Source organism: Coturnix japonica, chromosome 3 (assembly GCF_001577835.2).
Source record: "Coturnix japonica isolate 7356 chromosome 3, Coturnix japonica 2.1, whole genome shotgun sequence".
Classification (NCBI taxonomy): domain Eukaryota; kingdom Metazoa; phylum Chordata; class Aves; order Galliformes; family Phasianidae; genus Coturnix; species Coturnix japonica.
In genome coordinates, this window is record NC_029518.1 from 5,936,797 (window position 1) to 6,008,885 (window position 72,089).

The 72,089-nt window shown below is 44.0% G+C and overlaps 1 long non-coding RNA gene across 1 annotated transcript; it reads left to right on the forward strand.

Moving 5' to 3' along the window:
• The first annotated feature begins 34,793 nt into the window (after positions 1-34,793).
• Positions 34,794-42,432, forward strand: LOC116653201. The gene is made up of 3 exons (XR_004306694.1): positions 34,794-35,441; positions 39,392-39,497; positions 41,233-42,432. It is a non-coding gene; the product is annotated as an uncharacterized LOC116653201 (long non-coding RNA).
• The last annotated feature ends 29,657 nt before the right edge of the window (positions 42,433-72,089 follow it).

Consider the following 72,089-nt stretch of genomic DNA (forward strand, 5'->3'; position numbering starts at 1 on the left):
AGGAACATACTTCTCTTTACACGGTCCCCAGCAGCCACGCCACATGTGCAATATTAGGCAGAAACTTAATCGTCTGCTGACTTGAGCACAAATATCCAGATAATTGACTAGTGAGTTTATAGTGAAAGACTTCTGGCTGAGAAACGAGGATGCAAAAAGTATGTAAAGCAGCTGCAGAGGTGTGATTTCCAGCAAACTTGGAAATGGAGAAGAAGAATGTTGGTCCTGGGCATGTCAGTGTGTCTGGATGTTGAAGGACTTAAGGAGGAGATTAAGTATGAATTAGAGCTCGGTTTTAAATTGCTTCCACAGCAGAAGCAGAGTGTCTTGGAGCTTGCGTTATTATTATTTTGCTTTTAATTAAGGCACTTGGTAACTTCAGGGATTTTCCCCATGTTTATGATTTAACAAGAGCAAGCCTAAAGCAGAGGAATAGAATCATTAAGGTTGGAAAAGCAGTAAGGTCATCACATCTAACCATCAGTTTATGCCCACCGTGCCCACAAAACCATGTTCCTCAGTGCCACATCTTAATGGTTCTTGAACAGCAATAGGGACAGTGATGGGAGAGGCCTGGACTCACAGAGCTCTGTGGAGCCTTGGGGTGGCCAGAGGATGCCCTGAGGCACAGAGTATTTGCAGCCCATTTCTACACAGAGCTATGTAGAAACCTCTGGCTCCCCTGGGAAGGCAAAATGCTCCCTGGTGCAGCCAGAATGGGGCTTGCACATCCCCATGGCTACAGATACAAACTCAAGTGATGCAGCACATCCCACTGTGCCTTTCCCTGGAGGCAGCTGTCCGGGGGTGATGCCTGGGTATGGAGAGGCTGCCAACAGTGCTTGCCCTGCCTGGAGAGAGGTCTTTGTTTAGAGCATAGTACTCTGGGAAGTGACTTTCTGGGTGTGAGGGAGAGCTGGGGGCCCTGGATGGTAATCCACGTGTCTCTGCCTTCACTCTTTATAATATTTCAGGGCTTCTGGTTCAAAATCATGGCATTTCAAATGGAAGCAGAGATGCAAAACTGTTATACTGCTTGCCTTTCTGTGTAGGTCTGGGTATTGGTGGAGTCCTGTTTTATTTTTTTGTTCTTGCTCAGAGATAAGTGGAAAATATTTTCCTATGAATTTCACAGGAGACACTGGCACCTGTTTTACCTTCCCACATTTACAGAATACTCTGAGCACAAAGGAGGGCATTTAATGAACTTAATGAATCAATCAATTAAAGAAAATTTCATATGCTTTTCATGATCTCCTTGTTAATTCAAGGCCAAATTCTATTCACCCCAGCCCAGTACTCCCCAGGAAACATAAGATTGAAATAGGTCAATTGTTATATGTGGTATATTTATAAAAGGGTATATTAATCGAAGGGCATGTATTACACAAAGAAAGGGACATGCAGATACTTCTACAGCAATGATATAATACAAGCATTTTAAGAACCTTCTGCATATTAGTCTGCATCGCTCATTTCCTCTTTCAAACAGAAGTTAAGAGAAATTACTGCTAGCAAACAAAAATCTATTTTAGACAAACACAATATGTTCGGAAAGATCCAGTTTGTCATGCCAATAGTCTCATTGGCTGTGATTTGTATATTAAAAAGATTTTAATTGCCCAGGTAAGTGCCTGCACCTGCTAAGACATTGAATATTAGAGCACTTTATTCTAATCTCTTATAATATAGGGCACACTTCACCCATAAAATTATTCTCTACACAATTATAGCTCAGTTTTGCTGAAGCAGAAAGTGCAACTTAACAGTTTGGTTTTACTCATAATTATTAAAATCATGCAAATTAGGATCATTAGGTAGCGGTTGTGTAGTTAACCACTCGATAGCCTGGTCATGTTTTCCCTTTCAGTACAAACAATGAGAGGGATGGAAAAGCATCACCTCCCCAACTCTGTGCTGTGCAGTGGGAATGAGGTCTGGAAGCATAGGGAGGAGCTCAGAAAGCCCTGTTTCTGGAAACTCCTCTGCTTCTGCAGCGGACCCAAGGCTTGAATTCTGGCCTGCAAGGCAGAAGTTGGCTGTGGGTTCACCTCCTGTACCTCAAGTTCACCCATGGGGACCATGCATTTTCATGGTTGGTTCAGCATGGCTCTGGAGACAGGCTAGGGAGCATTCTGATTAGAGTTTGCTCCTCAGAGGTCAGCATCACCCTCTCTGTCCCTCAGCAGAGCCCTATGGCACGGCTGGTGGTGACCATCCAAGTTTGGCTGCAGGACCTCTGCTTTGAGATCTCCGTAGCAGAGCTGTGGTGGGATCAGTGTGGGATGCCTTGATCAATGAAGTGTGCTTTGACAGCCAAGTTAAATGAAGTTTGAGTCTCACCCAGTTTTCTCAGGTATTGCTATGCACACAGCTTATGATGTGTCTATACTGAGGAAGACCACCATATTTCCTCTCTGACTTCTGCGTATTCACTAATATCCAGCTGCTTCCTGCATTCTGTGCTTTGTTTTGCCTATTCAGAGGTCCTAAAGCTACTCACAAGTTGCTAGAGGAGGGAGTTGAGTATACTATCGCCGTCAGTACTGTGTGAGCTGCTTGCTTTTCTAGTGCATCATCTTTCTACTTAACTGGGAAAGCTGTGATTTCAAATCGTAGAGATTTGTTCTGAATTGGAGCAAAAGCACCAAGTTGAAATTGCCTGTGAAAAACACATTTCTAGGACATGCTATTTTGAATTAGTCAAAATGTTCTGGTTCAATAAATCAAAAGGTTTCATTCCAATTATGTGTTTCCTTCCTCTTATAATTAGGAATATAAAGTAACAGTTCAGAACAACTTTTTCTTTTGCAGTGAATAATTGACTTGCTCTGTTCCAATGAAATTTAACTTCAGAATTTATTCTCACTGCATCACTCTGGTTCAATTTTGCTCTGAATGAAATTCTGTCCAGGTGGGCTTGTTCTCTGCACCAAATTCCTCCTCTCCAGCAAGTCCTGAAGCACAGTGCTTTAGTCATCAGGGTGATGGCTTTTGTTTTGTCCTATCTGAAGGAAGAGACACTAGTTCTCTTTGGGTTTGTGTCTTCTAAATGTGTTCTCCTATGGATTTCCTGTAAACTTAGTGAAAGAAGTGAGAGGTTATTTCTCTACCAAGCACTTCCATGAGCTTGCAGATGAAGGAAGATAGGGGAAGAAGGGACAGCATGGCTACAGCAGTGCATCACTGCATAGAAATACATGCTCTATACATATCTATAAGAGGATTTAGCTTGAGGTGTTTTAAGTGGAAGAAGTAATAGGATGAAACTGGGTGAAGCAAAACTTACAGTGATGCAATGGACTCTGGAGAGATGGAAGGAAGCCATGCCAGGTTGACTAGTGACTGCCGAGGTGGGAACAGGCTGAGAGGAAATACTTCAGTTGTCGGCAGGAGGAACAAGGTGTCCTGTGGGACTGTCAGAGTGATTCAAAGAGTGTCTGTTTTCATGTTTTGTTTTGTAATTCACCAAAACATACACAGTGGGCTCTCACAGGGCCGAGCTGAGCCAATGCTCTCGCTGAAGTCAAATGAAGAGGGACTTCGGAGTTTGCCCTGCTGGAAAACATCCATGGGTGAAATTGTAGGAAACACAAGAAATTCCCTCCAAAATGCTCATTTTGCTGTACATCCTCCCTACAGGGGATGTGTGTAATTAGCAATTGCTTCCAGTAAATGACTCTCTGATCATGACGACAATCCAATTTGAAGGAAATTATTGTTTAAAAAAACAAAAAAACAAAAAACCAAACCATTGGGCTCTTATGCTAACAAGCACCTTGCCTGTGCAATGCCCTACTTGCAGCTGAACATTTTCCAGCACTCATATGGAGCTCATGGTTTATGACTTGCCTGCCACGGGCATCCTGCAGCACAGGGCAAGGGAAATAATCCCCTCCTGAAAATGCCTTGTCTTTCCCACCATGGCTCTTTATGCTCAGTGGACACCACAGCGATGGGCATGACCTTTGTGTGCACTGGTTTTGAAGGATACAACTTTTGAAGAAACCACTTATAAGAACTTTTTTTCTTTTTTTTTTTTTCCTTTTTTTTTTTTTTTTTCCCCCATTCATTATCTTAAGGCACTCAGAGTATCATTGTTTCTTGATGCGCTGCTGATGTAAAGTCCTTATTGTTAGATGTCTCACGGGGGAAACCCCTTCTCCTTCTCACCAGCTGGAGCATCTGTGCTCCATTCATCACCAAGGAATGAAATCCTTCTATTTGTTCCACTCTTCATCAGACCAGTGTATTTTTAAGTCTCCACAAAGTCTCTCCTGTATCCCTGTGCTGCAGAGGATGAGTCTTGAACTGGTTGTCCCCTCTTATGACATATATCACCAAGATACCTGCCTTCACCCACCCTGTGGGACACCTGGGTCCTGCTCTTCCCAGAGCCTTTCCTGCTGGCACCAACATCACATGCAGAAGCAGACTGATGTTCTTCAAATGTTGGTAAGGTGGGGTTTTGAGCAGATTGGCCTTGTATTTTAGCCCACATCAGGGTTACATTTGCCATGCTTCTGAGGATCCAAAGGAAAGAGGCACTGGAAGTTTATGCTTTATTGTTGTTCTTTTTAGTAAACTTAAATAACAAAACAACAACAGAAAAAAAACCCAACAGGTTTCTTATCCTTTGACCACTTCCATACCTTGTGAATCAAATCTGCAAGCATTAGAGCTCCTCACCACACAAAATCATGGAAAGGTTTGGGTTGGAAAGGACCTTCAAGTTCACTTAGTTCTGTCCCCCTGCTATAGGCAGGGACACGTCCCTCTGGGCAGGGTTATTCACAGTCCCATCCAGCCTGGCCTTGAGTGCATCCAGGGAGAGGGCATCCACAACCCTACTGGGCAGCCTGCTCCAGTGTCTCACCACTCTCACAGTAAAGAATTTCTTCCTGCTATCCAGTCTAAAGGGCTAAAGATGGCTTCATTGTTTGATTCATTTTGTAAATCACAAATCTTACAAGTTCTGGATAAATTCTGTACACAAATGGGTTCATCTCTGAACTCGTCAGGACAATGCTATGCTTATATAAACTGCTACTTGTGGCAGTGGAGTATATGGCATTTTTTATTGCAAGCAGAGGACATATTATTCAAGTAAGCGTAGGGAAAATAAAATGAGCTCAATAAAATTGGGATGCCCCTAGCAATCAGAGTTTCACTTTAAAATAGCAGTAATAATTGATTGTCCATTCTGCTCCCCTGTAAGTGTAGTTAGAGGGTGCATTTGCAGACTCAGGCTGTGTTGAGATGCTTGCTGCCCATGGCAGGATTGGCTTCAGCCCCTACAGTTGTCCTTCACTTTTAGGGTCCTGGCAAGCCCTGTTCCCAAACAAGTGCCCAAACTGCCCCTGCTCCTCTTTTTGCAATAGGACTAAGCATGCAAGAGCTGCGTGCAGAAGGCAGTCATATTGTGCTCAGAGTTAGAAACAAACTGCAGAAGTCAGAAGTCCCTTGTTTTGAGCAAGCAGTGCATCTGCAGTGGATGAGGAGTTACCCAGTACTACATGGGTGGGCTGGAGCATCTCCCCAGGGCCGTTGCCTCCCCTCTTTGCCTTCCGACCCTGGTGTTCTTATCCAGAGCCACAGCACGCGCATTTATCACACGACTTTATGAACAGTGAAGGTTTATTACATTGCACTTAAACCTCATTTAACCTTTTCTCTGCAAGCAATACTTTAAAGTGGTACTGGAGAGTTTGCAAAATCGTGGTGAGCTGCTTTCCTCATTCTCATCCCTAAAATACTCAGTAGCAAACCCTACGTTTGCTGCCTTCATTTTTTTGCTACGAGGCAAAATAACTGCAGTATGGTAGTTATTTATGAGAAGACGTAACTTTAGATACGTATATATTATCTTAAATAATATCTGGCTTGAAGATGCATGCATCTTTGTCTAATGTGATTGCAGCCACAGCCCTGACACCCCACACATGGGTCTGTGGGGGAGTCCTCAGGCCCAGAGACCGCCTGTGAGTTATCATGCTGCTTGCAGAACTCCTGTAGAGAAGGCTGAGAAGTAGCAATCTGGGGGTGAACAGCACAGAAAGCATCCTGGAAGAAGCAAGCTCCCAAAGCAAATCCCGTGACTTAGGATGCTGGAAGTGAACAAAGCACCAACCTAACGACAGCAGTAGCATCCTGCAATTAGTGAAGGCCATGCAAATGATAAGAAAAAGATCTGTTTGTAGGGTCTGCCAGTGCAGCTTCCCATCAACTCGTGGCTTTCCTGAGAAATGAAGATCTTGGTATACAAGTTGTATCTGAGCTTTCAGTGTCTCACACCTGATGTCCCCTCTGCTTTCTTGACAGTCTTCTCACATGAAAGCTCAGAAACACGAAGCGTTCTCAACAGATGGCAATTAAGATATCTCTCCTTGGAAAGTCTGAGCCTCTGCTGGATGCAACCATAAATAAGTACTTCTAAAAAAAGTCTTCCAGCGTGGTGTCAGTATTAGTAGAGGTTGGTGTTGTAGCTTGAAGATAGGGTGGAGAAGTTGTAGAAATGGTTGTATTTAAGGGAGCTGGGCAAGGGTGCTGCTTGCTAGGCAACCTGACAATTAAATCAATAATTTCCCTAGTGGTACTGCTGCACTGGGATGAGTCTTCCAAAGTCAACTTGGAGGTAAGCAAGAATGTGCCGTAACACTGTGTTTTTGAGCCACAGCACAGAGACTTAATTGATTTACTCTTTATTCTTTTCAAAAGACAGCTGAATGTCAAAGGTCTTTCTTTTGTGAAGTACTGGAAAACCCGTTGTCAAACAACCTCTACTCATTTAATAATTTATCCCATTTCGTAAAAGAAAGGCAGCTGACATGCAGTAAATCTAGTCCGTGTTTAAATTACTGCATTGAACAATAATAAGAGGAATGAATAATCTAGTACATCTATTTAAAATTAAACATATATGAAACTGTATTTCCAAATGATCACCAAAGGCTATAGTTTAAAGGCAGGAGAGAAACCATGAGCAGAATGAAAATACCGAACAGTAGTTTGCAAGTGGCAGTGGAATTATTTATTCTATTTTTTCTATACATAAGGAATAGAGCTAAATGAACAATGTTTAAGCATGTCAGAATTTCATCAATTTTGCATGAGTATTCACAAATATCCTGGTGGGGGTAATTGCTTGCAAATACATTTAAACTAATGATATGTTATATCCTTACTTGATATAAAACTATTAAAAGATACGTTATTGCATTTGACAATGCCACGAAGCTGGGTCAAAGCTTAATGACAGATTTCTGCATTTGGAAATTAAGATACACTCTGCTGGAAGCAAATATTTTGTAAAAATAAAAGCCATCTACTACCAAAGTTTGATCATTGATCTAAGGTTGCTTTTTGGTTTCTCCAAGCACTGAGCCTGAAAAACTGGGAAAAATGAAGATCTCTTTCCAAAGGGAACTCTGGAAACACAGCGTGTTTTTTTTTCCCTGTGCGACAAGACAGTGTGAGTCCTTTGACTGTACACTTGGAGATCTGAGGAGTGCAGCCTCTGCCTCACTTGGAGATTGCTTGGCTTCTGCTGTAAAAGTTGGGTGTCTTGTCTTAGCTAAAGTTGAAGGTGCTGAGGAATCTTGTTGGCCTGGGAGGAAGTTCAAGAGCTGGTACATCAAAACAATGCAAAGAAGCCATCTGAAGGAAGAGTAATGTAAGTTTCTTAAGGTCTGGCCATGTCCTCCCTTCCTCTGCATGCATAAGCTGTTATTGTGGCTTTCTGCTTAGGCAAGTTTGCGATCAGCACAGCACTGTGCTGATAAGCGACTTCAGTTATTTACTGAAGAGGAGAATAAATCCAAAATGCTTAGGAAATAAGACATCTGCAAGATGAAGCCATGCAGTCTGCAGTGGGCAATGGCTCTGGGAAATAGTGTTGGTCACAGCCTGTGGCTTTGTGTGGTTTGTGCTGGTGAGCACCCATTCAGGAAGCTTCTCATCCACCCTTGCTGCCATCGCTGCAGCTCTCAGTCCTCTGCCATGCGGCAGTCCTGAAACATCCCTTCCCACCACCTCTCACGCTCTCTTTCGTTCTTTGTACTGCTCCAGTTTCCAGCATCACTGAGGATTATTATAACCTCTCTTCGTAATGTACTATAAATTTTATTATAAAGCACAAATTCTTTGGCTCCCCATCCCCATCTCGCAGGGAGACAGCATGCCGTAGTTCTTACGCTGGCAGTAATGTGAGCAGAGAGCTAATGAAGGTCTTTATGTAAATTTTCCAGTTATCAGGTAAAATCTTCACATTGAAATCTGTCACATGTTATAAAAATTCTTTATGTTATCAAATGCTAATGATAACTCAGAACACAGAGCCCATGGAGGATCTTTGAAATCCTTCATAAAAACTGCATTCGGCCCCGGTAACCAGAGCCTTGAATTTCTACGCTGACTACTTCAGTTTGTAATTAGCATAGTGCAAGCTTCTCTGCCCTCTGAAACCATAATGTTAATTAAAAAAATTACACTGTGTTTAAAAGTGCAATTAAGAGACCGCACAGCACAAAAGGAGCTGGGGAACCTCTTCTCACACTTTGAAGCCAGGTCACAACGCAGCCCATGAAAGGGAGCTCAAGGCTTGCTCCCTGCTAAAGGCTTGGGGAGATCACAGGGAGAGCTCGCTAGAACAAGCTCCACTGGGCTCAGAGGAGTCTTTCATGGTAGTCCTCCTCCTTGGGAGGGAAAACAGTCAAAAGGAGGGGGGAAATAAAATTGAACTAATTAGGGACCCGATCCTTCGGCGGCAGTTGCATCTGTCTGGTGCTTAGGGGCAGGATCTGAGTGATGGGACAAGATTTAAACTAAAAGAGAGGACACTGAGTTTGGAGTTGAGAGGGAAATTCTGAACTCAGAGCGTGGTAGGGCCTTGGCACAGGCTGGACAGAGAAACTATGGATGTCCCATTTCTGGTGATGCTCAAGGACAGGTTGGATGGGGCCTAGGCAGCCTGATGTGGTGGGGACCAGCCAGCCCATTGCTGGTTCCTTCCAACCCAAGCCATTCTGTGATTTCACGATCAGGCCATCAAAGGCAGCCTGTTCCTTATACTTGTGTGGCACCTGTAAGGGAAAAAAATAAAATGAATCACATCCCTCTTTGTCATTCCTTTATTGAAGAACTTGGAAAAAGATCAATTCTGCTGCTCTGTGTCCTTTGGCGATGGCTTGCTGATCCTCTGTGGGCTATGCTTGGTGTTCCCTTGGTTTGGGTGCCCAAGCATGGCCCTGGTGTGGGTCTCACAAAAAGTATGTCCAGATATACATTTAATGCTATATATATTTGACACTGTTTAATATAATGAACTATGTGGTGCCCTCCACCAAAGTCCTTCCAGGCACCCTGCACGCAGTGTTAATTGATTAATTGAAGCCCAGAGCACCCCTCAGAGGTGGATGCCCACACACCAGCTGCCCATCCTTCCCTGCAGGCTCCCAGCACTGCTCCTGTCCCCGTGCATACCATGCCTGTGGTGTTCTGGGGAAGATAATGCAAGCTGTGCTCCATCTCTTTGGTCTTCCCTTGAGGTTTTTTTTTTTTTTCTGGTAGCTTTTCCATATTGCCCTATGTGAAAACTTCAATAACTGCTTGATAAATCATTGCCCTGACCTTTTCTAGCAAAAACACATGCTGCTGCAGGCGAGGCTGGGAGCGTGCGTGGTGGGGGCATAGGGGGAGCAGTGAGATGTGCTGAGAAACTTTGGAGCAGCCTCAGGTTTGTGTTATATACGTGCTTGGGAAAAAAAAAATCCCCTTTCCCTCTCTCTGCCTTCTACCTGCCCAACTGGTTATAGACCCAGACAGTTTACATATGTGATCCTTCCTATTTAGAAAATTAATGGTGCTTTCTGGCTCCAAATCACAGCTTGTGGTACTCTGCGGGTGATGAAAAACTTGGCCAGCTTCAGCAGCAAATCAGCCATTAGAAAATTAACCCTTAGTGGCAAAAGAGCAAAGGTATCCTGGTGAGGTCCCATGCCAAGTGGCAGACGGTAGCTTTCCAGTGTACCTACATATGTCAGCCATGTACAGCCAGTGTAGGTGGTACCCCCAGAGAGAGACCAACAGCACATTTGGAGCTGGATGCTGTGGAGAGGGCATGGCTGTGCTTGGCAGCGAGACCCACCAATATGCCATGGTTCTCACTGAGGTGTGAGGGAAGTGCTGAGTGGGGAGGGTGGGTTGGAACCATCTCCTGAAGCTGCCTGGAGGAACCAGTGCTCGCTGTGCCTTCACCTGCCTAGCAGTGGGACCCATACAGCTGTATGCTCTGCAGATAGCAGCGGCACAGGGAGTGAAAGCAGGTATTACACCAAAACCCCATAGAAAAGGAACTGGGTTTCGCTGTGGGCTTTTGGGGGTTTAAGGCATAGTTGTTCAGGGTTGCAGAGGGCTTGACCCCAAACAATGAATTCTGTGAATGCTCATTACTGCAACATCTCTGTGGAGTAGCCCTGGCATGGGGCAAGCAGAGGGAACAGTGCAGGGCTGCAGGTGCTGCTTGTCCTCTGGGAGAGATGGGGGCTCTGGCAGGGGTTCTGAAGCTCACTGACCTACGATAATACATTCCTCCCCCCCCACACACACTTTTAAAACAGATCAGTGCTTAGGAGAGCCTATGGCTACAACTGCCTCACCAGTAGCAGAGCGTGAGTTGGCGGGACAAACAGCTTGCTGTAGGCAGAAGCAGTGGCTCATGCTCCTGCTGCAACACTGGGACAGGACTATCTGCAGGCTCATGGCTTCAGAACCCACAGACCCATCTTTTTCACAATCCTACATGCTCCTTCCTCCCTCCTGCCAGCACAGAACATGGGGGGGGGGGGAACGATACACAGCAGTCACTCCTTACCAGTTTACTTTGACAAAAATATGCTAAAATAAAGGCTAACACAATAGTGGAGGATGCATTTCCAGTTAGTGTCTGTTTGTTAGTGCTATGAATAAGGTCAGTAACATCTAGTGGAGAAGTCAGAGAGCTCATCCAGGTAACTGGATCAGCCTCCCAGCAGGCAGCCCTCGTTGGGTGTCCACGCATCGCAATGTCCCCACGCCTCAGGCAGAGCCCCACTTTTCCTCTCTTTCCCTTGCAAAACCATGTGCCAGGGCAGCAGCTGGTGCTAATGTACAAAATTAATTGCCCCGCTGAGATATTCCTTCAAAAAAAAAAAAAAAAAAAAAAAAAGTAATAATAGTGAGGATTTAGGCTCCCGAATGTAAAACCCTCTGGTGCACTAATAAAATGAAAAGGTTTTACAAACTAAGATCCCGAATAATTGGGTTCCCTCTACCAAAGGACCCCATGTTGTTTCTCTTAAGCAACGTGGAGAAAAAATAAATAAGTAAAAGAAGAAATAAAGAAAAAAAAAAAAAAGTGATTATTCCTTTGGACATAATAAAAAGTAATTGGGAAAAAGTCTTTAAAGAAAGCAGAAGGTAATCACTTGCACTTTCCCAAAGAAACGGAGGTCTTTCTGCTGTCCCCCTCCAAAGAGGAAGAAGTCTTAATGCCTTTGCATCATTCTAGAGGAGGAAAACAAGGCAAGCTTTTGCTCTCCATCTCTTTATAACTGACAGCGCAATGTTTGTTGGCGGTGCTGACACCCCCTCCTTGCAGCGCGGCTGGGTCCGAAGGAGCGCCTGGCTTGGCGTAGGGGGAATTAAGATATATATTTTTCTCCGTTAAATGACGGTTTGGGGTTTTTCTTACTGGTTCCGAAGACGCTTTTCGGTTCTTCTGCCCACTCAAAGTTCGGAGCAGCGCTGCCCGTACATCCCGCGCTCTCTCCTCCGCACTCCGAATACGCGCGCTCCTACGGCGCCGCATTCATAATCAAATTAGCGCTCTGTGAATAGGTTAAAAAAGCCGCTACCCCATCACTGCCACCGGGGCTGTCCTACCCCCTCCTCAAAACCCCTCCGCCTCTGCTTTTCTCTCCCACGTGAGACGCGAAGACCCGCGGACGGCGATCTCCGCTTCGCAGCAGCCCCAGCCTTTCCATTTGGTTTCACCCTCTCCCTACCCCCCCCCCCCCCCCGGCATTAACCCAGAAGTAAAACCCCCCGAAAGGAGCCGGGGAAAGGGGCGCTGAGGGGGAGGAGGTGGTGGTGGGGTTGCTGCAGGCGAGCAGCGCGGGAGATAGTTGTCCCAGCTACGAGATAAAAGCTGCATTACATGAAATTAATGGAGGCTGTCTGAGACGTACATGAATCACTGTTTCAACACTGAGAAACCAGCACAAAAGAATAAAGAAATCTGAGTACTAACTATATCTTCAAAGGTCTCCTATTTACCCAGCCATACCGGGTACTGACACAAGTGGGAGAAATATAAGAAAAAAGCACTGCTGTGATCGAATGAATGAGACCATATGAGCTATATTGGTGCCGTATGCATTCTATTTAGCTGATATCAAACACAGTTTAATGAAAGTTAAATAGTTTCTGAGGAGTGCATGAGCTGGAACAGATTAGATTCCACCGAGGGGTCTGTCAGCATATTGTTGCTCACATGTATTCCCCGCGCAGAGCTGCCACGATTCCAGCATTCCATTAGCAATACACAAAAGACTTATGCAGATAGTGGGCATAAGCACGCACCGCCATGTTGGGAAATAAAAAAGGAAAAAGAAAAAAAAAAAGAAAAAAAAAACACACAAAAAAAAGAAAAAAAAATAAATACCCAAACAAACAGAGGAAGATTTTGTTCGATGCACTCATCTGAAAATAGATTTCTGTAATTTGGAAGTGATAAGAATAGATGGATGGAAGGAGAGGCGGGGACTGCCAGAAAGATAACAAAATACGGGGGAGAAAGATGTAAAGTACCCTAAAAGGGCAGATATGGCACCCAGTGCATAAAGAGGTTCTTACCTCCCAGGGAAAATGACAAGGGGTGCTGTGCCCTTTCAGTCAGCGGGTCACATCTAGCCTTGAAGGAACGGGGTTCAAGGGCTTCCTGCAGCCCCCATCCCTCGGACATGGTTAGGGAATGGTCACTGCCCCTAAAATCAATGGGGATGGGGATCAGTTGCTGTCACTTCTGGGGATTTTTACTCTTCTCCCCAGGAAAAAATATTCTCAGAGGTGTCTGTTTTTAGAATTAGCACTGTGACGAGGCTGGTGGGGGTATTTAGATATCAGATGGCAATTGCTCACTGATTACTGCATTTTGATTTAATCTGACAGAGCTGTCTTGCACCATGAAATCTGTGTTTTCACAGGAAATAGGAGCTGCCATGCTGGAACAGACCGTGTGCACCTGCCCTGCACTGTGCTGGGCAGCCCCTGGCCCGCTGTGACTCAGGGCTGCTCATTGCTGAGGGTTCTGCTTGCCCCTGGCTGGCAGCTTGCTGGTCTCCGTGGCATGAATGTGGATTCCCCTCAAACTTTTATGTAGAGCCCAACTATTCCTGCTTCAAATACTTCTTCATGTGTGCATGGTGATGGTCAGCCCAGGGCAGTCTGGGACTGCTTATTGATGTTATCTGGGCTGGAAGGGTGGTGCTTCCTCAGGCATCCCCTGTGAGTTATTTGGTCATTATTCATAAGGATAACATGGCCCAAATGGAGACCACTGAGATCCACTCAGTGTGGCCTGACAGGGCAAAGAGGGTTTCACTCTCCTTCTGAATTAAAATAGTTTTGTGGTGTTGTTTTTTTTTAAATGAAAAGTGGTGCAGTAGGTGTTTCACCTGTGTCACCAGTTGCCTGTTAGAGTCAGAAAGGGCTTTTCCATGTTATTTCTCAGTGTCCTTACAACACCGTGTAATCACATGCCATTCTCTAGTTGTGGCGGGTACTGCTGGCAGTGATTCCAGCCATAATGCTAATGCTAAGTAATGAGTATGTGACTAGCTAAGGATAGGTAGTGTTGGGTTTTTGTCTTCAGAGCTGGTAGAACTCTAGCTGGAACAAGCAGCTGCACTAGAAAGAAGTGGAAACTGAGCTCCGAAGTACCTTCAGAATCAAGAATGTGAAGCTCCCAGTTTCACTAACGGAGAATCTAGAGATGGGTTCTGTGCTCTCATTGGTGATGTCTGCATGCAGCACTCAGACACAGCTCCATGCACCTCCAGTCAGCGCTGGGGCAGGACTTACGCAGTGGGAATGCACTGCACTGAGCATCAACCTGGTTTAGACACCTTCTTGGGGCTGACAGCACTCGGTTCCTCCATCTTTCAGGGGCAGTTATGGACATGAGGAGCACCAGAGAGAACTGTTGATGAGTATTAAACCACCAGCTAACAGTAATGTGGAAGTTTCCATAAATGCATTAACATACACTGTGCAGAGAAAAAAGCTAACATTTCCAATGCTCAGAATAATTTCTGTTGACATCAAAGTGTGGATGCACATTAACATTAGACAGGGAAGGAAAAAAAAAACACACGAAAACAAACGTATTTGTTCAGTTTTCAGAGATCTTGCAACTGTTTTTCTTCAGCCTGTAGGTGGCAATAGCACTAAAAATGGATTTTCTTTCTTTCTTGAAAAGCGTTCAGCAATGAAACGAGGAAAGCTGCAAGAGGATCTGTAGCAGGACTGCGTGCGTGGAGTTAGTCATCCTAACTGCAGATGGCATTTTTGCATGTTTTATAAGGCAAGGATATACAAATGTTTAGCACCCTGAAATATAATGCATGGAGCTTCCGGAAGCAGGCAGGTTGGTAGGACCAGAGGATGCTGAGCTTATGCTAAATCCAGGCAGCTGTGAAGAAGAGCTTCTTGGCAATGAGCTGCCAAGCTTGTCCCCAACCAGAACGGCTTCTGATGCCCACAGAGGCCAGTTCACTGTGGGTCCCAGCTGGATCCCTTTATATTTAATGGGAGAACCCTACAAGGCTGGGTGGGATAGGACCCTATAGAAGAGCCCTCTGCCTTGTGGGGAGGCAGGGGATGTACTGCAGCCTTTGGCTATGAGGTGTCTCAAGCTCATCAACTGTGCAGTGGAGATAATACCTTCCTTGCCCAGTCAGGAGGCTGGAAACTTTAGTTACTGCTGAAAAGAGGCTACAGTATGTATGGATTTATTTCCTTCCACTTTTTTTCTTGTGTTTTATGAGCAGGGAAATCGTACATTTTTAACTGCTCAATGTATCCAACGCCTCAACACTAACACCTCTGCCTTCCCAAAACACCAGCCTACTGAAAACAAGCTACTGATGACCATATTTGTCAGAGTTCTTGGGACCCTGACTCAGTGGATGCACTGACCTTGCCAGCAGGTCAGTCCAGAACAGCTTTGGTGCAGTTGGATGCAAACAGCTTAGACTGCCAAACTTCCCCCATTTCCCAAACTGAAAAAATGAAGCAAGAGTAGTAAAAAAACTGGGGGCTCCTGCCCTCACTGGTATTGAAGCTCCCAGAGGAAAGCCAGAAGCGCTGAAAGGGAGAAGAGCTGCAGCTACCCAAGATGGAAGTTGCCAGCTGAGGGAGGACTGGGGCCACAGAGCTCTCACCAGAGACTGTGTGGGGATTTTATTTCTTTCTCTTTTTTTTTTTTAAGCCAACTACTTTGTCATTGGGAAGTGCTAATTTGTGGAAGCAAAACAACTCCAGGCTAAGGATGTGCTTTGACAAATTTCCCGTATTGAGGACGAGTGGGAGAAGCATGGAAAGAAGAGGAAATAAATGTAGCACGATTGCAATGTCATGGGGGGTAAGTGGTGCGATGGAGACAGGGGCTAAATCACTACTAAATCACTGCAGGCAGAATTGATGTGAGACTGGAGCACACTGAGAACTGGGCAGGGGCATAAACCTAATTGATTTGAGGCTGGAGCAAGGAGTTAATTGGGGGCCAGGGTGGAACAGTAAGTAACGTAGTGCTGTGATAGCCATGAGCATATCTCACTCTGCGCATCCTGTGTCGTGCCTGTGTGGAGTGTGAGCACCTGGAGTCTGGGGAGTACCGAGTGGCTTTAACAGTGACCGAGGCCTCCCCCTGGGCTGAAGGTTGGTCTCGTGCCTCTAGAGATGGGCTGGAGAACAACGTGAGTGTTTGCATTGTTTCACCTCAGGAAAAAGAGATGTCTCAGCAGCACTTATCATCCATGGCCTTGTTTTGGCTGGGGAAGAGGAGGTGCAATTGGCTGCCAGAACAATTATTTCCATGATCATGGAAAAATGAGCACTTCTGCAGAGAACTTCATTCCTCTCAGAGAAGCAATTTACATCCCCAAGGAAACCACCCGGACCAGGTCTACAGTTATTCCTTACAAATGCTCCTCCCTACCCCCCCAAAGACTGTGGAACTGAGCACTCAAAATCTCAAAATGCAAAGATGAAGGTTGCCTGGGCAACTGCTTTACACCGAATGAGGAAATGATCTTGTGAAACAAACATTAAGTGATCATGTAATTAAAGACTGAATCAAAAATTCCACTGTACAAGGAAGGAGTCTAAATTAAAGTTGACCAGGAAACTTTCAGTTTGACACTTCCTAAATTGTAAGGACTTCACATAAATTTAACTTGTTATTATTTTTCATTTCGTACGCAATCTCAATATTGATGCTTTATGGCCATGCTCACCTCCAGCCAAAGGCCTTCAGGTTCCCAGCACACCTAGAACACCTAGTCCATGAGAAGACCTCACCTGCACCAACAGTAGTTAGAGGTTGTTTTATACCCCCAGGAATAATTCTTATCTCCTTCCCAAGCCCCATTTTCTGTTTGCTTCTTGGCAGTAGCACTGGTTTTAGGTTTCACCCCTTCACCATTTTCATTACCCAATATGTCAGAGGAATGTATTCATGACTCCTGGGGTCTGCTTCAAGCTCAGGGACAAGAGATTGGTCCAAAACAATTGTTACCATTCAGAGGCCAGCAGCACAAGCAATTGCCTTAAAACTAGAATGTTAAATGCCAGTTGGTTAAGAAAAACACTGAAGCAATGTCCACATCTCTATAATGCCTGAAGCCTTCTAAATGATCCCTTCCATTTTGCTCCTTCTGCAAAACCACAGTGGCATCTTCTGATTCATTTTAGTGTACCCACCTTTTCAAACCTGTTTTTAAGAATTAGCATCAGCAAGCTCCTCTCTAATTCACCTGGAAACAAACGTGGTTTTATCTTATGCTCTTTTTTAGCTTACTAAGTCATAGTTAACATGGACCTCTACCATTCTCTTGCTGTCTTCAAGGGCAAGAAATGTCCATATGCAGCACGTACCAGAGTCTGGCTTTTATTATTATAATTATTATTGTACTTATCTTTCTGTAAATGCAAAGCTTGAATTCTGGTGGTGTTTTTCTGCCATAGGATGCTCCAAGTGCGAAGAAAAAAGATGAGTTTCCACCATCTCCTGTTTGCACTCAGTTCAATTTTTTTCATAAAGATCTCTTTCTTTTTTCTTTCTTTTTAATTTTTTTTTAATGCCAGACTGTCCGAATAGTTGCTAAAATTTGTATCTAAAAACAGAATGAAAAAGTATGTAAGCTTTAGATTGCATTTACCCTTTTAGGTATACTGGGAGACTCAATGCAAGCACTTGCCCATGACTAGGACAAGTAGATTATGCTAGCTTCTCTAGTAGCTCTCTTTCTTCCACTCAGAGATAGGATTGTCTCCAAACTATGTTAATTGATACAGATTCTTGTTTTGTAGCTCAGGTCAACCCTATGACTGCAGATAGATAAGAAAAAATTTAGTATGTAGGTGCCAGTGCATTTTTTCAGTTTAGTTTGAGTAATGCCAACTGTATGTATATTTATATTTATATATTTAGCCTTAATGATAATTGCTTGAAATGAAAAAATTCCATACTTGGTAGAAGCTGATGCGGGGACAAGGGGACTAGAAGACCTTGTGAGACTTCTTCCATCTTTGTTACCACATACGTTAATGACCCCAACATTACCTGTTTCTAAGCAAAGGAGACTCCATGACTGTTGAATTCAGTTTTTTAGTGCTTTCATTTTTTTTCAGGGATAGACTGGGAAGTTTATTCAAAGTTCTTCCTTTATTTGGGGACAAATCTGCTGTTTTCTCATTGACAGAGAACAACTGGTGTTATTTTGTGACTTTCTGCATCCATACTTCTGTTGCATCCCATTCTTGCTTCCCCACCCAGCCTGCTCCAGTCTGACCATCGTGCCCTCACACAGCTCCACTGTTTCACCTATTAACAGCTGACTCCTGGTCTCTTTGCTTGGCCAAGCACAACAGCTCCTTTTTTTACTCACACAAAGTGTTTTAATCTCATGGCTTTCCCCAACCAGAGTAACTGACTCTTCAGCACTCGTTCTTCATTGTGGAGTCTCCATCCACCCAGCCAGGCCAGCTGTAGATCATCTTTCCTATCCCATATTCCAGTTTCACTTGTCACTTTATTCCATGAACTTCTTTCCACCCTCACTGTCTTCCTCATGTGTCCCTTTGCTCCTTTTAAGTGTCCTCTTCCACAGTGCTCAGACTGGGAGATACCCAGGGAAAACTGATTCCTGCTTTTCACTCCAAGACCCCTCTCTGAGCAGCTGGAAGCCACAATTACAGAAAAAGTCTGGTTTGAGTTTGGCAAAGTTATGAGCTAATGAAACAGTCTCTTATAATGGGAAGTGTCATACAACCTTAATAATAGACAGTGCCATCAGCCTCGCCTATAGTATGTATGTGCGTGTGTATAAAAATGAAACCTGAAAACTGAATGAACATGAAAAGGCCTCGACCTACTTTCAAACCAAAACACAGGCTTGCCATCTCTAATGGAAGGAGACAGGACAGGTCCTCTATATCTCTGTCTTCTTTATACAAAAGTATGTTACAAGTTCGAATTACTGCTAAAGCAGGCTTGCCAATAATAAGTCTGGGGAGGGCTTCTGCAGGTTCTTATTCATACGGAGATGAAGTGTGTTCACTCTATGGAATCCAGTGCAGGGCAGCTCACACAGATATTGGAACACGCCACAACCAAAAGTAGGTTCAAGGCTGGGCCCTAGGTGGACAGAGCTCTCACCTAATAGTCTCTGACGGCTTGGTTTCGGGGTCTGCTTTCCAGCTGCAACTCAGAGGAAATTTGAAGAGAGAGAGGGATTTGTAGTGCCCTCTTCAAGCTCTCTGTTTGCATATGAGGAAAGGGAGAGCTCTTATTCCTGGAAGCAACGTTTTGTGAACTGTCATACTCACTTCCTTCATGCTCTGGCACAGATTGCCTGCTTGACCTGAGGGCTGAAGTCATTTACATTTCTGATCCACTCATCTCTCAGAAACTTCCACAAATTAGAAATATCATAAACTATGTTTGTTGTAGTGAGGGCAGGGAAGTCTAAGCGAGGTCTGGGTGTCATGCCTGACCTGACATGAAATACTGGTTCAAAAGAGGCCTTTGTTGAAGAATCTCAGGGCCTCAAAACTTAAGGTACTGGCCAATGTCTAACTGACTTTAGCAAAGTATTTCCTTAAAAGAGAGCCCTTCTGTGCCACAGCTCTCCAATAAAGCTTCCCAAGGTCTTATGGGTGAGTGAGAGAACAGGAAAACCAACATGATCTCCAGAAAGATTTTAAGTTCAAGATGCATAATTGCAAGAAATCCTTCTATGATTTCTAATAAGCCTTTCCAGGAGGTTGCCAGCATCTTAGCTGAAAGATGCCGTGAGATGGCAAGCAGTGGAGGTGTTATTTCCATGTTCTCTGTTATCCCTCCCAGTTTCAGTGGTGCTTCCCATAAGTGTGTTGTGTTGACAGTGAGGACACATCCACACCCCCTCCTCTGCAAGGCCCCAGCTCCCCGATGGCACAAGGGCACCAGGATGACTGGTGGGGCTTGCAGCTGCCCATGTGCCACTGTTTCAGAGGGGGCAGAACTGAGGAGAGACTTTAGACCTGACCTGGTAATGCTGCACGCTTGAGTGGTTAAAACTTGGTATCTTCCCATGATGAGACTGTTTATAACTTACCCCATTCCCTCCTGCTTGAAAAATTCCTGTAACTTTTCCCATGTGAACAGAGAACATGAAAAAAAGCCTCCTCTTTTGCTTGCCCACTCATTCTCTAAGGTTGAAGCCCAGTGGATGAAGCCCATTCCAGGTGCGGGAGAGCTGTTCCTGTAATTTACCTGTGGCATTCTTACCAAAAATGTTAAGTCCAAAACTGTTTCCTTTAGCATTAATTATCCTTAGAGCCAGCTCACACACAAATGATACAGAGGTTTTGTGTGATTTTTTTCTTTTCTTTTTCATTAAGCACCACATGTGCCTCGCTCTGCATACACGGAGTGATTCCCCACCACCCTGAAGACATCACCACATGTGCTGTAGGAACCAAAGCCAGCAGGTATGAAATGGGGAGGTTTTGTTTACTTTTGTGCTGTAATGCTTCCCATATGACCTGGTGATGAGAATGGTGGTGTTGGAGGTGCAAGGACTACATAAGAATAAAGGGACAAAAGCTGACAGCTGCTGGGATCGTATCTTCCAAGGCTGGGTCTCCCCATAGAGTTTCACGGTGTCCTTGTGGTGTCCATCTCATGCAGATAGGGGAGATGGGGACGGTGGGACCTGTGGGCACGGAGACAGTGGCTGAAGGTGGCCTGACACCATGTGGGAGGGGGGGAGGGGACCAATGTACTGTCTGCCCTACTGGGATGTTTATTGCCTTGCAGGAAAGTCTCCTTCCCACAGTGAGTTAAGCTGGCCTTTGCTCTGCTTGACGCTGCCCATTTGAGGAAAGATTCTCCCTGACCTTCTGCCAGAGAGACTGATGACAAGGACGGTTTGAACTAACCCTGACATTCACCAGGGTAAATGGCTTTTTCCACAAGTAGTCAGCAGGCAAAGAGAGCTAGTCAAGAGCTAATGAATCTGCACCTGAGGGAAACCAAGCAACAATTGTACTTTTAAGGAAGGAGAGCCTCCCTGGTTCCATCTGTGCTTCAGAGCTGGGGGGGATTAACTCTTCCAGCTCATGCCTGGGGCTGCAGTTGGAGTAGGAAAGCAGAGAGGTGCATGGCGCTTTGGGAGCTTCTCTGCTCCACCACGAACAGTGAAAACACTACGCACAGGCACCTATTCCCAGTGCACCTTCAGAGGGCTTTGAGGCTGGGTTGGAGCCCCGGACTTTGGTTGTAGGCAGCCAGTGAGTGGTGAGACCACCCTAGCACCAGCACAGGTCTTGATGGTGGAGTTTTCCTGCTCAGGCCAGGCTATGGCATGGGGAGGGATCTAAGCATGCCTCTGTGCTGTGGTGTCCTCAGGATATTGTAGCTTTTCCCCCATTCTGCATGAGGAAGTAGAGCTTTGCTGGCTGTTCAGACAATATCTAAAGGCAACAGGAGCACTGCCAATTGTGACATATTTCACTTTGCTCAGCACTGTCCAGATGATATATTCTCAGCCCTAATTAGGTTGTTCAAAGCCTAGTTTTTTGCGAATAAGCCATCACTGTGTGAAGACTGGTCTGGCAGTCCTCTGGCCTGCTCATTCACAAATCTCGCCTGCTGCTTCCCCTACTGTTAACTTGTTGCCTCCTGAAGCCAGAGGGAAGGACCAGTGACATTGTGTGGGTGTGTGAAAAGCAAACAGACTCTGGCTGGCTTCAGCCCACTAGAGTGAGCCTCAGCATTCTTTAGGGGCCCACAAGCTCAAGGACAAAACCTGGTCTTGGTGCAAGGAAGCAATTGCAGCCAGTGCTTGTCTGGCAATGCTCAGACTGCGAGAGTATGGCTCTCTTCTGCTCGCCTGCTGCTAATTCCTGAGTGCAGAACTCCCACTGGCCAGACTACATCAAGCTCTGTAAAATGTATTTATTAATACTTACTTCCTAGGGCTGTTTATTTAAATATTCGTAAAAGGCTTTGGAACATGAAGCAAGGGAAGAGCACAGGTTCTGGCACTGAATCCAAAGGGCTGAGCAGCAGGGATGACTGCAGAGAGCAGCACAGTGCTGCCCTGGAGAAACAAAGGGCAGTGCTCACACCGCCAGCATTACGTGGCATCTTCCAGAGGGAGATCCTCAAAACTCACTGCACTGTAAGGACAGAAGAAAGTGGCACTGGGCAGTGGACAAGCAGCACTCAGTGCAGCCGCAGCATGAGTCGCTGTGCTGAGCTCTGCTCTGAGCAGCTCTGAGTGAGCTGGGCAAAAGGGCTCTGCAGCAGGGATGGCACTGGGTGACCACACAGAAGGGCCCCGCAGCAGGGATGTGGGGCACAGGGTCTGAGGGTTGGGGGAAGGCACTGCATTGGGGGGCCCAGGGATGCGCTGCATGGGGACGAGGAGAAAATATTTTATCTCCCGCGGGTCAGGCAGCTCTCGGCTGCTGCTTCAGGTTTGAGGATTTGCAGACAGACAAACTCCACAACCCTGCAAAGGTCACTCTAAATATCAGGCAGATAAACAGCACCTTCACTGAGAGCATGGCTCCGATTTATGGAGCTCGACTCACTCTTTCCTTCACATGATAAAGCAAAGCGTGTGCTTCTTTGGGAGCGGCAGCTGAGACATTTAAAGTCACATCACTTCCTGGGGTGGTTGTAAGAAATATGCCTTCCCGTGGTTGCAGCTTACTTCCTCTTTAAGGGCTTTTTCTCTCAAATCATTTTGCTTTGGGGAATTGCTGCTTCTTTATCCCAGCCTTGCAGAAGAACATGGCACCTGCCTGGCTGCTGCTTTCCTTAAGGAATCTCACCTCCACCCAACACTGTGTGCTGTGACTGCATCCAATGGTCACTGCCAGCAAAATCAGCTTGCTATAAGGAGGAATAGGCCATATATTGCAGAGTCTTCATTTCTTCTGGCTTTGCTTAGGTATGGCAGAGAACAGCAAATTTTATACTGAAGACACTGAAGTTCATCAGTTATTAGGGCCTTTCTTTTGTCGTGCCTCCAATTTACATCGGTAATACTGCTCCTTTGTGCCATAAAATCCTCACCATCAGAACTCACCTGCTCCAGATTCAGTACCACCCATACTTCCTATGGCCCGTGAAGTAACTTTGAAGTGAGTATGAATCATGCTACCATGCTGTCCCTATCTGGGATGCTAGGACTTCATCAGACTAAGCCAATCTGCTCTTAAGCCACCTCACAACGCAACTATGTAGTCCATGTGTGAAAAACAATCAGACTACAGTTGATGTAATTTAGAGAAAAAAAATATTAAAGCTCCTTCTGAGGCCCTACAAGCTAACTTGTCACAAACATACATGGCCATAGGCTGTGGTTACAGCCACTGGTGCCCGCAAAGCAAACCCCAATTCAGTCCCCAGGTTCCATTGGTAACTGCAGCCTGGGAGTCGTGCAAATTATCCACCTGATATGTCATTGTAGTGCAGAACAAAAGTCTTTAAAATAATTAGTAAAGTTTCATAGCAGGACAAAATAATTTTAAAGTTATGAAAAGTGCTGATGTGAGCTTTAGTTGCTTTGAAGTCCATTCTGGAAACTGGATATTTCAGAAGGATGTTGTGGGTGCAGAGAGAAAGGAAATTTGCTTTTTAAGCAAAGATATTCTCAACTTTCAAACATAAAGCCAAGTGTAAGCACCTGAAGTTTGACATTTTAGTTGCTGTTTACCTTTAAAAATGCTGTTTTCCTTGGCTGGCAGTGCTCTGGAAGCAGTTGGGCTGGAGTGGCAGACACGAGCAGAGAGGCAAGGAGCAGGGTGCCCAAGGTGCCCAATACCAACCAAGTGCAGAGCTCCTGGGTGCCAGCAGGGCATGGCCCCCATTGCACTGCTGCAGCCCATTCCCTCCTACTTATGAGACAGGAGAGTGACACTCTATTAAAATTGGTTATTCTAGATGGCTCACCTCAAAAGGCGCCGGGGATTTGATATAATTATGGAAGTATTCCCCTGCTTCCCATAGTTGGGGCAGTAGAGATGCGATGCCATATTGTGCTACTGACAGAGCACAGCATATCTTTAACTTGTAATTGAAATATCATCCCAAAATGATATATTTTTTTTTCCCCTCATAATTTTTGATCCAGTCTTCCATGACCTAAGCAGACAGCCTGACAATTAGGGCTGAGTGAGCAACCAATGAGCAAGGAAGTAAATGAATCTGTCAATACATAGACATGTTTGCATCCTAACATGAACCTGGGTATCTTGGTAGAAATGACTGCCTTCTTTCTCATGGGCTGTGACAACAATTAATGCTTAACATCCTTTGGATAGTTAGATTTTAAGCTTTTTAACGTGTTTACTGAGACCTGTGGGCTGTTTGCAAAGCAGCAGCTCTAAATTCACACTGTCCATGAGCTAGAACCAGCCAGCACAGCTGGAGCAAGGTTTTATGGCACCAATCCATGTTTTCATGGCACACCACATATTCTTTTCTCTTCTTGGGTTTTATTTGGGAAATATTGGGATTGCACAAGGGAAAGGACAATGCGTGTGGTGCTTCTGCATCTCTACTGCACTACTGGCTTGGCATTTGCTGGTTGTCCTGGGGTCGAGGTCATGTTCCTGCCTCACACCATCAGCAGGGGACAGCCACCTCGCCACCCCCTTGTGCTTGAGCACTGCCAACCTGAGCACCGCTGGGTGTTTCCATGGTGACTGTAGCTGGGCTGGTCGCCATGGTTACAGTGGTCCTCTGGCCATGAAATGGGCAGCTGGGGGGTCCCTGGCCATCCTGGGACAGGCAGACTGGGGACAGCAGAGCATGGGCCAGCAGGCTGGGAATACTGAGCTGTGGACAAGAGCTGGAGGATAGTTGTCATTGCTGCCAGCCTCAGGGCATAGGACATTGCCTTGTCTGTGGGCTGTTATGGAATGTGACTCCCTCAAGTATCACAGGGCTGTGAGTCTCTGGGGCAAATCACAGGTTGGTGCTGTGTCCCAGCTGTCAGTGAAGGAACAGCAATTTGTTTTTTCAAGAGATTTAATCCTGGTAAGGGAAAATGGTGACATAAGAACAACAGTATCAGCGTTAAGTGTCGCCAAGGGCTCCGGGAAGTGTTAGGCTGGAGGTTCTCCCTTTGCACAAACGACTGGTGATCCAAGCTCCATCCCTTATGACTGTTCATCTTGGGGTCTCCTGGGGTGCAGACCTACCTGCACATGGTTAATATGTGCTAGAACTGACCATGCCAAGTCAAAACCAAAAAAGATGGAGACAGGTCCTTGGAGAGGCTGATTTCAGACCAAGCACGTGTCTGTCAAGAAGAAAATCTGTCCTCTTTCAACCACTTACATTTAAAGACCCTCACAAGTAGCAAATTCTTCCTTTCTACCTAAATTAGTTACTTATGAAAATGACCTCATGCTGCTTTCTGAATGTATGACTTACTTTGAATGCTGATGTCTCTGTTCCACTCCCAGCAGTGTTTCTCCTGCTTTGCCTGGCTGCCCTGTCCTGTACAGTGCTCAGCTGGCTCTTCCTGTAGCACAAGGGAGAGAATCACCTAGGGAAAAATAAGCTGAAAACGTGCAGAAACTGGCAATCAGTCTGACAGGCAAAGAAACTCCACAGCAAACTATCACTGAGGTTTCTTTTTCCTCCATTTTGCTGGATTTCAGATCAGTCCTTAGGTTGGTCCCACTGGGTTACAGGAGCATCCATGGATCCCGATGGCACTGAGTGACTTTTGGGATTGGCCCTTTTAGGACTGGCAACTTGTGGGATTGGGAGAAGTCAAAAGAACAATGAAAATGGTGAAGGGTCTGGAGCACAAGTCTTGTGGAGAGAGGCTGAGGGACCTGGAGTTGTTTGGTCTAGAGAAGAAGAGGCTCAAGGAAGACCTTATTGCTCTTACAGTGACCTGAAAGGAGACTGTAATGAGGTAAGGGGTCAGCCTTTTCTCTTAGGTAGCAGAGACAGGATGAGAGGTAATGACTGTAAGTAGTACCAGGGGATGTTCAGGTTGGGGATTAGGAAACACTTCTCCGAAAGAGTAATCAGGAACTAGCTGCCCATGGAAGTGGTGGAATCAGCATCCCTGAAGGTGTTTGGGAAATGCATAGATGTGGCACTTAGGGACATGGTTTAGTGACATGTTGGGGATAGAATAATGATTGGACTCAGTTATCTCAGAGCTCTTTTCCAACCTTAATGCTTCTATGACTATATAACTCTATGCTTCTAACAAATGGAGCCAGGACTCCCTGACCTGAGAGCACAGAGGCAGGCGCTCCCCTGCTGTAGGGCTCTCCTGGACCTGCCAATGGGAGCCAAAGGGAAGACAGGGCTCTTATCTGCCACATTCCTGTGCTGGCGGTGAGGGAGGCGCAGGCGCCCCGAGACATTGGGCTGCAGGAAGGTCAGCGCCAGGGCAGCGCTGCTGGGTGCTCCATGCCCGCCCCACAGCCCTACGGCCGCCGCTGGGCTCCCTTCGTGCAGTGCTGAGAGGCCTGGAGATTGTTAAGCGGCGAGTTTTGTTTACTCCCTCTTTTATACGAGCATATTTCACAGGGCTGGGAGCAGGGGAGCGCTGGTCCGCTGGCATCCCCTCTGCATCCATTTTAGGGCTGTGCCTCTCACCAGCGCTCCCAGCAGGGAAGGGGCTGGGGATGCTGAATACAGCTGGAATACAGCTCGCCCCCGTCGGGGGTTTGTCTTCCCCTTATGAAAACAGAGAGGCCTCTGAATGTCAGCCCAGCCCGCCTGTCAGTTCTCAGCTGCACCATGGGATAAAGCCGCTGATCCCTTTTATCCCCTTCTGGGAGCAGTATTAATAGTATATTCATTTTTGTTCCATTTATAATTCATTACTGCACAGTTATTTGGATTTACTCGCGTTAAAAGGCGTAACGAGACAAAAACTTAGCTGGTTGTGAGCCAGGAGGAGGGGACTGTGTGTCCCCTGCGTTCCCCATCGGCAAAGCAGGAGGGGCCTCACCCCATCCCCACGGCTTGGAGCTCAGAGAGGTGCTGGGGTGCTGCCTGCAAGGACAACGACATTACTTTGTGGGGGCAGCACCCTGAGCCCGTTGAATTGAATGGACATCTGCCCCTGCTGGGTGTGTGAGATCCTTCCTCACAATGGGGATGTTTGTTCTCAGCAGAGAAAGGCTTGCATTTTAAATGAAAAAAAAAAAACACTTCTGATTGCTTCGACCTCTCCCCCGTGCCTTCACCTCTTTGCAGTGTCGTCGGCACTGGTTCTACCCTGGTCACTGCAGCTCCAGGGCCACTGGAGCTGCTCTGCCAGTGGCACGTGGGCTACAAGGGGCCCAGATGTTCACAGGGGAAAAAGAAACAGCAAGAAAACCCCAGACCAAAGTAAGATGTGATTCTCAGACTCCTTTTACACTACTGTGCTTCCAGGGCAGCTCCTGCCTTTGAGCAGCCAACCCATTGCCCCATCACTGTCTGCCCCATGCTTTGCTAGCATCACAGGAGAAGCTGGGCAGTGCTAGGCTCTGCATTCTGAGGTGTTTTGTCTTGTTTTGTTTTTCACTTAAAGAAATCAATATTTTTATTATTATTTTTATGGTTCTCTTCCCCTAAAGACTCCCCCTAGCAGGTCCCAGATCCCATCTCTGCTCTGAGTCTCTCAGGGAAGAAACTTGCTCCTTGCACTCTCAGAGTGCTGATGCCCTGCGCCGACCCCCAGGTGTGCCTTAGCTGCCCTAAATTAGCTGCTGATGGAGGTCTGGCATGGTCCATCTGCATGGTCACACCCCAAATGTGCTTTTGGGAGGTTTCAAAATGTGCACGGGACACTGTGTGTTGATGTAGGTCGTACAGGGCTGTGCAGCAGGAGCAGAGCCGGGGTGAGATGCTGAGTGTGCAATGTGACTCCCTCCCTGACCGTAGCAGTGACCCTGGGGTTGGTGGCAGGTTGCTGAGGTGGGTACTCAGCTCTGTCCCCACATTTCTTGGCCTGTCCTACTAAGATCAGTCCCATTTCACAGACGAAGAAGCTGCCTTTCCCATTCATTACACAGGAGAACCACATGGCACGCGTAGATACAGTTTCTCTTATTCTTTTGCTTTTTAAATCCTCCTAAACCATAGCTTGGCAAACGAGAAGAAGAAAAAACCCTCTTAGTGCCGTGCTCGCTCTGCTCTTCTGCGCAGGCACAAGCGGGAACGGAGCTGCCACTTTTCCCTCAGCCAAGCGCAAGAGCAGCGCCTGCATCTGCCTTTCCGCTTGGCTTTGTGCCTGCCGTCACCGCTAATGGCACACGGAGCGGGGCTGGGGGGGGAGGGGGGCACGACGGGCACACGGGGGCTGCGTGGGCCCTCCCGTCCAAAGCCCGGCCCCGGCGCTGCTGCAGCTGGGGCTGGGGTCGGACACGTCTGCGGGTGGGGAACGGAGACCCGGGAGCGAAGGGAGAAGGGGGTCAGGGAAGCTGCGGCAGCCCCGCTCCAGGGGCACGGTTTGCAGCCCCATTGACGTGCATTGTCTGGCATTGTTGCTGCAGACACGCTCCATTCAAGACCGCTTTCTCGCCTCCTTTCAGCAAGTGCTCGCTGGTCCTGCTCTGTTTGTCGGCAAGAATGCACTGTCGGGAGGAGGAATGTTTCCCAGACGGGGGTTAGGAGGTCAGTCTGGACCGCTGGACACGTGCATGTGAAAGCAGCACCGGGCTTTGAGCGGCGGCGGCCGCCTGCTCGGCGTTGTGCTGCGGCCGGCGGGTCATGGGCTGTGCAACCCACTATGGAAAACACCCAGACGCTGATGAGTAGTTTGCTAAAATTATCTTGGGAAGGTTCTGCCAGACACACGTATGGGTTGTGTATTTATTTATACACGTGTGCACACGCGCATCTATAAAGTGACATGAGCGGTGATGCCTCGTGCGAAATGCCAGCTGAATAAATTTGTCACTGAAACTTCAATTCCGGCCTGCTGCATTCCAAGGTCTGCTGTTAGAAATGGAAATGCATCTTTAGGAGGTTCACCCGAATCTGAGGTAGATGGGCTATTGAAATGCAAGAGAAAACGGACCCCTTACAGATTAGTCAAACAATGAATGCAGCCCTGCACGTAAACATTGCCTAAATGTATTGGCAGGGTAAATGTGCCTTGATTTACTGCTGCAGGAATCAGTAGCATTTCCTCAGGCTGAGTATACAAATATAAATTACCCGGAGGAAAAGTGCATTTCCAATCTGGAATTGTGGTCAGGCAATTCCAATCAGCCAATTACCAAATTATTCAACATTTTCAATATTGTTGTTAGTCTCTGATAGCACCGACAGAACAATCTGCCAGGAAATAAACCCTTGGTAAATGCTGAAGTACTTTTAGAAGCAGTTTTAATGTATAGATGTCCTGAAAAACTGGAGCCTGAGCCATGGAGATCAAAGAGCGCCTGGATTTAGGATCTCTGAGATGCTTTTTCTTGTTTGTTGTTACCTCTCTGTGTTTTCCAACTGCGTTCTGTCATATGTGCATTATGGATGTACACAGTAATAGACGTATTTACCTTTGCAGCCATTTAAATGCAGCAGCAAGGCACGAACTCCTGAAGGAGAGAAAGATAAAAGAAAAAAGGAAGGAAGGAAGCAGAGGGAGGCAGATTTCCTTCCACTGTCTTCTCAGAAAGTGCTCTGTCTGGTACCCTGCAATAGAAATAGCTGAGGTATAAAGACACCAAGAAAGGAAGAACTTGAGGTAGATAGAAAGTTTGGATCGTTGGAGACAAAACTATTGAAACCTTTGCCAAAATCATTTTTTAAAGCCCTCCCCAAATGGTACCAAATCCAATATACTTACATGCTTGTGCCATGATGCGGAGTGCAGAGGGAACTTTATATTCATCCATCCAAAAATGACTAACTCAGATGCAGAAAGTGTCTTTGGCAGGTTTATTTCCATTCTCTGAAACTCTGTGCATGCATACAGACTCACAGCAGACCCGCAGTGAGTTTTACAGCATCTGCCCCATCCCATACCAGCTGACCAAAGTAAACTGTCATCCAAAAAGTCTATCCAACAAATGCGTCCATGGCTGGGGATGCAACAGCAAACACCTGTGTGGAGTGGTGCACACACAGACTGTGCCAGTTATGTATGAGCATGTCACCATTGTACTTTTTTGTTTGCATATAACAATTACCCCATGGACGGTAGCTTCAGAGTTGTCTAGACAACATACTTTCGATGGTATCGCTGACCTCAGACACACTGGACTAGCTCTAAATTAGCAATGAGCAGGGCTGGAGGGATGTATTATGGTAGTTATAAACCATAAGAAGGTATTTAAATAGATAGATAAGACACATGCAAATCTTTTCATTGCCATGACAACCATCTTGATATAGGTTTTCCATATGTAACAAGAAGGGCAGAGCAAAAGGCACTGGAAAAGTAGCAAGAACGTGTAATGATAATGAACCCTGACAGTGTATTAGTCTAGATTTTGGTCACTTATTAACTCTTAATAGAATACAAACTCCTATAGTAATACAGTGTTCAGTGGGTCAGGGAGCAATTACTTATAAAACTTTGCTATAAGGATCTCTGGTATATGGTTACACCTAATGTACCAATTCTTTGCAAATTGATCTGACTGATTAAAAAACACTTCGCTATTAGATGTAAATTGCTTAGCTGCTTAAAAGTGCTTTGCAGGGATGGATTGCACAAAGCATGAAAATATGTCATTTATGGACAGCTTATATTTCCCTCCTGGTTTGATTGGCTGGGTGAGGAATCCTGCAAATCAGAATTCTGCAGTCAATCATCAGGGAATAGCTGGGACCACCACTTTCAAAAGGGAAACATTCTCCAGCCCCCTGACACGTGTGCAAGCCCTCAGCACGCTATTTGTCTGAGCAGACCAGCGCTGGTATTGATCCGTTTCTACCCATCCATCTTGCAGCATGGTTCTTCATTCTTTCTAAATGCAAACCCAGTGGTCTGAAGGCCAGCTCATGGCTCCGATAGTGTCTCCTGTACCAGCGAGTTCACTTCGGAGATGCTGGGCTGTGGGGAGACGAGGTGGGGAGGGCTTGGGCTTGCTGCCTCACTTCAAACTGTTTGCTCTGCAGATCAGTAGTGCTGATTCAGGCTGGGGTCTTGGAAGTGAGTTGTGGTTAACCTTGCAGGTTCTTCTGATCCTTGATGGCAGTGCTGGATGGATCAGGAGCTCTTGTTTCTGCCCCTTGACATACGTACAACAGATGGTTTTGCTTTGTGTCGGTCCGTTTCCTCCCGGCTTGGAAGGAAGTGAGGTGCCACCTCCCCAGCTCAGCTCCAAGTCTGCTGCAGCCATCGTGCCCTTTCCCTCTACCCTTCTTCTTCCTGTAACACTCCACTTAAAAGCCTTGTCCTCTAAAAATGCTGTCCTTTTAAGGTGATAGTTTTGGCTAGCAACATCAGGCTTTGACTGCATGGCTCCCACAATGCCCATGCCAGGTTTCATCCTCCAAGATTTTTTTTGGCAATGGCATGTCCAGCACTTGGGGATGTCAAGGTAATTGCTTTGCTATTGCTTTGTGTTCCCTCTTTCTGCCTAACTTGTGAGACAGGCAGGAAGCAATTTGGGCCGGCACTGTCCCATCCTCCTGCCACATACAGCACTGAGCATGGCCACTTCAGCTGAAACCCTGCAGGTGATACCATGGTGCAGAGAATAATTAGGAGTCTCTTCTTGTTTCCTGGATGAGATACACTCCTTTCCTTTAGCATGTCAATCAGTCACAGTCCTGGGGGAATAATCCAAGTGGGATAATTGTGAAGGGGAATGGCCCCAGGTATGATAGCAGTGCATTTTCTTCTGACCAGAACTGAAGAGGGCCATCATTTGACTTATAAGGGCATTTTGGTCAACTGATTATTTCTGCGACAGACCTCCTGAAGTACACACACACAAAATATCTTATTTGTGTGCAGGAGCAGCCAGGAGCCAGAGACCAGAAGGTTTCCTTCTTGAAAGATCAATCTGTTTAGGACCTACTATTTGCCTTATAATCCTGGAGAATTTGGCCATCGGCTCAACTGGTGGTGAGTTAAATCTGCTGACTGCAATGAAAGCAGAAGCAGGACAGAGAGGAATCTGTTTCAGAACAGACATGGGAAGATATGTTTTATTGTTATGTTATCATTGTGATGGAATGACAGCATTGGTGGACAAAGGGAAGGTGACCAATGTCATTTACCTGGACTTGAGCAGGGCCTTTGACATGGCTCCCCACCACATCCTTATATCCAGTTTGGAGAGATGTGGATTTGATCAGGATCAGGATTTCGTTGAAAGGCCACAGACAGAGGGTGGTGATTAATGGTTTTGGGTCCAGCTGGAGGCTAGTAATGAGCGGTGTCCCCCAGGTGTCTGTTTTGGGACTGGTGCTCTTTAACATCTTCATCAATGACATGGATGGTGGAATTGAGTGCACCCTCAGCAGGTTTGCTGATGACACCAAGCTGAGTGGTGTGGCTGACACAGTGGAAGGAAGGGATTCCACTCAGAGAAACCTCTGAAGACTTGAAAGGTGGACCCTGGTGAATCTAATGAGGTTCAGCACAGCAAAATGCAGGGTGTTGCACTTGGACCAGAGGAATCCCAGGCACAGATACAGACTGGGAGGAGCAATCCTTGAGAGCAGCTCTGCAGAGAAGAACCTGGGCATCTTGGTGGATGAAAAACTGACTGTGAGCCAGCAGTGTGCTCTTGTAGCTAGGAAAGCAAATGGTACATGGGGTTCCATCAGCAGAGGGGTGGCCAGCAGGGATAGGGAGGTGATTGCCCCTCTCTACTCTGCTCTTGTGAGGCCCCATCTGAAGTACTGTGTGCAGGTCTGGAGCCCTCAGTACAAGAAAGACAGAGCTGTTGGAGTGGGTCCAGAGGAGTGTCACAGAGATATTTAGAGGGCTGGAGCACCTCCCCTATGAAGACAGGCTGAGGGAGCTGGGCTTGTTCAGCCTGGAGAAATGAAGGCTATGAGATGATCTCATTGCAGCCTTTCAGTACCTGAAGGGAACCTATAAACAGGAGGGGAGTCAACTCTTTGAAAGGGTAGATAATAGCAGTACAAGGGTAAATGGTTTTACATTGAGGGAGAGAAGATTTAGGTTGTTAATGCTCAGTCCCTGGTGGTGTTCAAAGCCAGGCTGGATGGGGCCCTGGGCAGCCTGGTCTTAGATTAAATGGGGAGGTTGGTGGCCCTGCCTGCGGCGGGAGGGTTGGAGATTTGTGATCCTTGAGGTCCTTTCCAACCTGGGATCATTCTGTGATTAGTTACTGCTTAGGCTGCTGTTCTGATGAGCACTGCTCATTGTTGGCAGTTGGTTGTGCTGTCCATGTGTGATTGTGGCCCTGTGCCGTGCCTCCAGCGCATATCCCATGGTTGGTGTTGTTTGGGAAAGTCAAAGGTTCTGGAGAAGACTGGTGCCAAAAAGTATCCCAAATACTAACATGAAAGCAGTGCAAGTGCAAATGCATTTTTCCTGCAGTTGAGTGCTGTCTAAAAGTCATATGTAACATATGTGCCACTAACAACAACCACGCTGCTTAAAAGTGGGATCCATAATTTAGGAAAGGCGCTTCGGTGCTGCAGAAAAGGAAGAATCTATGGCAGAGTCCACCCATGTATTTTTCTTTAAGATCACCTATAAACTTTATTGCAGACTAACCAACAAACTGAAAATTGTTGGTATTAACACTCTGGGGCATCCTGTGCATTGAAGTCTCAATTTCTTATCCTGAATACGTGTTCTGGCTGACAAGTTTTGGGGTGTTATTTTCCCTTCTAGATATTCAGATGTTCTTTCGACATCTGGGGATTTAACCAACAGCTTTTGCATGTATTTAGTGCAAAGTAAACTTTTCCTGTGCCTCCTGATGGTGAGGAGCAGTCTCATTTATGAGCACTGTCACCTGTCCTATTCATTTGTGCAAAGTTTTTGATATATCCTCAAAGAACACATCACACAGTGGATTTGGAGGAGTTAAAGAGAACCTGTGGGGTGACTTTAATCTTTATGTCTTTATATACTTGAGGGCATTTTACTGCACCTTTGCACTGCTTTCACTACACAGTCATTTTCTGCTGTAGAAATGTAGCCATTTGGATCAATAGTTACAGGACAATATATTGTGCTTCTGATGAGAGCCTCACAGGACAGTTAAGAAGCACCACAGTAATTTTGCAGAATGCTTGGCCACGCTCTGAAACACACAGTTTTAAAAGTAAAGTTGGCAAAAGGTATGCCATGCAAAATTTAGTGAAGCTCCAATGAAACTGTACTTACTCTATTTACTCTTATTAAAACTAAATTAGGAAGAATGGGACAGAAAGGAATGTTTTGTGTTGGAAACATGGCTGTTTTGAGTGCAGTGGCTTTCAGCTGCTATGGAATGGCACTGTCTCATTTGGAGGGATTTTTGAAAGGAGAGATGTTCAACTGATGGAAGGAGTGTGTGTTTTCCAGGCTCGACTTAAAGAAGAAGAAAAAGGATGTTAGGAAGTACAGGTTCAGTAGAGGGAATGAAAAAATAAAAGGGGATCCAAAAACGTGCATCCCTTAAAGTGTTAAAATATGTATCCTGTACGTTGTGGGTTTTACAGTAAATTCTTTATCTATAAACAAACCGGGTTATCACAGCTGTTTATTGTACTGCTATCCCTGATCCTAACCTTTATGTCTTTATTGCTTACATACCATTCCTGTGTTTATACATCTGTACCAGCCTGTGCCCTTGAACTTGGCCCTGAGAGCCCTGACCCAGCACACACTGCTGCGGGCCACGTCAGCAGCTGGGAGGTGGGAGTGGGGCCAGCAGCGGGTGGCTGGCACAGCCCGGGCTTTGCTCACCAGAACTGCAGGCTTCAGCTGGGAGAGAGGGAGATGAGCTGGGGGGAAGATGAGCCCCCCCACCCAGCCACTGCCCAGCTCCATGAGAAGCCCCATGTGTGCTGGGCAGAGCTGGCAGCAGGGCACAAGGAGCCCTTCTCACCATGCATAGGGAACCCCAGCCATGGTGGCTTTGGTCAGCTCCAGATCTTTGCTGCAAACAAACCTCCTGCTAAAAGCATCTCCAGCTCTGAACCAAAACTGTTGCATCATTTGCTACTAAAAATAATGTCAATGAATGCAAGAATTCATCAATTCTCCTAAGGAAGAGAAAAGATGATCCCATTAACCTCCATTACAGCCATCGCCATTAAGAGATACCATTAACCTGCAGTTCCACACTGTCTTGTTGGAGGTATTACAGTCGTTACTGTAATTTTGGAGGTGCTCTGGCCATCCCTGTGTGTGGCAACTCCTGGCAAATGCTGACACTTTACAGGGAGTGCTGCAGCCAAGTACACTGTTGGGTTGGGAGGCCCAACCTATGCAGTCTTCCCTCTGCATTCTGGCTGCGCATGCAGAAGCCTATCTGAAACCATACTGTGGCAAATGCAGTGATGGCTGTGCACATCCCTAGGCCTTGGATTAGAGCTTCAGAACAGGATCAAGACCCCCCCATATGAAATTATCTCATTGCCTTACAGCAGTAGATCAACACAGAGAACAATGCAAGTACTTGGAGCTTTAATGGCAGCACGTTGCTTGGTGGATGCTTCATTTCCTAAGGTAACATATTTTCAGTGACTGTTCTTCATTGATACTCATCCACTGGAGGGAGTGTGCTGATGAATACCCATATTTGGTGTGTAAGTTTAACTGAGTACCGCTAGTTGGGGGATTGGAATGTTATTGGTAAATACAGATTATATATATATTTACACACACATGGGCAGTAACCTACTTTCTTAATATATTCTATTTACTTTACACACATAGACTTCTGTTGTGATCATTCTGCTGAGTTGGGTAATTAAATTTTCATACTTCCAGGAGCATGATTTTTCCTCAGCTCTTTATTTCGTAATTTCTCTGTGTTTACTGGTTAGAGATTTTGTTTGTATTTGCTCTTGTGTTTTTGTGGTTTTGTTTTGGTTTGGGTGTCAGTTTGTTTTTCCTGCACAGAAGCCAGTGTGGTTTTGAAGGAAGGGAGCTGTAGTGGTTCTGAGTGCAGCATGATCTGACTTATTTCATGTTCTTCATGTGATCGTAAGCAAATGATTCAGTCTTCATGCCTCAGTTTCCCAGATGTAAGATGGTAGTAATATATGAATTACTCTCACAAGTAGTATGAAGTATATTCAGTGTTTGCCCACTGCCCTCAGGGTTGAAAAGGATGGTTTCATAGAAAGCTTTCATTGGCAATGGGCTTTTAGGAATCTACAAATACCACTTAGCCTTAATTCTGGTTCCCAGGGAAGAAATCTTCCTTCCCTTCCATACCAGCTTGGAAGACAGTTGAAAAGCTCTTGGTAAGATCATCACAGCAAAAGCACATAGGGAGGTTCAGGTGTGAAAGCAGAGTGGGTGACTCAGAGCCCAAGGCTGTAGAGTCTTGTCCTCACTGGGACACTTTAAAAAGGGCAGTAAATACCTTTCTAAATGTGTTTCATACATTGAAGCCTCAGCGGAATAAGGGTTAACCGAATCCTAAGAATGTGGTTGATAGGTTACCACAGCCCTGATGGAGCCACTAAGGAGTACCAGGCAAAAAAGCTTGTATGTAAAAATGAGCACTTCTCATGCCCTTCCATGAGATACTTCTGTATCTTTTTTTTCCTACCCTTGCAGGTGGTCTCTTTTTTTAAATTCACCTCTCAGAAGTATTCTTAAATCCCAAATGAAAATCTTCATGCTAAAGTCTAAAATAAAACAGAGCTATTTTTTTTTTTTTTCATACGTAGGAACCAAACCAAACCAAATTAAGATGTATATTTATGAAACGAGGAGTCGGATTTATAGAACATCCCATGGTATCTTTTAGTTTCAGATGAAATGATTCTGCCTTGGTTTAAGAAGCAGAGGATGCTGAAATGTAGTCACATGCAAGGTCCCCTCACTCGGTTCTTATTAGGCTGCTTGCAGATGTGTCAGGTTTTTCTGCCATTTAGACAGGTACTCAGTAAGCACAGGAAGAAGCATGGAGTGGTTTCTCAGTGAATGGGGTTGTTGCCTTTGTGGCTGCCTGAGTCCATGTTCTGTATGAACAAATGAAAAGCAAGAGTCTTTCATGCTAAATTTGTATGGCCCTCTCAGCAAATTGCCCCATTTATTCAAATATTTTCCAGTGGTGAGATGTTTTGGGATGTGACGGTTGTTAAAATGCGTTAAATAAAACACTACAAGTCAAATTCAAGTATAAAATGACATTCTTTCAGTGTAGAGTTTGATGTTCTTAATTTAATCCCTGCGTTACAAAACCTTCACACATAATTTGGCACAGTTGGGACAATTTGCCATTGTCTGTTGCTCTGCGCTGACGATACCCTGAGCAGACCCTGATGGAGGCTCACTGACCCTTCTTCCCTCAGGATGGTGGTCTCCAAGGTCGCTTTTCAGGTCATTCTGCAGCAGGGTGAGGAAGCTTTGACTGTTCCTTTGCTTGTGTGGGTAAACAGAGGACTTCAGTTTCCAGCACTCCCTGTCCCTAACCTTCAGAAGCTCAGGAGTCACCGAGGGGGTTGGGGAAGAGATGCCAAAAGAAAGTGCAGAGCAAAGAATGTAAAGAATTTTGCTTATCTATGACAAGTTTCTAAGTGTGTTTGATTATGGTAATAAGAATGCCTCATTAACAAAGGATTTTAAAGGCATGTACGCCATTGATAATCAGCCCTGGCCAAAGTACAGCATACGCTTTTAACTTCTGGCTTTTTGGTTCTTTTTTCTTCCAATGGGATACGTTTGAAATATTGCAGCACTGTGGTGCAAATGTGGAATTTCAGTTGGTGCATGAGGATGGGGCCGTGGCAGCTAAGAAAGGGGCTGTATCTCCCAGAGATAAAGTCCCTGTTGCCCAGCGAGAGATGAGTGTAGAACAGGCACAATTCCCCATCCTTATGGCTCTCCCTAATTGCAAATCTGCTCATTGTTTTAACTTATCTCTGCCAGTACTGTGCTGAATTATTCCTTTGGAGTCCCTGAATGGGACCAAGGGAAGAGAGAAGGAAAGGAAGGATGCGAACGAGAGCAAATGAGAAACAGAAGAAAGCAAGATAGCCAGAGAAAAGGAAAGGAGGGGTCGAGAGTGCTAAGTATAATTGCCCTTTAGCTTCCTGTGAAATTCTAAAAGCTTTTGAACACTCTTGCTGAGCCATCAGTGAGAACTCATCTATGCTGCCTAGGAGGTGTCTGGCGTGGTGCTGGAGGGTAAAGGGAACCTCATCAGAAGTTTCCCCTTGGTTAGACATGGGCCCAGCAAGTTGTCCCTGCCAGGAGAATCTGTGCTGGCCCCACATCAGCTCTCTGCCAGCCCTCACATCGGCTCTGCTGGCTGGCTCCCATGTCAGCTCTGCTGCTGGCCTCCAGTTCACTGCCTGAGGTGGGAGAAGACCATCTCTGCAGTCAGCCCCTTCTTTGGCCAGCTGGGTGCTGCAACATACAGCTGTTGTCCCCAGATCAATGCATGGGAACTTACTCCAGCTTCAGCTGAGATCTGGAGCTTGCCTCTTTATTTCCTTATGAGTTTATCACCCAGAATAGAACAGCACCCCTGCCATGCTTGGGACTTCTCATTAAAATATTTCACTGTCGAACATGTCAGACTAAAGAAAAGCTGCTTTTGTCTCTGTGTGGGTTCACAGAGCAAAGACAGTCCCTCTTGTCCTGCAGCTGACCTGTGCCAAAGGAAATGCAGCCACCTCTTGAAGAACCCTGTCTGATGAGGGAAGTCATGGTACCAGTCCCTGTGGCACAGTCCAGCCCCAAGGACATCTGAGGAGCAAAGGGGGCATCTCCTGATGTGAAGCCGTAAGCTGCTACAGCTTCACTATGGGCTGCTGCTAAGGCTGGAGAAGGTTTACCCAGCCATTGAGAGTGGTTTATCCAACCACTGAGAGGTTTACCAGATTACTGCACCTGGGGCAATGCTGCTCTAAGTGAGATCTCAGCAATGGCAGAGGACAATAAAATGAAAACTGCCTATGCACAGAGCTCTTTAGGAGTCCTCTAGGTGCTATGTATTTGGGTGCTGCCTGCTATATATAGGTGCTGGCTGTTTAACCTGCAGTGCAGAAGATTTGATTCAGTATTTCTTCTTCTAGGGCCTTTGGATTGGAAAACATTTCAATATCCACACGGTTCTAATAAACTAAAGTTGTAATGAGGCCTTTTCTATTTGTATTGCTCTTTTGTTGTCTCCTATGCGCATTTACCATTGATTTTTGCCAAACTCCCCTATACTGTAACTATACAGATATAAACTGTTGTTATTGAGGGGAGCTGAGGTGGAGAGAGAGGATAGCCATAAAAATTACTGGTTGCAAACAAACACTGCAGCTCTATTTGGGCATTTATCAGCAACACCTGGAGAAGATTGCATGCAACTTTCTTAGCCAGTGAATCAGCCTGCCACTGGTTGTTGGGTTTGTTTTTGTTCTTTTATGGTAGGAAAATCATATCCTGAATAATTGATATCTTTATTTTTCAGCTTGCTGCCATTTAATTCTTTTTCTTTTCTCCAGTACGGCCTGCTGTGAAAGACAGAGAGCGTGCATGAGCAGACCTGGCATAATCTGCGAGGATAGTGTCTGTGAGGAAATCAAGTGGAAGTCTCTGGAGCTTTCCTGAGTAAGTTGAGATGCCCCTTCAGTCCAAGGCAGTGCAGGGGCACTCATTAATGTGAGTAGGAGCTGAAGGAGGCATGACACAGGGCTGGAGCTTTGTGAGCTCCAGAAACTCTAAAGCAAACGGCTGCGGTTGGCTTGAGACTGTGCAACAGCCAGCTACAACTGAATGCTTTATTGCCGTCTGGAAGTGTTTATTTTCTGAACATAAATTCAAGGGACAGATTCAAGGCATGTCTAGAAATAAAGCATATCATCATGTGAGCTGAGCTGACAAGGACAATTTACTGTACCCTGCATTCGTTCTGGGCCAATCGGAAGAGAAGAGGCTATTAACATCCTGAAATTCCCGCTGTTCGGCTCACCCTGTCCCTTCTCTGAACTCCGGAATGGCATGTATTAACCCCTTGAGGGCCTCCTGTGCACGGCGTACATCAGAGAAGGGACACTTGTTTAGGCCTGGTAGACATATGCAGTATGTCCTGCTCTTATTGACAGCAGCAGAGAGCTGCTTTAAGAGCCGTGACACAGCCTGCACTGTCTGGAGGCCCAGCACAGGGTTAATGTCTTTCCTAGAGGCGGCATCAGTGCCACAGAGGAGCACTGACTTACTCTGCTTAAATACGGGAGTTCACTGGTCAGCTTGACCTTGAATTCTCTTGCAGAGGCAGGAGCAGGCTGACACGCTGTTTTTGCTTCCAGTGGCTGCAAAGTTCAGGGAATACAACTCAACGGCAGCTCATGTGCCACGTGTATCACCAGAAAGAGAAAGTTAATTTCCTACTTTTTAAATTGTTCCAGCGAGAAAAGTAACAAAACCAGGAGAGAATCTGAAAATAAAACACAAAGGGCACCACGGCAGATATTGCAGAGAAAAGGTGCCATTCATAGTCAGGAACGTGTTATAATAAAATCCACAAGCAAAAGTCCACAGAGGACTGTTTGCATAGCAGCATTACAATATCTACATGTGTAAATAGAGGGAACAGCCTTTAAATCCACGTTGCAGCATTGACTGTTGGATCTTTTACCTGCAGCTGCACTGCCTGAAGTGTTCCTTCTGACTTCGTGGATGTCCTTGGATAGGACATCACGATCAGCCCTGTTTGAACGTTGCAGCTGAGGGAGAAATGATATTCAGAGTTTGAATATGAGTTTTCTGTATCTTGCGCTGCAAAAAGACGGCGTAGTTAAGTTAACTGGTCTCCAGCTCCTCCTTATCATCCTTTCCTAATTCTGCACAGAAGCTCTTTCCTGCCTCTTTCTCCCAGGGAAAAGGGCACCTCTGCACCTCCAGGCCCTGCATGAGAAATTATATGCTGGAGACCTATGGGAGTGCACAGGGAAAGGGAAACCCAAGAAGAGAGCTCTGTATCAACTTCTCTAGGCTTTCTTTTATGTCCAGGTTGGCTCACATGTGGCCTGGTGAGGCTAAAGGTGCAGCACACCAAGGCATCCTGCAGACCCTTAGGGAGAGGCAGGAGCACAAGCAGTACCAGACATGGGAGCCTTGGTTGCAGTCAGCCCCTCAGACAGCCTCACTGTTTGTTTATTACCGTGCCTAAGGAGTAAATCTACACATATTAAAAAGGACACCCAACCTACTCCCCACTCTGTCCTGTTTTTAATGTGGGCCTTTGGCATTCCTCTGTCTTTTGGCACAGTCATGCAGCAGAATTTTTCTACTGTATTGGTCTAATATTTACAGCTGTAACCAAAACGTGTTCTTTTCTATCTAGATCTACTCCTAGATCACCTGGGGTGTTCTCCTCCTGGTTAGGAGCCTCTCTCATCCACTCCCTGGCTATTACATGGAGCTCATGGATTGCAACCTTCAATACGATCCCAGAATAATATAAGATCCACAAAGAATCATTTATCTGAAATGACGCGTCTGATGCTCTTATGTAAGTTTTCCTAAGAGATTTCTGAGTGTCCTAGTGGCTGACGGTAAAGACACCAAGGACTCAGAGTCATGGGTTTCTCTTTATTACAAGCCCTGAAACATTCAGCCTAAAGACAAAGCTGAGTGAATTAATGTTTTCTGACAACTAAGATCCTGCATTGTCCCAGCAAAGTCCTTTCAAAGACCCCTTTAAGAATGGAGCGGTTTTGGGGCTGAAAAGATCCTAGTTCTGAAACTGGTCTTTATCTTCTATTGCTATCAAAATGTTTTGTGCTTTAAATATGCACTTGCTATTTCTTAGTTTTAGACTACCCTAATACCAAATTAGCCTTCTGAGTAGAGGTCAGGAGTGCAGGAGTGCAGGTCTTACTGGTTCAATTAAAGGGAGGAACACAAAATCACACAGGCTAATGCCAAAGTCTTTGTCAACAGCTTCCTGAATATCTAGAGACTGATCAGATGTGAGCTGTCTATACAGCCACATAATGCTGTTATTAGAGACACATTAGTGTGAGGTTGTTTTTATTTTAGTATGCATGGCTAATAGATACATTAATTTCAGAGCTTTCACTGCAAAAGTCTTGGACTGGTGCTTCTGGTTAATTATTAATCTGAGTCTTCCTCTTCTTTTTTTCAGTGTATTTACTACTTAGCCTTGAATCTCTCTGTTTTTTTGTTTGTTTGTTTTTAGTTTGTTTTCCCCAGAATGCTTCCATATAGCAAAGCTCAGTTAGCTACGTATTTGCTGCTTTGTTACTTGCCAGTGTCCTTAATAACGATGAAATGATAACTACAATTTACCAACAAATGTTTCGGATTTCGCGAGCTGCAGATACCTGGAGAATGCACTTTGTGTTAACAGTTGATGCACTGTTGGTATATGGACAAAAACAGGGCCGATGCATTTGTGTAAAGGCACCCTTTCAATACATTTGTGTAAAGATCCCCTTTTAAAAGTGATTTTCCTTTCTTTCTTTCTTTGGTTTTTTTTTGGTTTGTGTCCTTGTGCCTGAACATTTGACCCCGGGAGAGCAGGATGGAAAGATTGTTTAAACAGCAGAGAATTGTTTATTTCAATTTTCTCCCTTTTTTTTTTAATTCCCCCCCACCTCCACCCTCCCCCTCCCAGTTCTCCTTGCAGGTAAATCACTCACAGCATGAGAGAATCTCTGAAAGTTCAGGGGTTTGGGGCAGGAAAATCCTCCCCTCTCCCTGAAGTTTGGATTCAGAGCTAAATTTATCTGGATGCTGTAATTTCCCTGCTTTTCCTTCTCTACTTCCTTTACTGCATTCCTCTTTCTTCCCCCCCCCCCCCCCCCCCTGTTCCCAGCCACCCAGATCTTATCCTTTCCTTGACCTGCAGCTCCCCCCCCCAGCCTTCCTCTGCTCTGAAATGTCTGGAGGCCACGGCGGAAGGTGATATTTTCTCCCACAGAAGTTTCATGTTTTATTCCAATGCTGTTCCATAGGAAGAAAAACTTTATGATCCTTTGCACTCAGAAGTTGTGTCCATCAGTAGGAGCAGCTCCCGTGGCCTGAAAGGTGACAAGGTGGCAGCGGTGCCCAGCAGAGATGGCCACACTTGTTGGCAGCTCGTTGGGTGCAAGCTCTGTCAGAGATGGGCTATCACAATTTGTTTTAGGTCAGCAATTCTGGAATGGGTACAAAAGTACAGCCAGATTTCCAGCCTGCTCCCATTTCCTCTGACATGCTCTGCACATTTATGTCACTTACCACTGGTCTTGAACAGTGTCTCTTGATAGGGGACACACAAAGTTCAACAAGAAGTCCCCCCACGCCTCCCATTTTTAATCTATTTATTTATTTTTAATATTATAGTCTTGCACTGTGGCTATTCCAGTTTTTCACTGAAGTGGCAGGCAGCCAAAGACTGGAGTTATTATTTGCAAACTAAAAATAGAGTCAAGATTTATAGGAAGAAAACAGATATGTCTTGTTATAAAGCCATGAATAAGGATTGGCACAAGCATAACGGTTTATTCTTTGTTGATATTGCTTATTGTAAGTTACACTCTATCTTTCTAGGAGATAGACTAGATAGTTACAGTACAGAAACATTTCCTTTAGTTGAAAGTGCCAGAGAGCTGCAGTTTATTTGTTGTGAAGAGCTGATTATTCAAAGGAAGTGATAAGAGATGAGCCAGCCCCTGGGAGTTTTGTACATTGGTGGGGTGGGCAGTTTGTTATAAAACAAGTACCGGTGATCTTCCCAGGTCACTGCTGATAGAAATTGCCTTCAGCATCTCTTTGCCCAGCGTGAAGGTGCCTTGTGAGTTGCACCTCTGGCTACTATTGCTTGTTATTACAAACTATAAACATCGCCTTTGCAATGCCTCTAATGTTGGGACAGAAAAAATAAAGGTGGGGGGATGGGGACGGGGAAGCACCGAGAATGGGAAGAGAGGGAGATTTTCACAAAGAGTTAAAAAGACCTGATGAAATCCGTACAATGTACACCATATGGCCTGACATTTACCAGATTAGTTAAACATTTCTACTGGGGATAAATATTCCTGCACATCGATGTAAAGAAATTGCATGAGACAAGGGCACATACAGCATATTTATGCCATGGAGTCATCTTTTTTTTTTTTTTCCCTCCCTTTGATAGCAGCATTCAGGTTACTGAACTTGTAAGGGCCAAGTGAACTAAACCAGAATTAACCCCCACTCCTGTTACTGAGCTGCTTGTCCACACAGCTGCAGGCACAGCCCCCAGTCAGCCTCAACACAGCGGCATGTAAAACTCACCCCCAAGAGTTTAGAATGAGAGATCTTGCGATTAAAAAAAAAAAAAAAAGGAAAAAAAATAAAAAATAAAAAAAGCAAACAAACAAACAAACTCTATGGAGAGGATAAAACGTTAAAGTTTGTCAAAATCTATTTCCAGACCACGGCTGCCTGTGGAGAGATGGCTGTGATGGCTGCCAAACTGATTCGAGGCGGGTTGATGCAGCGGGGGTGACTGGTGGTGCCCCTGTCTGGTGTAGACTACTCTGCTCCTTGGTGAACAGCCCTAAAGCCATAGATTTCATTTGATCTTTGCAAAGGCTAACATCTGTCTGCTGTCATTTTAGTAAGATTGATGACAGGCTGGGGTAGGGGAGGAGGAGGGGAAGTGCAGTGGGAGAAAGGCAGGTCCCCATAGCCTTGGCGGCTGCGGCCAAGCCTGTCCAGAGTCACTGGCCCGGGCCCTCCACTCCTGCACTGCTGCAGCAGGAATGGCACCGGGTGTTTACAGCACACAGCAGGAACTCCAGACATAAGGCAGCATTTTGCACTTTGTGTATCTTAATAGATTATTCCCGTTGCAAGCAACACAGAGCAAAACGTTATGACAACCATAAGGATGTAGTTTACTGTGGTTTAATGTGCCTGGGCAGTGCAGAGTAAAGCTATCAAAAAATACATTTAATTTTTTAAAAGCTTTTCAAGTGAAACTAACTGATGTGGACATACAGCTATTTTTATACGAAACCCCATCTTTTGGCAGACTTTTTTCCAGGCTCTAATAGAAAATACTCTTTTTATTAGCAGTAGTATTGCAGTGCCAAACGAAAAATCATATGCTATCCCACTTGGAAGCCTTCTTGCAAGCTGATGTGTGAGCTGATGTAATAGGGGAATCTTCTACGAAGGACCCATGGCCCAGACAGGGCAGCCAGTTGCTGGCTGCAGTATGCTACTCTCTGTTGAAGAAAAATAGCTTTCATACTTGGGCTAGATGGAGTCCTATATCTTTTTTTTTTTCCATGAATGAATGAGTGAATGAATCACTATCAATGCTGAAATTTGATCTTACTGCAAATCCCAGACATTTGGGTTTCGCTGGGCGTGTGTCCATATACGAGAGGGATATCAGTTGCTTTGGGAAAGAAGTGCAGTGTGCTATGGAGGAAACACACAGCGATAGAGCTAACTACCATTGAGGACTGGGTGTTGTAAATGTATCTGTGAATCAGATTTGAAACCACTGAGGCAAGGGCTGGAAGGGGCTCTCAGCTTAGAGCACAGAGGAAGATGGGTGAATGAGCTGGTTCCTTTTACAACTTGGAATTCAAAATATTCTTGACCTAAAATTCCAGGCTGAGACTTGTATGGGCTTGGGAAAAATCTCAGCTCCAGCCCTGACTTGGGCCCCTCCTGTAGAAATTTATGGTACTGAGACTGATACCATGCAGATTTTAACTACTCAGTGTCTCATTGTGATGGCCATCAAAATGACATGACATTAGAGAGTGGGATTTCAGCAGTGGGCAAGGAAAATGTAGGTTAGAGAAAGAAAACTGTGTTCTTCTGATTCATATGGGCTGTGGGTCAGGAGCTAACAGAGACTCTCTCACTGACCAGAGGACTGGCTCGGGCCACATGGGCTGTGTGCTTGGGTGAGCATGGGTGGCTGGATTGATAAAGAGTGAGACAGAGAGATAAATACACATACAGAGGAAAATAAGAACACATAATATATTGGTGTAAGTTGCAGTATATTTCCTCCTAGTGATGAAAGACTGAGTTATAGATCTTTCCTTGTGATAAGAACAGATATTTCTTTCCAAATCATTTACCTATAAGACACTCAGATATTATTTAGGTCCGAGTCTATTTTCAGCAGTAGATAATGATGGAGATGGTTTCAGTGGGGGTGCAGTGACACTGAAGAGACCACAGCGATGGAAAGGTCCCTCCAGGCAGCAGCACCACCAGGTTTGCTGTCTTGAAGTTAGAAAAACCTGAAGCTTTTCCCAAACAAGAGCAGTGATCCCTTGTAGGGAGATAGCAGTGGAAGGTAGAAGGAAGGGTCTGGCAACCCAGGCTGGCTGTAGATAGGGACCTGCTCAGCTGGTGGCACAGGCTCTGTGTCTATGCGTACCCATGTGGCTCTGACAGTTCCATCTCAGGCATTTAGCAGGGGAAGGGTGCTTAAAACACACTGATAGAGGCTTAATCTGAATCTCCTGTGGGTGAGGAATTAATTCTTATTGTAAAACTTCAGAGAAAAGATGGCATATTTACTCTAGTGTCCCATGTAAACGTGATATGGCTATTTATACATTAACAGGGTTTAAATCTTCATTCATTCAGGTCCTTAATGTATGAGAAGCAATCGCCATGAGTGTTAAAAGATCTGTTTACTGCTCTGGGATATAATTAACTTTTAAAAAAGGATGCTTGTATAGAGAAAACAACTTTACCTGACAGCTTTGATGTAAGAAAAGCCTTCTCCCTTTGACTGCTCCAGAGATGCTGCAGTGTTGTGTGGGTGCGTTCAGCCCTTTCATCCCTATAGTCAGCAATATACAACATTTATGTGTCTCAGAAATGTGACATATGTACACTGCACGTATGAGGAGGTAGGTAGGCTGGTCTTCTAAAGCTTGTTTGGGAAAAGCAGGATGTTTCTGTCAGCTAGGAAAGATGAGAGTACCTGACTTTACAGCTAGAGTAGAGAAATGCTTTTCATGTCACTGGAAAGCCCACTATTATTATAATTATTATGTACTTATTTATTCAAATCCATGGAGATGTGCTCCTACCCTTGAGCCTGGATAAGGCACCTGTGCAATGCTGTCAGTGGAAACTGTGAGAATATCAGGTTTGCCTTCACCTCCACTGATGTCAGATGGAGCCTCGCTGTTGTGCATCACCGCTGTAAAACCCTGCTTCCGAATCTGAAGAGCAATCTTCACAGTGGTCAGTGGATCTTGATATCACACTTGTTCTGTTTGATGAGAATTGCAGTGATGCATTGCTTTTGAGATCCATCACCTGCTGAACAAACAAATCCTATGGTCAGGGCAGACTTGGGCCGAGTGGGGGAAAGTCAGCTGTCCCCATCTCGCTTAAATGAGCTTCAGTTCAGTACATTAGCATGCTGATAAGCAAATTTCATGTTCCATGCTGCTCTTAAAGGCACTCACACACAGCTGACCTGGCCCCTCTAATCCTGAAGGAACAGCTGATCCATCAAGCCTCCTGCATCCAACATGAGGTGAGGAGGAATGCTGCACCTGTTTCCATTCTGGTGTTTCTCAGGTATGTCGAGCTGCTTTGTTCTTGTGTTCACCTCTCATTTCCCTGGGAAGAAGAAAAAGAAGAAAAACTAGATGTGAGGGCTTAAATCACTGAAGATGAGAAACAGCAAAAGGAAATAAAGAGGTCACACATCTAAGTTAGCTTATGATTAAAAAGAAATTAGTGGGGCTATTTTTAATTTGTTTAAATCTATTACATTCTATTAAAAAGATTTTTATATTTTACTAAGTGTGAGATGAAGTGTGTCATCAGAGGAAGATTTTTCAGTTATAGTCTCCTTTCTCTTAAACAATTAGATGTCAAAGTCTGAAGTCACTGATGTGAAGCCAGCAGAAAAGACAAAAAAGTTGTGGCCTCTGAGATAATACGTGGATGTCTTCTGGTGTGCCCAGTTTGTATGCATCAGGGGAAGGAAAACATAAGCTGTGCATAGCAGCACCAAAATAATACAAACACCCTCAATTGCTTGTTTCATCCCCAGCTGGAATGTCAGACCAGAACCACTGAACATCTCACCAAGTCTTACTAACCTTCTGAGCTGAGTTGTGAGAAATTGTTCTGACATCACATGAGCTGGGCCACGAGGCAGAACTAATATGATATTTGCTGTCAAAGGTTTCCTAGGAAATATACTACTTAGAGCACTCGGTCCTCCCTGCTGCCCTCCCTACATCCTCCAGTCCCACTGGCTCTCACAGGTTTTGCAGAGGACAGCAGTGTCCCCTCTGTTCTCCTCCTGCAGTTCAGTGCTTTCTTGCAGCCCCATGCACCCAGTTGAGTGAGGAGTAGTTGCAAAGTTTTTGAAGCTATGCTCATCTACCTAATTGCATTTTTTTTCCCCTTTGATTTATCCCTTTCCATTCTTCCCCCCACACATCTTCTGCAGAGGGAGAGATGAGAGAAACTGAGTTGGAGAGAAGGAAAGCTGAGCAATCCTAACTTTATCTGGCAAAGGAGAAGTGGTGGGAAAAGGTTAGGGAAGTCAGCAGATAACTTAAAGCTTAACATGCCATGAGGCTCTTGATCTTTCAACTGCCCTTTGTGATATATTAGCTATTATTCTGCATAACCTATAGAGACTTTTCAGCTGATTGGAGCTCCCCAATACACATTTTTATCTTGTGGCTGTAAATGTTGTCCTTGCCATTGGACTAAAATAAATGATGACTGTCATTCAGGCCAGAGTTTTCAGCTTGGCCATTAGGAGCTGCAGGATGGTTCCCACTGAGGGTGAGATGAATGGAGTTGTTTCACACATGTTAACCAAATGCAAATCCTTAGATGGAAACTCATGGTCAGCTTTTTCCAATGCTATTTTCAGAACTTCCACAAAAGGCCGTGCTGTGATTATATGTATTCATGATATGTATATCATGTATTCAACTCAAACAATATTTGAATGATGCATTTAGAATTCCTAAAAAAGGACCATGCTTCTGTAAACTGCATCATATTTGTAAAAGGAGAAAAAAATGTAGCTTGCTTTTCCTTTCTTTCTCTCATTCTTTCTAAGATATCGTTTCCTAAGGCTGTAAGAATTGGCGTTAATGCTACATTACACACAGACACACTTCTACACAATCATATGTATTTGCATGTATGCTGTACATAAACAACCTTATGGAATCCTTGCTCCTCATTTTAAAGCTTGATTCTGTATTTTTCAAAGCAGAGAAGTCCTGGGTGTCCAACAGTTGCTGTTTCATGCTCTCTGCCTGGATTGTTCAGCAAACAGAGACAAGAAAATAAATCATTGTGGTTTTTTTGTGTTATCTATCTATCTGTTTGTCTGTCTGTCTATCTAACTGTTTGGCCTACCTGGCCATTTATTCCTACCTGTTTTCCTCCACAGATGAAACAACACTCTATTTTTGAATTCGTCATCAAGTGTTCTTTATGGTGCCAATATTGATTTCCACAACCCCTAGAAAGCCAAGACTGTTACCTCCATGATGGTCCCTGCAGCCACTGACTTGGAAAACAGGAGAGCTAAGGTTGCTGTTGCCAGACATTGGTTTCCCACACGGTAGGCAAGAAGACAAGTAGCCCTAAGTCACTGGACTGTCTATTTCATTTATCTCTATGATGCCATTTGCTTTACCTCATCCCGTGTGTGTGTAGTGAAGCTGTTTGTTTGGCCAACATGCCCTATGGGCCTTGTCTTAGTAATGAAAGTGCAGAAGGTGGAAAAGGAGTTCTATTCTGAATTCTTTAGCTTTATCTTTAGCTTCTGATGATAACTAAAAGATTGGGATGTTTTGAGGTATGCTTTCAAATTCCTAAGTGCAAAACCAGGCTGAACTCCAAGCAGGGCTTCAAACGTGTAAATCTGTACGGAATTTGTGTTTTTATAGTCAGAGAAAGGAAAGCTAATACTTTTCTCTTTCTGTTCAAGTTTCTGCCAAATATTAAGACCGTACAACTGATGATATCAATCAGTTTTAGAAGCAGAGTCAGCTTAACTGAGAACCTGCTTACATGTCTTAGGTATGCAACAGCTTTTCAGGTTGGTGTTTTTCATTGAAGAGTCACGCTTTTCTTGTGTGAAGGAGATGGTAGGCTCACAAATCAACCTATACCTGTAAGATACCACCATGAAACTACGTTGCTTGTAGAAAGCAGAATTTTCCTAAATTATACTAGAACACCCGGTCACCCAGATCATTCATTCATTTTCAAAACACTTTAAGAATGTCAGTCTTCATTGTACCATGTGTAATATATGTCGGGGGTTATTGTTGTACCCCACTGCCAGATGAGGAAGGGAGGAAAGGAGATTACAAAACCACAGCTTGAATTATTGCTGGAGGCAGGACTGGAACTCAGGATTTCCTGGACAGATTAGCACCCTTCACTTCTCCCTCGGTTGGTATAATTAGCAGTGTCCTAGGTTTCTCTTATTCACATGCAAGATCACATTTGAATACAATTTTCTTTGAAATTACCTGTCTTAGGGTCACTTCTGTTGTGCGCTTCTGACAGTTAATGATCTGCTGCCTGTAGTGAAATGCCACCAGTACCCTGTAAATCTTGAACAGATGTAAAGGTGTCCATTTGTGACTACTGATTTAATCTCTCTGGATTTCTGAAAATGGCTACCTGTAAAGCTTGGGGACTCGTGTCTTGAAAAAAGCAGTCCTTTGTGGCTGCTCTTGGCTGGTGGCCATTCAGAGGGATGTCTTACATCCTTGAGATGAACTTAGTGCAGTCCTCATTGACCTAGCAAGCCATTTTTTTCCTAATGACAAGCTGGGATCACATCTGGTAATGACTGCTGCAAGATTGTCTTGTTAGGGAAAGGGCTAAGGTGGGATAGTCTTTAATGAAATGAAAGCACCTCATAAAATCTGATTCCTCAGTTTTACAGGCATGGCTCTAGAATTTTAGCCGATGCAGACTCAGTAAATCAGTCAGTCAAAAATTATATCAGTTGAAGTATAACGTTCATGTCAGTCCAAAAACCTGAACATGTAGGTGATTTGGAGGGCATTTTGTTAACTCTTTAATTGGTCGTTTGAGTGCTGGAGGCAGTAGCTAATTGCCTGTAGGTCAGCATAGTCCTAGAGCTTACGTAAATGTATATTGTCATATGTCACATTTTCATATGGCTCCTTTGCACAGGTTGGTAAAAATGATTGCTGCATAATTAAAATTAAGACAAGGTGGGAAAAGTGATTCAATTAGACCCCTGAAGCCATCGCACAAATTATATAAAGTACCAAAAACTAATGAATAGTTGTAACTAGTTTTATCTTTTTACTCTTCATTCTTGAATCCTGAGGGTATTAAAATGGCTGGAGTCTCTCTCCAAGTTCTCAGAGGTAAGTTTTTGGGTGGGCACAACGAGTATGAGTCAGCGTGGAGGAATCCAGGCCTTTTAAAATACAAGCACACAGAAACTTCGTTGCCTAGTTGTTTTGAATTGAAAATAACCAGACCTTACCCACAAGAGACCTTTTGGTTTCTCCACCAGCTCAGTATTATTTTGAAAACATCTGCAATATTTCACTCCGCATGCAGCAGGTATTATATACCAGGGAGGGTGATGACAGTAAAAATAAATGAGATATGTTGTAACCAAAACATCCCAAGTTTTACATCATACATTTCACAACCCTTGCAAGCATCCTGTGCTTTGACTTGTAGTCTAAAGGCGTGTGGTAGTTTTACAAATGTCTATTAGTATTAACAAATATATTCCATTATTAGCCAGTGTGCCACTGGCCCAAACTTCTGGTGCAAGAGTTGTGTTAGTATGGCTTATAAAATATAGGAGTGCTGCAGGCACAAGCTTTGGAAATAAGAGCCTCAGCTAAGCAGGAGGTCTCATTACATTTGGTGGGACAACTTACTAGAGGCCTGAAAGTGAGTATAAAAGCTGCCTCCCAGCTAAAGTTTTTTATGGTTCCTGCCCTTTCCCAGAGCAATATGACTGTAGGAGATTTAAAGCAACAAGGTCTGCACCTTGGGGTGCTGGCAGTGTGCTAATTATGGCTAATTTCAAAAGGAGAGGTAAATGAAAGACTGAAGATCCATAAGTCTGCACTATTTCCACATTTTTTTTTAACAGAAGTTTTGATGGTTGAAAGAAATGGGGAACGTAGGAAACACACTTTGCACATTTTTATCTTCCTGTTTGGCTCTTTGCTGAAAGCTACAAATGTCAGTTTCTGGGAAACTCAGAGTGTTTCTTGCCAGGATTGTGAGGTGTGCACAGATGGGACTTGATAACCTGAAACTGTATAAACCACACTCCTTACAAGGAAATCAGAGAGTATTTCTAATCTCGATTAGAGCAGATACAGTCTTGTAAGATTTTAAAGTGTACCCTGTTTCCAGAGGTCTTTGTATGCCTTGACCCTTGTAGGGGGAACTCAACTTAGATATAAATCATAGAATAGTTTGGGTTGGAAGGGACCTTTAAGATCATTTAGTTCCAAGCCCCTGCCATAGGCAGGGACACCTGCCTCTAGACCAGGTTGCTCAAAGCCCCATCCAATAACAATAGTGTCTTTTTTTGCTTTCACCTCTTTGAATTTGAAAGCAGTGGTAACAAAGCCTGTTCTGATGCTTATCCAAAACTTGATCAGAAGCTTCAGCTAGAATCTAATTTATTATCTCATCCAAGCACTAGCTTTATCAATCCAAGGAAATCCCCACTGAGGACCAGGATGATTCAGGATGTAGTAGGTGATGATGTCAAGATGATGATGTCAACACACTGGATGAGTCCTCCATCAGTGGTAAAGCTGCTGTTGGTACAAAAAATAAACACCCATGAAGCTTTCTGTGGATAAGAATCCCAGGAGATGCAGAGAGCAGAGCAGAGCAAACAGAGAAAACTGGAACACAGGAGATGTTCAGATCGTGTCTTTACTTTTCCCAAGCTTCCTACTGGAAAAGAAAATAGTCATACAAAGTCAGCAATGTTCTCCTGTTGTTAGGCTCTTTTGGCCAAAATACTTTCTTCAGTCTTTCTTGACTTGTGTTTGGCCTGGGCTGCTGGTAGTAAGACTGAATTTCCATTCTTTCTTACCTGCAGTTCAAGAAAAACACTGCTTATATACAAGCGGGGTGTTCTTCTGTCACCTTTTCTCATATCCTCTTGGCCTGAGACCACCTAAATATCAGGTAAAGTATTGCTTGTGGCCACTGCAGGTTTTCCTTCAAGAACAAGGCACAAGTGGCAGTCTGTAATTGCTTTTATACATGTAAACTGAGATTTTTAGATGACTAATGGAAAAAGGCAGATTATGATGTGGACTGTTGTGGGCTGTACATGAAGAGCACTGAAAGTCTGGATTTGGAATATAGGAACGTGGAAATAACTCAAGTATTTGGGATGCCTTTGTGAATTATATATATATATAGTATTATATTACCTTTATATAGATGTATATGGCAATACAATACAAAACTAATGAGAGTCATGATTTCTCCTCTGAGCATAAAGAGCAATTCAAGGTCATAGCTCCAAATTCATCTTTCAAAACAGCCTCATTTCGTTGACTAAAGAAGACTTGGACCACTGCCCTATTTTTGCTATTAGAATGCATATTTTAAGATATTTAAAATCAGAAGATTTATCTGTTAAGGTGGACACTGTGAAAGGAAAGTGCTGACTATTGTCACAAGGCAGGCCTGTCTGTGTGAAAGACTTTGCTAGTAACAAGATTACACTGAGTTTAAAACTGAGTATGCAACCCGTTTTGCTGGTGGAGGTGCTGGCACAAACTGAGCCTGCTAGGTTTTGTGGCGAAGACCTACACAGTGCACTCCTTATCAAAGCAGTGCGTGATAGTGAAATGTATTAGGGCTTTGGATAAATTCCTTTAAAAGCCTCTGGAATTACAAAGAGAGTGAGAGAGACTTTCCATGGCCTTTCTGGAAATTCCCTGTGAATCACTGGTAGGTTCCCCCTGGGAACTGACTGAGTCAGTGGGTAGGTGGTAATGGCCCATTAAATTTGATAGGACATGCTTTGGTGGTGAGTGGTGGGACCATGGCATCTCCATGTGTTTTCACTAGCTAGCAGCAGAAGGGTTTGCACATTGTACTTCCTTAGGGGTACATTTTACATGCAGTGAGGTAGGGATGCCAAGGCAGCTGTCTTCTCCCAGAGAGGCTGGAAAGACACAATTTCCCTCTAGACCAGTGTTCCTCTTGATATACATCAGGTTTTAATGGTATTCTCTTGTAAAGAGCAGGATTTAAATGGTGTTGTTAATACACGAGATGAACTTAAAACTTGTTACCAGCAAGTCTGGGGACCCACCATCCTTTGTGCTATCTTAAAGAGGCACAACCCTTTCTCACATTACCTTATGTGCGGAGACTGAAACACTACACTGCTTGGGTAGTAGTTCTTGTACCAGACCATTACAGAAGCTGGGATATGGGATATTCCTTTGGTAGTGTGGTTGCCCAAGGTTGCATCTGGAAACTAATATGTGCTGTCCTGTGAACAGAGCTATTGCACTGGTGTTGTGGGCTCTGCAAGAGTGCAGTGTTCTTTCTGTATTCCCACCTTCTCCTGGCTTATACACAATATAACTGTGAGGCAGAAAGGACACTGTTAGGTACCCAGAAAGGGATGAGCCCTCTTCCAAGGGCCTTCCTATGGCATGAAATTAAGAGTGAACTACGTTGGCATATGCTGGGCAATGCAGTACTGCAGTGCTCAGTGGACTTCTTCATTTTATATGGTTATAATTTAAGAAGGAATACATTTTGGTATCCAGAAGGCTGAAACAGTCCCTGGAGGGAGATGCTAAATCTAGTGATTTGCAGCTCTTCCCTGACCCCAAAAGCAAACCTGAGACCTTAGCAAGTGTATTCTGCTTTGTATCTTAGTCATTTATCTGCAGAAGGTTTTGTTGGCTATAGTAGAACGTCTCCCTCCCTATTAAAAGTTTTGCAGGTATTTGTGTTGTTACCCTATTTTAATTTATTTTGTAAATGACAGGCCATGTGTTTTGTTATTGTTGTTTTCTTAGTATTTAATGTTTCCCTTGACCTAGGTTTATATGGAAATAGTAATGCTGATGGCCGGTTGAGACATGGATAGATTGTGATTGGATTTAAGCCTGTAAAAGATGGTTAGTGAATGAAGAGTGCTGACTAATCAGACTTTTTCATACATGAGGATATTTCAAGGAACAACACCTGAGGACTATAATGTTTTTCTCAGGATGCAGACAGTCACATCAGAAGAGAAGAAAAAGACACTGTTAATGGTGATCACCATGCTTAGAAAAGAATAGGTGGACTTGGCTTGATTTCTTCAGGCAACTTATGTAGTTTTCCTCCCTAGTTTTGGTTCTTTGTTTTAGTGAAAGAACTCAGAGCTCATATTCACCATGCAAATAAATATCCTGCAGTATTTTTGATGTCTCACAATTAGCCTCAATAACCCAAAGGACTGTATGTATGCCATGAGTAGAGCCAGGAATAACACACATCTTTGTGTCTATTTATGAATGACAGATTTCTTCAGTCAGGCAAGCTGAACTTAGCCATCTTGGCCTTGATACTATCCATGTGGCTAAAATTGCCATTCCATTTGTCCAGTGGGGCAGATTTGTATTGTTCCTTCACTTCATGCTGTTGTGCTGTGTGATAAATGTACCTCTCAGTCTTAAGCAAGTCTAGATTGAGTGTTTTGTGTTGGTGAAAATAATAGTTTAGCATTCTCTCAGAAACGATCAACAATCTTAGTCATTTCCCTGTCGCTCAGGTAGTTACAACTTTCAGGATAAGAAGGAGGTAAAAGAGTTTACTTCAGAATTCAGATGATGGATCACATTGAAGCAGGAAATTTCCTTAAGACTAGAATAGAAACTAGTCTAGAAGCCAGAAAAACCTCTTATTTCTTTTTTCTTTTTTTTTTTCTCTCTCTTTTTTTTTTTTTTTTTTCTTTTTTTTCTATACACATGATCATCATCAATGATTAACCCAAGTTTTTCAGCTATAAAGTAAGCATACTTCTTAGCCTTCTGTGGTGAAGGTAAGTCTATTGATATGAAGATGCTGATGTTCTCCTATTTTTACCCACTACAGTAACTGTTTGGAAATACATATAGAAAGACTTTGCTAGGGTAAAAGAACCCATGTAATGTCATGTGACCATTCCAACCATCTGGGCTGGGAATTATGTGAGTCTCTTTCTAAAGGATTAACATGCTTAGGTATCCTTGAGGAGCAGTCATTTAGGACACCTCTTCTTCTGCAGAAAACCATCAAGATCTGCATGCTTGAGAGGTAACCCAATCTGTGAAGGTGTTCGCATTCCATTAATCTCTTATCTAAGGGACAAACTTAAAAGAATAATCCCTCCAGTGGGAAAGCTACTGTAAATGACAAACTCTTCACTATCATTCCCAAAGCAGAGAGATTTTGACAGGGGCACCCATTTTGCTAGAAGAGTTTTCTTACACTTTCCTGAAGTGATTAGTCTCTGTGATAAGGCTTGCAAACCAAAATTATAACCCCACTCCTTACCTGATTCAGCCGTGGGTTCTGGGAATGCCCAGCCTGGGTTCATGTGGTCAGATTTGTTTGAAACATTACAGATACTACCTGAAAGTCTAAGTATTTTTTCACTCCATTTTTTCTATGTTTTGTTTTTTTTTTCTTTTCCCAGAAGAATAACATTTTTGCACCTCTGTTTCCTCTCCATCTGTCATTTGTCTCCTTCCTCTTTCACAAGCCACAAATGTTTGCCACCCTCTCATCCGCTGTCTCAAGTCCCCTGGAGTCTGTTTGATGGATGGTGGCTGATCTTGAAGAGCACACCCACTCTGCAGGCCATGCAGTAGGAAATGGTGGCTTCCCTTCAGGCACTGTGGCATGGTCTCCTCTGGCAGTACAGCCCTACTCCCCTCGTAGCTTTGTCTCAGCACCTGTAAAGAGTCCTGGGCACAGGGGCCAGAAAAGTATTCCTCTGAGCAAAGGTGATTAGATTAAGGCACAAATGAAAAGTGTGATAGTTGATTCTTCATTTTACTTGAATGATTTGATTTATTATTATTATTTATTTTGGCCGGTTGAAAGAGAATATCTGCAATTTCAGCTGTAACACACTGTTTCAATTGCACGATGTGTTTACATCTAAAAGGAAAGCCCAAATATGAGTCTTCTTTCTAAAATTTTCTTTCTAGGAATAAACATCCTCTTAATAGTCACAGCTGAACTGTTTGCAGTAGACAAACACAAAAAGGTGGCAAACACAGCCAAAGAAAATGAAATATTCTCTAAAATGCTTGGCAGTGTTTGTTCACCTTTGGAATATGCATCCTGTCCCTCTTCTTAAAAGATGTTATCTTTTTCTTTTTAAATATAGCTGGATGAGCTGGTATTTCTTCTGCTCAAGCTGTTTCTAATCTATTTTTCCAACGGTGGCAGCAGATTAGGAGATGATACTTACAGAAATGACATTATATCATTCTTTAAAATACTCACCCTGAAAGGCAAAATCTGCAGAAATTATGGGACTAAGAGGCCTCTTTTGAGAGGCAGAAACTATTTTAACTCACTATTTTTAGAACCCTGCAAATCACATATTTTTCTCTTCACTGGCATTTCAAAAAATAAAAAAAAAAAAATTAAAAAATTTAAAAAATTGGAAATTGTAATAAGTTAAAAAAAAAAAAGAATCCTTCACAATTTTTTTCTTTGGTGTAAAATGGAAAGTTGAAAAATGTCATCCGTGGGCAAATGAGATGCTTCACTTTAATTTCGTTCATTTTTGAGATCCTTTTCTCAGAAAATAAATAAATAAATAAAAATTAAACAGAGGAAGAACAATTTTCTCATCTGCTATGGACCGGCTATCCATGTGGACTTGGTAAGGATTCTTGGCTGGGCTGCTGCTTGTGGGGCACCAAAGCGACCTTGATGTGCACAAAATGATGCTTCCATTATTGGCGAACATTGGCAGCCGTGTGCACTCACTATGGACTTTGCTTCCACTGCCAACAGATGCCACAGGATGTGCAAAATTAGACAACAGAATTGAATTACCCTGAATATTTCAGGGAAGTAATGCTGAAATCTTCTGTGATCACCAGCATTATCTTTAGCACTGTTTCCTAATTTAGGCTGTTAAGGCAATTGCCAGGGAAGGGGAAGTACTAGTGCTGTGATGAGTTGTTCTGGGAGCCCCATGGCACTCAGGAGACACAGCCCTCATGTGTGACCTGGTGCTCTGCCCATCAGCATGCAGGTAAGTCATGGGAACAGCTGTTATCAATGAGGAGCTGGCACTGTAAACAGAGCAAACAGCTTCAAAAGTTTCCGGTGTTAAGGAAGGTTGAACACTGATTTCGGTTTCATGGGAAGGATTTTCAAGAGGATCCCGACTGGTGATCATCAGCCACTAAAAACTGATGTAGTAGGGAAGAGGTAAATAAGGAAAAGGATAATGGCACTGCAATAATTCCACGTGGATTAAGGAGAAATTGACATCCAGTACTGCAGGAAAGAAAGTTTGTCATGATTTGCTTTAGTTGATGCAGGTTTTATAAAGAGCAATACAGCTCATCAGAGACAGATCCAACAGATGAAAACAGATTCAGGAGCTGCTCCTTCACAGCTAAGTGTAAGGGCTGTACCACAGAAGGCAAGTGCTGCCTTGCCTTGCCTTATCTTTTTATGCCTTGCTGTGCCTTGTCATGCCATGCTGTGCTGTCCTGTACCTTCTCGTGTCACTATATCTGACAGTGTGTACCAGAGGGAGAAGGAAAATCCACACAGATGAGGAATCCTTGGTATTTCCTAGGAGCTCTGGGTATCTGGTTGCTCTTTCGTGCCCTTCCTAGTCATGGCTATTGCTATGTAAGCTTTTTTGTTTCTACCTGAGACCTAGCAGCAAATCTGGTGCTTCTGTGGCCCCAGAGATGTTGCTATAAGGAAGGGTGCAAGAGGGGAATATGTTTACAAAGGGATGATGAAGGACCTGGGGAAGATCCATTGATCAGTGACAACCAACATGGTATCCTGTGCAAAGAAATAACGTTTCTTGAGTTGTGGGGTGACCTCATTGCAGCCTTTCAATACCTGAAGGGAACTTACTCCCAGGAGGGGAGTAAACTCTTCAAAAGGGCTGACAATAGCAGGACACGGGGAAATGGTTTTAAGTTAAAAGAGGGAAGATTTAGGTTGGATGTTAGGGGGAAGTTGTTCACTAGGAGAGTAGTTAGGCCCTGGAACAGGCTGCCCAGGGAGGTTGTGGATGCCCCGTCCTTGGAGGTGTTCAAGACCAGGTTGGACGGGGCCCTGGGCAACCTGATCTAGTAAAGGTGTATGTTTGGTGGCCCTGCCAGGCAGGGGGGTGGAACTACATGATCCTTGAGGTCCCTTCCAACCCGGGTCATTCTGTGATTCTGTGATTCTGTGAGTGACTTATGAGTAACCACAGGGGGCTTCCACAGGACCTCTAACGGAGTTGTCTCATGTAGCAGTATCAGAGAGCACCTTCACTTGTCAGACACCCTGATGTGTCATTCTGCTGATTAAGAATAGTAATTAATTGAGAATAGTAATGTTTATGCTTCCATTTTCACCTTCCTTCTTTTTTTTTTTTTTTTAAATCTTTTTGCTCAGTAGGAGAAACTTGTTTTTCAGAGGTCTCGCTTCTGAACTTTTTTCTTAGAGTGGTTTAGCCTGTAATTTAAGAGTTGTTGTTTAATTACATTTTAAACTTCCCTCTCTTAATTACTTTTATATATTTTTTTTATTAACACCTAAATATGCTGTTATTTGGAGCACAAACAGACAGGATTACAATTAACAGAATAATTACACTTTTTGTCAGTGTAACCTCCTGGTACAAAAAGTATTACAAATCCATTTTAAAACATATTAAACGTTCATATTAATGAGGATAATAGAGAACAAGTACCAGCAAACTAAATATTGTTAATGATTTTGAGCTATTAAATTCATTACCATTTCCTTTCATAATAAAGTGGTTACTTGCTAATTAGACCTTTTTTAACTCATCATTATTGAATTCATTGCATTGTGTGCAGTTAACCCTTAAAGATCTGCCTGCGTAGACAGGCACAATTAAAAAATCATTTCAGCAGTATATGAAGCCGAAACGCCATTTGCAATGCTGCTTGTATTTTTGACAGTAGCTCCATGTACTTTTCTTCTGGTACATTTTCTTGACACATCATGCCTAGCAGCTTCTTAGCTGTCACAGCAGCTTCAGCAGCACGTACGATGGAAACATGCTGTATTCATTTCATTTAATAGCGTTTAATGTTAAAGCTAAACTAGAACCTACTTGTTTGGCCAGGGAAAAAAATATCCATCAGCTCACTAAAGGGCTGACGTCAATGTGCTACTCTTCCCAGTGCGAAATCTGCTGAGAGTTGGTATGATTTACCTTTTCCTCCTACAGAGAGAGCAATACTTGTGCCTATCTGGGTGTCTTTCTCTGTGACCCTAGATTGAAATCCCGTCCCTGCTAAAGTCCACATCGACATTTCTCCTGACTTCAAGGCACCCCTGGACTCACCCCGGCAGCTCTTCAGGGTTGCACCCTCTTGAGGAGGATCCACAGGCAGCTGCACCCCTGCCTTGTCCCACGAGTCCAAGTGCTGGAGAGGGCACTCCTGGGGTCTAAATCAAAGTTCTGCTTTGCTTCTTTCTCCTCCCTCCAGTTCTCACTCATTCAAAGGAATACGAGAGTGGAGCCTGTGTCTTAACCTCTTTCTTTTTTATTCCATGCACACTTTTTATACTTTTTTCTTTTCTTTATTTTTTTTTTTTTCTTTCTCAAAAAAGCAAAAGCCCTTTCAAGTTGCAGCTATTTAAATGGTACAAAGATAGTTCTTCTCCAGATTACCAGGACCCAATGGGTAGTGCTTTAGATCTTACCTGGTCATGGCATGGCAGTGAGGGCGGAATGGGATAATAATCCATGATGGGCAAACAGCCTGGTTGGAGCAGCCCTGCTGCAGCAAAACTAGCTGCCACAATGCTGGCCCTTCAGTAGCCGAGTGTGCATCCCTCAGGTTGTTTGCATTGAGCAACGTCACCAAGAAATAATTTTAGTCAGACAGGAAAAGCAGTATGACACTTATTGCTCCTGTACTTAATGACTGAGAACCTGGCTGACGGCTACCCTGCAAATCCAATAGATAACTGATTAGATATGTGCTTACTGTACGGCTCTGGGGAAACACCACCGAGCTGTTATTCAGATCAGCCTGTCTCCTCCTCCTGCCAATCCCAAGCCATGTCTTTGCCTATGTGAGATATGGGGGTCCAGCTATCGGCCTGCTGGTGGGCTGGGTGCAGCCCAGCGCTCCGCCTGGCTCATCTAGTGCAGCTGCACAGCAATATATAACCACAGTAGCACTGCATATTTGTTACCTGTTTTATTTAAAACCAGGTCCCTTTCACCTGTAAATTGCTAGTGCATAAATGTGCCTCACCAATCACGCTGGTCTATTGTGTTATGCAGTCTATTGAATGTTTTTGGCAGGCACGAGCCCCTATGCTACTGTGTCCTTATTTTATTATTGTTTTGAGGTTAGAGCTGTGTGATTATCCGTTCTTGCTTCAGGTATAGCAAGCCATCTGGAATGCTTATTAAACCCACAGGCAGATCAGAAAGATATAACTCTGATGATGTACACGTACATGGGCTGTACTACATCATCACAGCATTGCTCCTCTGATGATGTAGTACACATTAGTGGGCCTAGATAATGGATTAGAACTGGCCGAGTGGAAGTTAGACTTTTTGAAGGATGGGTACAATGTCTTTTTGGGTTTTTTTCCCTCCCCCTGGGTAACTGCTGGCAGAAAGATGAGAAAAGAAAAAATTTAAAGTAAACCTAGGAAGCTTCAAAATTTTTGAGCACTCGAGTTGTCAGTGGGGACAGACAAGTAGTGATCAAGAAGCCTGGGGAGACAGCTTTGAAAGCCCAAATCTTTGCAGAGAGGTACTCGCCTGGTGAAGTGAAAGGAGACACAGCATGTGTCTAGAAACAACGCCAGTTTTCAGATCCTCCTTTGGATGGTCATCACCGAGAGGATTTTTGGTAGGACTTTGGCATTTCATCTAATACCTTGTATATATATATAAAGATACTATTATGATAAACAGAACTAGTTTTTCAGTTTCCAAATTCATGCTTATCACATATTTCCAAGTACTATTTAAAATAAGCTTTTCAAATGATCAAGGATCTGATCAGTTTCAGCCTAGATACGTGTCTTCTAAGTACAAAATAAAACCAACATCAGTGAAAAAGAAAACCCATCTGGGCACTATGTATGTGATGTAAGTGAATGAAGGAGTAACTGCCTGTGGAGTTCTAAATATACCTTATATTTTTCTTTGTTTGTAACCCTTCCTGCAGTGTTTTTTTGGAGGTAGCTGATATTTATCTAATCATGGAAAGGTGTTTCGTGTCTAAACAAAACCTTTTGCTGTGGAAGCTGGAAAGGTTCATAAAAGTTAGGTCATTCACTCAGGAAGCTGAAACACTGCTATGCAATTTAGATAACAAATTGCATGCTTTAAATATCAAACTGTAAATATCAAGTGCTCAAAAGAATATTGAAATTTTTGAGCAGTTCCAAAGAGTAGCATCTGTGTGTCCAGAACTTTCAAAGAGAAGCCTTTTATAGTGAGCATATGCTCTAAAAATCACAGCTGTAAAATTAGGCAAATGCCTGTTTTAGGCAAACAGCAAGCATGTAAAGGTATGGATTACACTAATGTTCTGGATGTCTCGGTTTCAGCCATTTTTGCTGTGTACATCTGCATTGGTGAAGTGTGCAGTGTGTGAGGGTAAATGCACTGTAATTAAAACAGCAGCGTATTACTGTGTTTAAAGAACAACAGATCCATCCCACTGGCAGGGCAGTTGGTTTGCCAAAGTCTTTACTTCAGCAGGACTCCATGGTGTTCCAACTTGATGGTGACGTGACTATCCTGGCGGTATAAAGGAGAGCTGCTAAGAACTGCCAATTGGAAGGGTTGTATTTCTATGTTACATGACCACAAACTACAGTCTCCCTCCTTATGGATGTTGAGGTGTCTTTTTTCTTGGTACACAGAGCTGAACTCCAGTAGTGACCATTATGTGCTCCTCTCTTCCTGGGTGTAATGTTCCCTGGAAGAGTTTTCTGTCTTTTTTCTTAGCAAGATAGTGGAAAAGTTTCTGTTTCATTCCCATGAATAGAATAGAAAGAAACTTTGAAAACTTTTCCCTCCCACTGCAAGTCTGATTGCACTTTTTTGGATAACCCAAGTGAGTTTAGCTCCTAGGCAGAACATTTGGCAGGAGGTTGTTCCATGTGTGTTGATTTACAGGTCTGTACCCTTCTTAGCAAAGCATCCAGCTTCAGCCCGTTTCCCAGGCTCTTCTTCCCCTTGATGCCTTACACTTCCAGGTGTGCCCTTCCCTTGCCCTACTGGGAAGGGCTCTCTGACCTTTGGGGTTTGCTTTCTTGCAGCCCACTGCAGGGCTGTTGCTTTCCTCCATCAAAATATTCAGTGTCCCTTGCTAAGCTGCCTGTGCCAGTTTGTTTCTTTTTTTCCCTGCCGCTGCTTGGTCCCCGACTCCAGCTCGCTGGAGAGGGAGATGACAAACTGTCACTTTCTCAAACACCCTCTCCTCCACCAACTACTCTTAAAGTGGCAGTGAGATAAATGAAATTCAGCATTCAAAAGGCTCAACTCCTTCAGAAAATATTCCACCCACAAGTGGGGAGCTTCAAAATCCATTCCTAGCAGTTAATGCTCCATCCTAAATGACATAGCTTTTCAGCAGTGACATGTGCATTGATCTGCATTACAAAAATAAGAGAAATAGCACTTCTTTTCAGCAATGGATAATTATCAGCATACATCAGGTTCCCTTCTGCTGATACCCACAGGGTGGAGGAGATGGGAGCAGGCATTATGTGGAGGGGATGCAACCAGCTTACATGCTTTTCCAGATAAATGCACCCCAATCATGTTTTTCACACAAAGGTGCTGGTTAGGCAATGGGCAGGAGAAAGCTGGGAGGTTCTTCATCCCTTATTGGGAAAGAGCAGAGTCAGGTAGTGGTATCCCTGGCGGATGAATTATGAGACCAAAGTGTAAGAAAACCTCCTCACCCCTCCCTAAATGGGTGAAGGCACTCCAGTGTGAGTGCTAACCCACCTCCCTTCCCTGCTGCTGTTTAGCACACGCATATTTTGGAGGCTTAGGAGCCAGAGGAGCTGATTCCCAATGGCTAACTATGTAATCCTGTGGTCTACATGAGGAGGCTACATAAGTTGTCAGAGCGAGGTTCTGCACTGAGCACTGAAATGGTCCCCCTCTCTGGGGTTTGCTCTGAGTCCCCAGTGAGCTGCTGCTTCTCAACGCAGGCAAAGTTGGATTTGCAGAAACTTCTGAGCTCCTCTGCAATGAATCCTCCTCTGGCAAAAGGCACTTCAGATTTCTGCGGGGGCAGGGCTGCCACTCACCAGCTGCCAAATGCCTGCACCGAGCTCCTGCAGTGCAAGGACCTTTACTCGAGTTGCCTCTCTCTGGGGCAGATGTCTACAGAATCAGCTTTCTATTATCGTTTTCTGGCTGAACCAACAGTACACAAAAACTTCATTATCACAGGAGTGCTGGAAAAACTGCAGCTAGCAGAGAGAGCGGCTGCTGTTGCATCTGTGGGACTTCCCCATTTCTTACTTCATAGTCTTGTTCTTTAGAGGCAAATAAAGCCCACTGGCAATGGGACTCCGAGTGCTCTCTGGGTCTCAGCACGCTTCAGTGTGTTAGATCGACTGAATTTCTTCTCATCAGTGAATGCAATCTGCCGTGAGAAAGTTTTACTGTCTCTGTGTCCCTACGAAAACATTCTTGGATAATTGAGACATTCCCAAACAATTAGGATAACCAGATGTGTCTGTTATTTGTAATTACCTGAACATTAGTTCTTTCTTCAAGAAAGTTCATTTTTGAGCTTTTTGAATTACTCTAGATAATGGATAAGAAGATTAACTCCTCTGAAAAGTAATCTGTGGTATGTACCCAGGATGTCTCATTCTGGTGCAAAATCACCTCCTCCCAAAACTGAGTACTTGGGCTCATATGAAATGAGCTTTATAGCTGTGCTGTAGTTGTGGCCTGAGGTGCCTTTGCAGGTGAGACCTGCGGTGAGCTCTGAGGTTTAAAGTCTAGGAATGACCCAAGAAGAAGATGCTAAAACGGTCATTTCAAGCAGGGAAAATTGCTGAAGGCTCAAAAATGGTTTCAAAAGCCACTTTGTTAAGTAGCACAATTTAAATAAAATGGCTTTTGCACAATGCTGCATTTGCACCTAGAGCTTCTGCAGCATTTTCAATACAGAAAGCACCCAGCTTTCACTGCATCACAGCACAGGAGGCAGAGGAACTCGAGGCATCTCTGTCAAATTCACAGTTTAAGGAATACACCTCTACACTGAACCATGCTTTCTTCTGATGCTTTGGAATCGAGTGCCCTCAAAATTGTGATTTGTAGGGCAGGAGCCACGACTTTTTGTTGCCAAACATATGTCTTTGAAATATCACCCCCTCCTCACCTCATCAAACAGAGCTGGAATCAGAGTTGTCTATTCACACCCAGAGCTGGGGTATGCATTTGCCCACCCTGTTTCCAAGCAGCCTCTTCTTCAGCTGCTTGCTCCCTGAGAGGTTTCCCTCGTGCTCTGCCTGCAGGCTGTGCTGCAGACAAATGTTTCACCTAGGCGTTCCCACTTCTCTCTCCCTATGACAGACTGTTGGCAAATCCCTACATTCAAGCCCCCGGTCTCCTGAGGAACTGTGACTTGGTAGTCCTTCCTGCAACAGGGGTTGCAGCTTGCTCCTCTGCTCAGTATTCCTAAATCAGTGCCACTACCTCCCACAGTGCTTTGCCGAGGTTCACTTTGCTGACTTCCTCCAAATCCCTTCTTCTGGTCCTTGTCCAAGCATTATCTCTAGCTCCAGGCGAATTGGAGCACTGTTGCAGCTCAGCGCAAAGCTAAGCTCACTGCTTCCCTCATTCCCTCCTGTGCTGCATACACACACTGGAGCTTTACTAACTATGCAGTAAAGTTCATACAACTCATGGGTCCAAGTAGAAAATATAGACCTGTGCTCTTTTCCAGATTACATTTCTGTTTCTGCTAGGTTAATGAGTTGTTTTATCTCCCTGTGTGGGTATGGATGTGCCCAAGCTTGTAGCGGGAAGGAACATACTGATGAGAATGAGGTGTATTGGTAGCACTAAAGGTAGTCCACGCTAATGGATCTCTTTAGGTGTGTTATGTGATTTTTTCTTTGTCTCTAAAGCTGAACTTTTCCATATGTGTTTCTCACTCTCTTTCTCTCCCTGTTTTTTTAACAACTGTCAGCTCTACCAGTACGCTCAATGTTTTTCCCAGCTAGCTTTCAATTTTTCAACATACCGAGGAAGTCCTGTATCCTATTACTCATCACAGCTATTATCCTCATCTTTGGTGCATATTATACTGCTCATGTTTTTATTATCTGATACATGGGCACAGTAAATAGGAAGGTAGGGAGCATCTATGTACCATACCCCTTCTTTTCCTCTCCTCCTTACTTTGCTTTTATTATACAAGTTGATGACTTCATTTTTTGTCTGCTCTCCTCATAACTTCCTCTTGTTCTGTACATTTGCCTGTGCTTATTATTCATAGTGGTAATACCAATGGTGACAATGTCACCTTCAATTTTTCTAAGAAAACTTTTTTTGGGGAAAAAAAAAAAAAAAAAGAAAGAAAGAAATTCTTTCCTGGTGCTCTAGGAATCTAGGAACACTTGGTGACTAGTGAGTTCAGTATAGGGTTTTTTTTTCCCCTTGAAAATCACTCAAGACTTCCTTCTCTCTCTTGACAGTTTTGCCCTTAGGCACTGTTATCTTTATTGTCCCAAAGGAATACTCTTGGATCTGTTAGTCATCTGTATATCAGCTGAGACTTCACCATTTTCCAGCCTTCTGAGGGCTTAAAGATCAGAAGATTGGCTTGGTGCTGAAAATAGATGGGCCTTAAAGATGGCTTGGAAGACTAGTAAGAAATGCATATTTTTACTCCTGCTACTTAGTTAGGAGGTCTACACAGCATGAGCTAAGCTTCATCCACTCTCCTGAGCACTGTGTTATGACAAATTTGCCCAGATAAGAAGTATACATGGTAGCACATAAGCATTAAACAACCACCTTCTTCCTCTCCCCAAAAGTGAATGTCATCATTTTGTTAGTTCTTGTGAGATACTGGTGTTTTCAAGAAGTTCTGAGCACTTTTCATCCTCTTTGCATCCTCTCACTTCCTAAAGCACTACTCAGAGCCTCCAGGAGCACTGGTGTCACCTGTTATCTGTTTGCTAGGTAGCCAGGCCTAAATTTCTCATAGCAGTGTATGAATCCTCTGTCACATTAAGTAGTGTGTACCTTTCCTTTGCATAGTCATTTTGTTGGGTAGTCTGTAGCTTTGTGTATCAGTCTTCTGAGCTGAACTATGTACTGGTCTGATAAGAAGCAGTCTTGTCTGGAATAAACAGTGTGAATAAAGTCTTCATAAAAACTGGCTTGGGAATTGGGAGCAATTCAAAGAATTAAAAAAGGGATTTAATTTTAATAGCATTGTGTATGAGAGTGAGAGGGAGAAGTCTAAAGGCTCATGACAAGGAACTAAAATGCAAGGGGAGGGAGACAGGGGTAGAATATAGCTGTGTAAGGTGAAAAAGGTTCCAACAGAATGGATTGAAGAAAAAAGATGGCAAGACAAAACAGGCTACCAGTCAAGTGTTTGTTCAGACTGTGTATGCTTGGTACTGGGGCAAGAATGAAATGCAAAGAGGAAGGAAATTGTCACTGGGAGCCTGAAATTGTCTAACTACCCAAAGAGTTACTTTTCTTTCCTCTTCTTGGTCTTTTCATTAAAATCTGTGACTGAGGTTTTCAAGAATTTTGAAGTATCTGTTTGTACTAACAGTAAAGCAGATACTGTGGCATTATGGTGAATGATGCAAAAGGTACCTGGAAAAGCAAATCCATGGAATATGGATTTTGTCAAATGCAGGTAAATCCTAAGGAAACTCAGTCCTCCTAGCAGTACTTCTAGGGAACCACCTGGGACTTGGAAGTAGTGAAAACTGCTTCAGACTTGAGGCTTCCCATTCCCAGTTAACTTTAGTCCTCCAGACAGTTTGGGCGGTACATTCCCTCTCTCTGCTCAACATTCGCCACAGACATAAAATGTTAGCTTACAGACTCTGCCTCCTGAATGCATGGTGCAATTAACTGCCAGTTATTTTCAAACACAGAGAGACATGCAGGGGAGAAGCACAGCAGGGCTGAGCCGGGGATGGCTGAGGACAGCACTGGAAGCAGGGGGTACTGCTGAGACCCATCACTAACAGCATTCAGACCTGTTTACCCAGCCTGTTCTCGTCGCAGACCTTGTATTTCTAAATGAATATTTTAAGGGAAGGGAATTGTGTAGATTGTTAGAGTAGCTTATTAGGTTTTAAAAATTCATGTTTCTAAAATTCCCAGTATTATTTTCTCTTCGCTTTAAAGAAAAAAAGAAAAAAAGAAAGAAAGAGAGAAGATCTCTTTTCCATAAGGGCTTGTCTGTTTCATCTGGAAAGTGCTCCAGGTGGAAACTTCTGTCTCCTCAGCACTACCTGAGCACTTCCTTAATTTTCTTCTTTTGAAGTGCATGTTATATAGTTTGTTTCACTTTCAAGATCTGATTAGAACTGGACGTTTGCAGCCAGATGCAGACATTCTCTCCAAGTTATGTTATGGCCTTATCAGGTTCCTATATTCATTAGGGGCTGTGCTGATTCTAAACCCTCCTGACCATCAAAATGAATCTACAGCCCACTCTCATCTCACGCCACTTTAGCCATCTAAAGGCTAAGCTGCTTCTTTAATCACTATGACACTGACAAAGAGATATTTAAGTGAAATCTATCTATCTCACTAGTCTTAGTCATTTCTGGGTAGGATGAGTCTCCCTCTGGGGCTTCCCAGAGCACTGTAATGATAGACTTGGACTGGAAGCCTCCCTTCTACTTGGCTCAAACAATGTCAGGTGAACCCCAAGACACAGAGATGGATCTCCAGCTTTTGGATTAGTGTGGTATATTGAATGAACTAGACTCAGTTTTTCATAAACAAAGTCTGGAAGAAAGCTGGAAGTCAGATGATGTCAGTCAGCCTGTGTGAGGTGCCCAAAGTGGAGGTTAATAACACTTGCTCTGAATTTCTAAGGTCTTCTGGAAAGCTATGTAATTGGATTCAAAATACTTTGTGCCGAGACACACACGTTGAGTAAGAGAGGGGCAGCTGCTGCATCAGGCAGTTGTATCATTAATGTGCTCTGAGTTTTAGAATAAGAATTTATCAACTTTTAAAAAAGCATCTGAAGCAAAAAATAGACTCTTTTCATACTTAGAACAGGGACTCACTGCAGGTGATTGGTTGGATTATAGAACTATATATTATACAGACTAAAACAAAGTGCATTATCTTCATTATCATCAACCTAGGGAATGCAGGCCCGTGATTCAGATGAGGTTATTTCAGTGAATTTCACCTTGGATCTTTCTGATGACTTTACCTCTTGGTCTGGAGGGTGCGTGGACTAAGAGCAACTCTTTTTTTTTAGGTTCCTGGGGAGGCAAACACATCCCTCAATATACTTTACCTGGAGTATCTCAGGATACAACACTTAGTCTTCTATTCCATTTCATTAACTGTCATTCAGTTGTTTTGAGTTGTTGCTGATATCCCATGCCTTGGATTTACACTGTTGTTCTGGCACAGGGGAGTACCAGCAGTGGGAGGTAATTTAGATGTTACTATTAGTGCTCAAGTCCACTGCAGAAATGCCCCTTAATGATATTGCTCAAAAACTGCCCAGAAGGCACAAAAATATGCTAAGCATCTGTAAACAGGGAAATAGTAATGTAGTAGAGGATGTGAATAAAAACATGTTGAAGAAGTTTCTGATCAGAGTGTGAAATTTGGCTTTTTTAATTTGTGGTGCTGCAGAGTGCAGTATCTGTGGAGGTGGTGAGGCTGTGGAAGGATTGCTTTTCTATTAAGGATAAACAAAAAGAGGGTAAAATTTTTAAGTTGAGAAATTTTCTGCTGCTAGAAGGCAAATTACTACACGCACTACTACAAAAGAGCAGGGGTAAACAATACAATATGCTGCGAATTGCGGATGTGTGTGCAGCAGTGCCATGAATACATTAACTTCTTGTGTTGTCAAGGCAAGTGACAGCAGCTGAATGAAGCCCAGAAAGGAGCTGCTGTCAGCGTGCCTCTACCCGGGCAGAGTCACATCACTCCTAATAACAAAGTCTATTCTGTTTACATCTGACACGGTGATCGAGATACTCTCGTTTGGGGAGTTTTATTTATTCTGACCCGGGGAAGTCCACTGAGCAGCTCAGCTGGGATCCAGCCTCCTGCCACAGCAATTAGGGGAACTCATCTGCTCTGTGGCTGAGGGACTATCCAGGAGGATTGAATTTGTTGTACTTCTCTATCCTGCTAACTTTTTCTTTCTTCCTGGCGAGCTTTTCTACAGAAAGGGAAAAAAGAAAATGGCAGGAGTACGTAGTTTCCGTGCTGTTACCCAGATGCCCTGGCCATCAGTAAAGAAAAGTCACTCTGTTAGGTACAGCGAGTCACAGAAGGGTGAAGTTTGGTGCCCATAACTGTGCAAATAGCCACACAGAAAAGCGATTCCTTTCCTGTGCTGTTCGTGCCTCCACAACAACCCTTGGAAGGTTGGATCAGTAGATTTGGGCTGTGTCCCAGTTCAGATAAGGTGGATCTGTGTGTGATTGATGCTGTACTGAACGTATCCAAGGCACAGAGGTAAACACCCCATTCCGCTGGTTGGGATGAAAGGAAATCCTAGAAAATGTTGCTCTTGTCTAAGAAAACTGCCAGAGGCAAATTATTAGGTTTGAATTAAAATGCAGACGAGATTCATTAAATTGTTGACCTTTTACCCCTTAAAAAAAAAAAAAAAAAAAAAAAAAGTCAGATTGTCATCTTAAATTGACAGCATTAGAGACAAATTATGTGCGCTGATTAATGTGTGGGCTAAATGATGTCTCAGATAGTGGGTGGAGCACTGTGGGAAGGAGGGAAGGAGCAGAAGAGGTGAAGCCATCCTGCTTGCTGGGGCTGGGCAATGGGTGACAAGGTCCCGGGGGTATGGGGATGCAGAGTGTGGGCAAAGACCATCTTTGGAGGCCCGCACATCCTGGGACAACATGGGTGGGATCAGTGGTGAGCTCAGATGCTATATGATCCCTTTTCTTTGGGGTAGAGGGAATTTTTCATTTAGGCAAAAAATTAAAGAAAAAAAGAAGGATGAGGAAAAAAAAAAAAAGAAACCCTTCAGGGATCAGATTTAACAAGTTAAATGAGAGAGGTATGGCAAGTAAGGGACTTAAGAAGTCACTTGCCATCACAGCTGGGGAAAAAATAACTGAGCATTTTGCCTTTTGGTGCTAAAAATGGAGAAGCACACCTACTGATATGTATATTAGTCACAACATACAATTCACTGGAAATACTATGACCATACATAATGGTCATGTTGTACATAAATATATACATATATACACCTAAATACACCATATAGAAAAATATACACATAAATACATAAATACATAAATGAATGTTATTAGCGTGTTAACTTTACTAACCCTTTAACCTATTGATTAGCCAAACAGAAGGAAACAGCATCTCCTCATGCATTTCTTTTCTCCTTGCCTTTTGTGTAATTGGATTTAAATTCACATCTGTAGCTACTAAACCAATGTTTTCAACCTTTCTTCTGCACTTCCCCACCTCCAACTGTTTAACCTCCCATCTCCAGCTCTGGCATAAATGTAAGCCTTTATTTGTGAATATTTCGATAAGCACTTTGCCTCCAACTATATTGTTCAAGTACCAGCATCATTGTTATGGCTGTAATTGTTACTATCAAGACACAGTTCTTTGTAATTAGAAAGTCAGAATGGTATTCAGCAGTATGGCAGCACAGATTCTCATTTGTTAGGCTATTAGAAAAAAAAAATGTTTACAGAGAAAACAGTGTC